The sequence below is a fragment of the Zootoca vivipara genome, chromosome 7, assembly GCF_965207765.1.
Source record: "Zootoca vivipara chromosome 7, rZooViv2.hap1.1, whole genome shotgun sequence".
Lineage (NCBI taxonomy): Eukaryota > Metazoa > Chordata > Lepidosauria > Squamata > Lacertidae > Zootoca > Zootoca vivipara.
The window spans coordinates 94,969,280-95,025,260 of NC_142590.1; the positions used below are offsets into that span (position 1 = coordinate 94,969,280).

The 55,981-nt window shown below is 55.7% G+C and overlaps 3 protein-coding genes and 1 long non-coding RNA gene across 6 annotated transcripts; 2 read left to right on the forward strand and 2 right to left on the reverse strand.

Moving 5' to 3' along the window:
- Positions 1 to 21,203: 21,203 nt before the first annotated feature.
- Positions 21,204 to 27,804, reverse strand: SLC35H1 (solute carrier family 35 member H1). The gene is made up of 9 exons (XM_035121991.3): positions 27,636 to 27,804; positions 27,403 to 27,544; positions 26,264 to 26,327; positions 26,103 to 26,175; positions 25,833 to 26,001; positions 25,642 to 25,725; positions 24,119 to 24,294; positions 23,750 to 23,879; positions 21,204 to 23,619 (listed from the first exon to the last, which is right to left on the reverse strand). The coding sequence occupies exons 1-9, from the start codon at positions 27,753 to 27,755 to the stop codon at positions 23,510 to 23,512; spliced, it is 1,068 nt and encodes a 355-aa protein (XP_034977882.2). The 5' UTR covers positions 27,756 to 27,804; the 3' UTR covers positions 21,204 to 23,509.
- A 1,246-nt stretch (positions 27,805 to 29,050) lies between these two features.
- Positions 29,051 to 42,478, reverse strand: ELMO2 (engulfment and cell motility 2). 2 transcript variants are annotated; one of them, XM_035122563.3, is made up of 22 exons: positions 42,308 to 42,478; positions 40,276 to 40,407; positions 39,870 to 39,910; positions 39,648 to 39,720; positions 39,411 to 39,461; positions 39,047 to 39,228; positions 38,267 to 38,366; positions 37,753 to 37,904; positions 37,580 to 37,658; positions 37,282 to 37,317; positions 36,505 to 36,555; positions 36,101 to 36,223; positions 35,882 to 36,016; positions 35,097 to 35,201; positions 34,900 to 35,008; positions 34,180 to 34,316; positions 32,902 to 33,065; positions 32,697 to 32,809; positions 32,265 to 32,372; positions 31,927 to 32,009; positions 31,746 to 31,823; positions 29,051 to 30,017 (listed from the first exon to the last, which is right to left on the reverse strand). In XM_035122563.3, exons 2-22 carry the CDS (start codon positions 40,351 to 40,353, stop codon positions 29,817 to 29,819), a joined length of 2,199 nt encoding a protein of 732 aa, XP_034978454.1. In that variant the 5' UTR covers positions 40,354 to 40,407; positions 42,308 to 42,478; the 3' UTR covers positions 29,051 to 29,816. The 2 variants fall into 2 exon arrangements, with proteins under 2 accessions (XP_034978454.1, XP_034978455.1); XM_035122564.3 differs by lacking the exon at positions 37,282 to 37,317 and having other exon boundaries at positions 42,308 to 42,437.
- On the forward strand, positions 32,624 to 33,901 carry LOC148685211 (uncharacterized). 2 transcript variants are annotated; one of them, XR_015951218.1, is made up of 2 exons: positions 32,624 to 32,834; positions 33,310 to 33,901. It is a non-coding gene; the product is annotated as an uncharacterized LOC148685211 (long non-coding RNA). The 2 variants fall into 2 exon arrangements; XR_015951217.1 differs by having other exon boundaries at positions 32,707 to 32,834; positions 33,307 to 33,901.
- A 181-nt stretch (positions 42,479 to 42,659) lies between the features above and the next one.
- SNRPB (small nuclear ribonucleoprotein polypeptides B and B1) lies at positions 42,660 to 46,062 on the forward strand. Its single transcript, XM_035124154.3, has 7 exons — positions 42,660 to 42,778; positions 42,884 to 43,035; positions 43,778 to 43,889; positions 44,864 to 45,016; positions 45,182 to 45,320; positions 45,507 to 45,632; positions 45,877 to 46,062. Exons 1-7 carry the CDS (start codon positions 42,776 to 42,778, stop codon positions 45,912 to 45,914), a joined length of 723 nt encoding a protein of 240 aa, XP_034980045.1. The 5' UTR covers positions 42,660 to 42,775; the 3' UTR covers positions 45,915 to 46,062.
- The last annotated feature ends 9,919 nt before the right edge of the window (positions 46,063 to 55,981 follow it).

The window sequence follows — 55,981 nt, forward strand, 5'->3', positions numbered from 1 at the left end:
TGTAAGGTCAAAGGCATTGAAAGGCCCTCTTCTCTCTCCCCAGACTGTCCTTCTCCCTCCTTCCTCGCTTTGTCACTTCCTGGAAAAGGCCCTGAAACCCTCCTGCCTCTGCGTCTTCTGCCTCTCTGGCACCTGCCCTCTTCCTTCTGCAGCCAGCGCAGAACAGCCAGTCCAGGGTCCCACTCCACCCCTGGTGGCCTAGGTTTCAGGTAGAGGTGCTCTGGGCCAGGGGCGTACCCAGGATCAAAACTAGGAGGGGGCAAGCCATGGTCGTTCAGGGGCGGGTCCAAGGCACGGGAGGGGAGGGACCACAAAGTGGGAATGTGGGCAGGGCTACAGGGCCAGCGGGCCCGACGACTCTGCGGCGGCTGCAACTACTAAATGAACCCCCTAAACTCTCTCACACGAGGCGGCGAGGAAGGGTCACTGCCGCTGGGCTACTCCTGCCGCCGGCAATCCGGCGCAAACGCCCCCATGCAGCTTCCTTGCAGCAGCCACGACCACCGCCTTTGGGCGCCGCCCCCCACTCCTCCTTTGCGGGCTTCTGCCCGCCGAGGCTGAACTGGCTCCTGTCGGTGCACTTCCTCTCCCGGCCCAGGAGGAGTCTCAGTAGCAACTCCTAACTCAGGGGGGGGTAGGGGGTGCGGAGGGGGGAAGGGGGATTCCCAGCCCCCGGCGCCGACGATCGCAGTATAGCCTACCGGGAGGCAGAGTGCAGCAGCGGCTGCAACCAATGCAGGGAGCTGCGTCTCCTTCGCTTGCCAGCCCAGCGGAACACCTAGGCAGGAGAGGTTGCCGCCCGGCAGGGCTTTCTGTTGGGAGGCGCGAAGGCCTTAGTGGGCGGGAATTGGTGCAAATGTAGGCAGGGCGGGCTGAGAGGAGGAGCCGCCGCCGAGGAGCCACGGCACCAGCAGTGTTTCCTCCCCCCCTCCCCTCCCCTCCCGTGTCAACAAGCGGGGCGCCTGCGCAGGGTATTTGCTTCCCTAGTTGGGCCCGTGGTTTGGTCTTCTGAGGGGGCAGCTGCACCCCCCTGCCCCATGCTGGGTACACCCATGCTCTGGGCTGTATCCAACTACATTTGGCTCAGAGGAGACCTATTGAAATTAATCATACAATCGTGGAATTGTAGAGTTGGAAGGGACTGTCTGGAAGGTGGCAGACTCTCCTTCCTTGGAGGTCATTAAGCAGCGGTCGGGGGGGGCATCTGTCAGGTATTCATTAGCGGTGATTCCTGCATAGGAGGGGGCTGGACTAGATGGCCCTCGGGGGTCCCTTCCCACTCTACAATTTTATGACCCTAACTAGGCCAGTGCTTGCCCTGGATGGATCTCTTCACCTCTGTATCCTGGCTGCCCCAGGGTCTGACTCTGCAAGCACCGGGCAGTAAGGGGCCTCCGGGTCCCTCCCTCCTCCACCTGGCCGCCTGACTGACTGACCAGTGCCCCAGGGCAGGGACATGGGCTGCAGGTGGGAATGTTGTGCCAATCCAAAGTAGGAAAAGGAGGCCACGCCCTGAATGGCACGCCTTGCCAGCTGCCCCTGTGGGGCTGTGGAGCCCATAGGCAGGGAATGGTGTGGCCCGGGGGTCTGAAGCAGGCAAGTCCAGGAGGCACAGAGGCCCCTCATGTGGCTGTGCCAGGGGGCATCCTGCGGCCGCTGGAGCATGAGCTTGGCTCCCCAGGGCCTGCCAGGCAGGTGTGTGAGGCATCCGGCGCGGCAAAGAGGCTCTGACAGGAACGGGCACCAAAGTGTAATGTTGATTACGTTGGAAGCAAAATAAACACGAGGCCTATTTATGTATCTATAGAGAATTAATTGGGGAGCTCCAGAACGCGGCAGATTATAAATGAGAATCATTTTCAGCAACTCCAGCTCATTCATCTTGTTTCAAAAAGGGACTGTCAGCACAGAAGCTTCTGGCTCCGCATCGCCCCCTCCCTCCCTTGCCCCCCCCCCAGCGCCCAGGGGGGAGGGGGCAGCTCAGGGATGGAGGACCCGCCTTGCATGCAGAACATCTCTCATTCGGTCCCCCCCCCCACCTATACATACATACATACACACACACACACTCCAGCTCAGAGGATTTCCAGGAGCAGAAATACGAGAAGGGGCTTTTTCTGGCTGCAGGACCCTGGAGAGACACTGCCAGCCCAAGTGGGCACAATGCACGAGGTGGACCAGTAGTCCGGCTTGGCCAACCATGTTTACAAAGAGCACACACACACACACACACCCTTCCTGCTCCCAGGCCAGACTCAAGGCCCACCTGATCCCACGTCCCCGGTTCCTACAGAGCTTCCTTTGGGAACTCACAAGCAGGACCTGAGGCAACAGCAGATCTCCCTTGCAGGTCATTCCCAGCGACTGGCATTCAGAGGATTGGGGTATCCATGGGGCTAGGGCTGGGGGGCACTTGCTGGGTCCCAAATGTACTTATTTTTTAATGTACACAGACACGCGTATCCAGCTGACCAGCAAGATGTTTAACCAGCAAGCAGCTCTTTGTTACTGGCCACATTGCCCAAGACCTCAAAGCTCCGGCTTTTGCTTGAAGAGGGATCCCCTTTGTGTTCTATTTTCCTTTATCTTATGGATGCACAAGCATTAGCTTAAAAAAGGGCCTGGCTACTTTCAGACCTTGCATCCAGCACTCACCACAGCCAAGGCAAGCTTTTCATCCAGCTGAGAGTCGTACAATATCACCGTCCTGAAGGCAAATTACAGCTCTCTGCCTTTCCATTAATGTTAAATGGACAAACAGAAGTTAGCTCCAAAATGTATCATCCCGTGCAATGCAGCAAATTGCCATGGCTTCTCTCCCTTCTCTTCAGCACACTGCCTGGTGCTTCGGGTTCAAGAACATAAGAGCATAAGAAGAATTCTGCTGCAAGAGACCAGTGGCCCACCCAGTCCAGCCTCATCCTGTTCTCACAGTGGCCGAACAGCTGCCCATTATGGGGAACCAGCAAGCAGGATCCAAGCCCAAGAGCCACACTCTGGTCTTCAGAGGCATTGCTGCCTCCAACTTCACAGCCAGAGCACCTTCTTCTTCCGGGGAGGTTTTTAAGCAGAGCTTGGATGGCCTCCTGTCAGGCATTCTTTGGCTGTGATTCCTGCCTTGCAGAACCCTCAGGGTCCCTTCCAGCTCTACCATTGTGGTCCATCATTGTCGGCGCTTTCCCCCTCTACTTCTGCTGTGCAGCTGAGGGTTTGTTTCCAGCTGCCCCGTGGGTCTTGGGGGCCCAAGGGGGCCCCCCTTGCAACCTGGACACGGAGCTGCAGCAGAGCGGACTTGGGGGTTCCTCCTCATGCCCCCCAGTCTGCACGAGGGGAGACGTCAGAACAGGCAGGAGGAGACTCCTGCCAATCCTTTGCCAGCTGTGACGGGTGCAAGCGGTGCTTTGCAGAGCGTGCGTGCGTGCGCTCCCTCCAGGGATCCTGATTCTGCCCCCTTTGATTGCACAGAAGTGGCAGACGAGTCAAAGCAGCTAAGCCGAGCGAAGCACATCTGTGTGGAATTCCCGGTGGGATGAGCAGCGGATTCGGCAGAGGGAGTGGGCCTGGCGCACATGAATAGTCACTTCAGCTTAGCAAACGCCCTGCAAATCCATAATGTTCCTTAGCTCCAGCCCATGCGCACAGCAGCCTGCTAAAAAGGAGGGCTCATTGTGGGCTTGGGGGCTTGGAAGCCACTCACTGCAAAGTTGGTGCTGTGGACTGGAGGGGGACGGGTCACCAGTGGCTCAGGTGGGCAGGCAAGGTACACAAATGGCACCACCTGGGGGGGGGAGTGAGCATCACCTGCACGCAGCCTGGAACTCTTCCATTTTCAGGAAAGGAGGGGTATAAAGGTAGCACATTAAGAAATAACATCTTTCCGCATTTCATGAGTGTTCCAGCTGTCAGGCCTGAGAGTGAAGCGGGAGGTGAGAAAGGGCCTTGAAACCTCTTTTAAAAACTTGCTCTCTGGACTGAATTCTTCTTCTACATGACTTGGGTGGTGGCTTTGGGCTACCTAGCGCAGGGGTTCCCAACAAAATTTTCTCGAGGACCCCTCATCGAGCCGCTATTGTGACAAGGACCCCCATTAATTCCTAATCCTAAAATTAAAAAGTGAGAGCCAAATTAAGAGTCTTTTTATATTTTATATTTATACGTTTTTTACAGTTCTTCCTCTTCATCTGTAGGCCTTTGTCGTTTTAACGAACCACTTTTTAACCAACGGTCCATTTTTAACTACGCGAACTGTAGCTTCCGCGAAAAACAACGCTTTGTTTACAAACACTACTGTTTTGCAAAGAGGCAGCGCGCGCCAGGGAGGAGGGAGGGGAATGGAGAAGACAGGGTACCTGCGCAGTAGCGCACAAATGAAGCCGGCGCGCGCAAAGCATCTTGGGGAGGTGAGCGTTAGTAGAATGTGCGCGCTGCCTCTTTGCAAAACAGTAGTGTTTGTAAAGCGCCACCTAACGGCATACAGCAGAACTACTGCCTCTATCTAATTCTAGTTTTGCGCTAGACTCTGCTCATGCAGGAAGCGGCCAAAACAAAAAATCTGTTATCATACGAAATATATTTAATATTTTTTTTATTCTAATAGCATCTTGCGGACCCCTCTGGCATAGCTCGCGGACCCCTGGGGGTCCCCGGACCACCTGTTGGGAACCACTGACCTAGCGCGTTTGTAAAATACATTATGCATTTGTAAAATTGGCACCATTGATCTCGGAACCAAGAGTCACAGAATTGCGGAGTTTGAAGGGATCCCAAGGGTCATTTAGTCCAACCCCTGCAATCTCACAGCTGAACCTCTTGAGAACAGAGGCCACAGGGCTATGCAATCCAAGGTGCATACAAGGGGACAGCAGCTTCGGGGGGGGGGGGGCAGAGCAGCAATAGCACACACACACACACACACACACACACACACACACGGACAGGAATGGAGGGGAAAGAGTCTTGGTGGTCTCAAGTTGTTGTGGAATAAGAGGAGAGGGTGCTCCGAGGGGTCAGAAACTGGTTAAAGAACAGCCCTCTTTTTGTGGGGTGGGATCTCTCAGACCCATCTTCTATCTGTAGAGATGTTTATAGGTTTGCATTTCTCGTAATCGGTTTTAACAAGATAGAAGTTGATAGTATCAAGTTTGCACGGCATGGAGAGAGTGGATGGGGGAAAGTGTTCTTCCTTCTCTCATGACACCAGGAAAACCCACGGGCATGAAGATGAATGCTGGAAGATTCAGGACAAATGAATGCATCACAGTTAAACTATGGAACTCCCTCCTGCAGGAAGCAGGGATGTCTGCCAACTTGGATGGTTTTAAAAGACTATCAGACAAATTCATGGAAGAGGAGAGTGCCATCGATGGCTCCTAGCCAGGATGGCTCTGTTCTGCCTTCACAGTTTCAGGCAGCGATGCTTCTGAATCCCAGTGGCTGGAGAGTTGCTCTTGGGCTTGAATTCTCCTTGCTTGTTTCCCACAGGCAACGGACTGGCCTGATCCAGGAGACTCTTCTCGCAGGAGGAGCAGGACTCCCATTCCCACTTCCTTCTGGGTTGAAATCATCTTTAGATCTTCAGGTTATTGCCCTGAGTTTCCCCAGGAAGGCAACCCCTACGCCTCCTTTCTTTGAGTTGGTCCCAGCGGCAGAGCTTCACGTTCTGCCACCGGGGGCGGAGAGCAGGCACGCTGCCCCCAGTGGCGTGGCACACATTCTGGGGGCGTGGCGCACTGTGTGCAGTGACGTGGCACACGTTTTGGGGGCAGGGCACGCCGTGCGCAGTGGCGGGGTGCGCGTTTGGGGGGCGGGGGGGCAGCGGTGATAGCGCCCCTGGGATCGTGTCACTCGGGGCGCACCGCCCCCACCGCCCCATCTTCCTACGCCCCTGGTTGGTCCCACATACAATTCACCAAGTTGTATCATTCAGGAGGGGGTAGTTGTGCTCCACATACTTCTATGACGTGTGAGCTTTGGGGGTGGGACAGAGAGCAGACCCCCCACACCCCCTCCCCCGATGTGCTGGTTCCATGGGAAGGCAGGAAAGGAGAAGGAACCCCCCCCCCTCCCCAGCACACACACATGGTAATTGCTGCTCCCTCCGCCTGGCTCTTAGCTTCAACCTCTCACTCTGCCTGGCTGGTAATTTATATCATTAAAAGAGGAGTTCGTTCGAACAGCGTTACTAATTAGTATGGAAATACTATTAGCATTGTTAACACATTCAAAGCATTTGTATTAATGCTCGTTGGCATTGTGCAAGAGCCAGCCTTGTGGAGGGAGGCCGGGGGGGGGGGGAGAAAGTGAGCAGCAGCTCAAGCACAGCCTAAAGCAGCCCCAGGAGCCCCGGGGCAGGTGAGAATGGGGGGGGGAGGTGGGGCAAATGATCATTCCCCCAACCACCCCCACTGCTGTGCAGAGACCCAAAGTCTCCTCCCTGCGTTCCTCTCCCCTGTCAGTTCCCCCAGGGCTGGGAGTTCAGAGAGAGACGGGGTCACTGAGCTGAGAGTGGGGAGGGACCCCGAGGGGCAAGAGACTCCGGGCGCCTGCACTTCCCCAGAGTTGGGTCTCCTTTCAGTGCAGGCCAGCGGAGAGAGTGGTGTCTTTTGGATACAGTGGTCCCTCGGTTTACATACTTAATCCATTCCTGAAGTCCGTTCTTAAACCGAAACTGTTCTTAAACCAAGGCACGCTTTCCCTAATGAGGCCTTCCGCCGTTCGGCTTCCGTTCTTAGACCGAGGTAAAGTTCTCAAACCGGGACACCACTTCCGGTTTTGCGGAGTTCATAAACCAAATAGTTCGTAAACAGAGCTGTTCTTAAACCGAGGTACCACTGCATATGCTTTTATTTACACATATATACAACCAGACACCTTCTGGCAACTCCTGCATCCCAGCTGGTGCCAAACATCTTGCTCTGCTTTCCACATCAGCGAGGCCGGGGGGCGCGTGTTTTGTTGTCTGGGCAGCCCAAGATCTCCAGACACACTGGCCAGGCTTGCACTCCAGGGGGGGGGGTTCGACTTCAGTTCTGCCAGCGCAGTGGTTTGGCTTCCCTCCTGGAGGCGCCCTCTGTTGCCTCTTGAGGTGGCTGGATGCCAAGGATACAACCTGAGCAGAGGATGGAGGGACTCACAGAACTAACAGCCCAACAGGTGCTGCCTCCCCATCCGTCCCAGCTTTGGGGTCACGCACAGAGCAAGACCAGCCTCTGTCTGTCCAGCTCCCAGCAGTATCCCAAACTCATGCCTACAGACACAGCTCCCCCTCCAGGCCTGTTGCTCCCCTGCTTGGAACACCTGGCATCCAGCCAGGTGAGGTGGATGAGAAATGCCCTCCTTCTCCCCAGAGAGCACCATCACTTAGCTGTTGCTTTGGCAATGTGGCCCCCTCTTTTAGTCATGCAATATGCAGTGCTTAGCTGAGCGGCTAAGGCCATTAGCCTAACAAAGAAATGGGTTGGACTGGCTCTGCAGCTCCTTCTCCTATAGTCTAAATCCCGGATGCCAAATCACAGGCCTGGAAGGGACCCCAGGATATCATCCCCATGGAGCCCTCCCCTCCCCCCACCCCCTATTCTGTAGCAACATTTTTGTTAGAAGACCAGCACTTCCATATTGGAGTTCTTTAAGAGTTGTTGGGTCAATGCCATCTGGACTCTGCTTGTGTTTTTATTTAGTGACGAAGGGTTAGAACTTCATTTCTTTTCACCACTGAATTAGCTCCAGTCCTTCGGAGGCCTTTCCCAAGCAAGTTAGTTCATGCTCGGGGATCTGCCCTCCATCCTTTGCAGTGAAGAGAGACACAAAGAATTCATTCAGTTGCTCTGCGATCTCATTTTTCTCCTTTGTCTGCTTGCTCTTCTTCTTTTGCCAACATTTGCCTTTCCTTTGTGTTCTTCTCATTTGTACAAGACTTTCATTTTTGACAGAAACCTTTTTGTCTTCTTGGGTTTCCTTGACTCTGCTCATTAACCACGCTGGCATCCTCTTGCACTTGGCAGTGGCTCCTTTCCTGATCTGCAGAAAACAGCCTAGATGAGCCTCTACTGCTGTCGTTTTCAATGACCCCGGAGCACTCTGGAGATATCTGATCCTTTCAACTTCCTTTATACAAATCCTCTCCTTTTCTAGAAGTTTCCTCTTTTGAGGTCCACTTTGACTGTTTTGGACTTGCTCAGCAACTGTGTCCACTTCCATGTATGTTGAACTCAATAGCACATGTTCTTTCTTCCCAGCTGGATTTAATGGCACTTAATGCCTCACTCCATATCCTAAGTGCCATTTAAGATAAAGCCCCAAACTGCCCCCTTCTCCTTGGTTCCCTGACAGGTAAACACATGCATGGAGAAAGCAAATTTTCTAGATCCATTCAAGGCCTGATTTAAGCACCTAAATAACCTTGATTTCCCTGACTGATGACTTATATCAGGAGAGAGGCAGGGGGAATCATAGAACTGCAGAGTTGGAAGGGACCCCGAGGGATCCAGGACAAGTGGGTGCAGCCTTTTAGTTCTCCTTGCAGCTTTCAACTTCATTGGCTATGGCATCCTTCTGGAAGGACTCCGAGGGATGGGAGCTGGAGGCTGGGCTACAAAGGTTCCACTCCTTCCTCAAAGGTCATCACCAGAAGTCAGTATTGGGCAACTACTGCTTGGCCCCATGTCTATAGGAGCCAACTCTTAGGGGCCGAGGGAGCTGCGGCCCTCCAATACGATATTAGAGGGGGCTGGGGGGCCCCAAAGTTGATGGGTATTGCCATTCAAATGGTGTGCATGCACTGCGTCATGTAATTGATTGCGTGGGGTGGGGCTTACCTCCCCCCCCCCAATATTTTATTCAAGTTGGCACCCCTGCCTGTGGCTGTTTAGTTGCCGGGTCCCACAGGGGGCCACCTTTTCTCCTGTGCTCTTCAAGGTACAACTTGCCCCAACGTGAATTCTTTGGGAACTGTCACCTGGGGATAGAGAGCGCAGCTCCATCAATGTGCAGTATGAATCAGGAGAGGCCATGAAGGTGTCAGATCAGGGTCTGGGTGGGGCTGAATCCTGGTAAGGTGGGGGCGCAGGAGTTGGCAGCTCCCAAGTCTGGGAGTTAGCTGTACAGCCTGTTCGCTGAGAGCCTGCACTCCCTACTAAGGAGCAGGCTTGGGGACCCATCCCGGATTCCAACTTGCCTCTGGAGTCCAAGTGGCTTCTGTGTCTGTTCCCAGGCTGATTCACCAGCTACAGCTTCTCCTGAGTTGCCTATGCTCTAGTGACCTCCTGCCTAGACTACTGTAATGCACTCTACATGGGGCTGCCCTAGAGGACTGTCTAGAAGCTGCTCTTATACCAGGTATTTGTCCATCTAGCCCAGGATTGTGAAGGCTTTCCAGGGCGGTGTCAGGCAGAGAAGAGCCTTCAGTATTGTCTTCCTCCTTATCCTTTTTAATTGGAGACACTGAAGCCTGAACCTGGGGCCTCCTGTCTCCAAGGCAGGTGCTCTAAATCCAGGCTCTGGAAGTACCCCACCACTAGTTACTTCTGTGCTAGACTACTGCCATGGGCTCTCTGTGGGTCTGCTTCTGAAGATGGCAAGAGTCACAGAATGTGGTCACCCAGGAGCTCTCTGGGGTTGGATGGCCAGGATATGTGAATCTGATACGGAGCCAGTCCCTTGAGCTGCCTGCTGTGCCATTTAAGACCCAGCTTCTAGTGCCGCTATTTGACCTCTGACACTGCCAGCGATTCCCGGGGGCCAGGCTGAGTCAAGGACCTGACTGCCTCCCTGTGAAGCTGCCCGAACCTCAAGAGCAGCGCCTGAGGCCCCTCTTGCTGGATCCACCTAGAGACGGGGCCTTCTCCGTGCTGGGTCCCTGTTGGTGGAACTTCCTCCCATGTCTGGTTTCCCACACCAGTTCCAGCTTTTAAACCAAAGCTGAAGCCTCATTCGTTTCCCATTGCTTTTAGCTGAGATGAGCTTTTTCCCATTAAGAACTTGGGCGGTTATGGATGATATTAATGGATATTTTACTGCTGGTTTAAACTGTGTTTTAATTGGTTTAATTAATTCTGTAGATTGCTTGGCTGGACTTTGACATCTTCCTCACTACAAGTTTTAAACTGCCGGTTTTTTGTTGAAATTTCTCTTTTGAGTTAGTGAGGCTTTTCATTTTAAGAAATGTCTTTTTCCAACCAAACAGCTTGCTTTCTGCTTCTCCAGAGGGCAGGATCTGAATGAATGGACTCAGGTGGCGAGACATTAGGAAGAACTTTCTGAGAGTAAGAGGCGTCTGGCAGTAGAAGGGTCTCCCTCAAGAGGTGGCAGACTCTTTCATCAGAGGTGGGCGCCTGACAGGGGTTATTCAGCCATGATTCCTGAGTACAGGGGGTGGGATGGATGACCCTCAGGGGTCCCTTCCCACTCTAAAGTTCTATGCTTCTATGACCCTTTATCTGACTTGGTACAGGGCATCTTCCTGTGTCCATGTACGTTCTTATGAAATGCATCCAGAAACGGGGAGGGGGCTCCGGGGGGCCTCTGCAGACGAACCTTCCCCAATAGCAGAAGGACGAATGGGGCTAATATTCTCCTCCAGCTTCCTGAGCTGGCACCCACTGAGCTGCTATAATTAATTAATTTATTATTATTATTATTATTATTATTATTATTATTATTATTATTATTATTATCTACCCCTCCCATCTGGCTGGGTTTCCCCAGCCACTCTGGGCAGCTTTCAACAGAACGTTAAAAACAGAATAGAACTTCAAACATTAAAAACCTTTAAAAACATTTAACCTTTAGATGCTGGCTGAAAACTTCCATGCAGGAAAATAATGCAGACAATAATGAAATATCTTCTTGTAATAGGTGATTCATTTGAGTCTTTACGTGGTCTTTATTGTATACCTCTGTGTTGCTAACTGTGTCATTGTTGTTTTACCAACGGCAGCATGTTGTTGTTGTTTGTTGTTTAGTCGTTTAGTCGTGTCCGACTCTTCGTGACCCCATGGACCAGAGCACGCCAGGCACTCCTGTCTTCCACTGCCTCCCGCAGTTTGGTCAAACTCATGTTCGTAGCTTCGAGAACACTGTCCAACCATCTCGTCCTCTGTCGTCCCGAGAGGACGACAGAGGACGAGATGGCAGCATACAGATACAATTTTTACAGATAAATATGTTGGGGTGGGGGCACTGGTGGTGCTCTAGGGCAGGGGTTCCCAACAAAATTTTCTCGAGGACCCCTCATCGAGCCGCTATTGTGACAAGGACCCCCATTAATTCCTAATCCTAAAATTAAAAAGTGAGAGCCAAATTAAGAGTCTTTTTATATTTTATATTTATACGTTTTTTACAGTTCTTCCTCTTCATCTGTAGGCCTTTGTCGTTTTAACGAACCACTTTTTAACCAACGGTCCATTTTTAACTACGCGAACTGTAGCTTCCACGAAAAACAACGCTTTGTTTACAAACACTACTGTTTTGCAAAGAGGCAGCGCGCGCCAAGGAGGAGGGAGGGGAATGGAGAAGACAGGGTACCTGCACAGTAGCGCACAAATGAAGCCGACGCGCACAAAGCATCTTGGGGAGGTGAGCGTTAGTAGAATGCGCGCGCTGCCTCTTTGCAAAACAGTAGTGTTTGTAAAGCGCCACCTAACGGCATACAGCAGAACTACTGCCTCTATCTAATTCTAGTTTTGCACTAGACTCTGCTCATGGAGGAAGCGGCCAAAACAAAAAATCTGTTATCATACGAAATATATTTAATATATTTTTTATTCTAATAGCATCTTGCGGACCCCTCTGGCATAGCTCGCGGACCCCTGGGGGTCCCCGGACCACCTGTTGGGAACCACTGCTCTAGGGGTCCCTGACTCCAAGGTGTGTGCATTTGCAGTGGACGATCGGCTCTCAAAAGCTGTCCCCAGTGATCCCAGCCAGGCCAGGACCCTCCGGAACAACCTCCCAGCCAAGACTCGGGCTGCTCCCCACCTGCCACAGAGGAGACGAGGGTTCAGTCCGCAGCCCCCCTCCTTGCACTCCCATCCCCCCACCCCCATGCTGGGGAAAGATGAATTTCTGGCCACAAGGGGTTAATGCCAGGAGCAGAGCAGAGTAATTGGGAGTTAATATGGTCCTGTGTTTTTTATTACGCTCAGTGCATTAAATTGATAGCCTGTTACCAAAGGCCACGAGTGTCACCTCTCAACAAGATGAAATCTATGTAGCCCATGGACAGCAGAAACAGCAAGATTTATAAAGGTCTCCATAAAATTAACATTTGGAAGGGAAGGGGGGCAGGGCAGCTGTCTCTGGAGATGGGAGACATCCCCCCCAACCTCCCTCCCTCCCAGCAGATGGAACTGCAAAAATGGGGAAGGGGGAGCAGCCTGGTGCAACAGATCCAGTACCCAAACTGGGCATGGGGGGGGGGCAAGGCTGGCCCGATCTCCTTTTCTGACCCCACACCCCTTATCTCCTGCTTTTAGGGAGACAAAAGGAGGCTGTGACTTGGCCAGGCCTGGAAAGAGGTGCAGGGGCTTGCAAATGGCATTAAGGCCCAAAGGACTCCCTTCCTTTTCTTCCAGGATCTGAGGACCAGCTGAGGTGGGGGGGCAGGAAGGTGTCTAACAGGGTGGGGCAGCCTCAGGCCTTCCCCCCACAGCCTAGCCCTGTGGCGGATGCAGGAGGGCCAGGCTTGTGGGGGAGGGCTTTTGCCAAGCTCTGGGTGAAAAGTTCCCCCTGCCCCAGCTGCCCACTTGGGGCGGGCATGGGCATGCATGGCCCTCTCTGCACTTCTTGATTGGCGCCCCCACCCCACCCCACCCCTGGCTACCCTAGGCACCCCCAGCCTGACTGCAGCAACACACACCCACACCCCAGCCTGGAACTGCGACTGCTCCTGCTTGCTGGATTGTCACAATTAAGACAATGAAATATTTAGACAGGAATAAATAACGAGGCAAAGGCTGGTAATGAGGGGAGGCCGCCCAGGCCTGACAAGGTGTAAATCAGGACTCCCTCCCTCCCTCCCTCCTGCTGCTGCACTTAGCTATTTCTGCACCCAGGAAAGACTTCCAGGTCTGCCTCTGCCCCCTCCCTTGCAACCGGCACCAGGAGCAGGTTCAGTGGGGGGGGGGAGGCAGGGGGCCTCTGACACTAACTGCCCTGCTGTGGCCATGTCCCCATAAGCGTCTCCTGCCCTGCGTGTCTGGGGAAGGGCTCAGTGGCCCTGGCATGGGGTTCCCTAAAAGCGCCCTGGCTAATTCCATTCTGGAAAGAAAACCTTGCATGGAATCGTAGAATCACAGAGCTGGCCGGGACCCCCAAGGGTCATCCGGTCCAACCCCCTGTAATGCAGGAACCACAACTCAAAAATCCCTGAAAGGGAGCCATCCAAACTCTGTTTGAAAAACTTCCCTATTTTCACTGTCTCTTAACTATCGCAGGCACTTGCTGCTCCCTTTCCTTTGCACCCATCCAGGTCAGGCTCCAGAGAGCTGCCCTCTCAGCTTGCCCACCTCCCCACCTGGCACTCTTGCTCACCCCCAGCTCTGGTGGTGATGGTGGTGGTGGAGGCCCCCTCCGTCCTGGGGGAGCCAAGGGAGGGGTTGCCCCTGGTCCCAACGGCCTCCTGGCATCTGAAGGCTGGAGGGCTGCATAGAACCCAACGGTGAAAATGTCCTGGAAGGCCTGTAAATGCCGCTTTGGTCATCGCGATAACTCCAGGACTAAGTGTTAGTTGCTGCAAAAATAAATTCACACAGGTTTGGATCCCATGATGTTTTGGTTCAGTTCATTGGGAGAGGAGAGGCTTTGACGCTGGCTGCCTGTCAGCTCTTCCCTTGACCTGAGAGATGGAGGAGAGCTGGGAAGGGGCCTCCAAGTCAGAGGAGAACCCATTGGGCTCCTAGCTTGCTGGGTGTAGAAGTAGCGCTTCACATATTAGCACCTCACAGACAAGTCATGACACCTGCCTGCTGCTTTGGCATCTGCCAGGAGTCTGTAAAGGCAGCAGGGCTCTGCAGGGAACGTTGAAAGCTCTCGCCTTTCTTTCATGAAGCAACAAAAGCGGTCCTTCCCTTCTGGCGTTCCTGACATCCCTCTGGTCTCCCTGCAGCCAGCCAGCCACTCGCTCAGAGCCTCCTTTGGGCCTGCGGATCAGGACATATAATCCAGATTTCATGAATGCCTGGCAGCTTTAGCCAAAGTCAGGAGGAAAAGACTGTGTTGCGCCCTCCCCTGTCGGAGCCAGAGGCCTCTGGGTGCCACTTGCTGGGTCAACCGAGCTGAGAAGAGGAGCCTCGACTAGATGGGCCTCCCTTGGCCTCATCCTGCTGCTGCTGCTGCTGCTGCTGCTGCAGGGCTTCTCTGGTCTTTTTTTGTCCCTCCTGATTTTATAAATACAGTGTCTATAAATAGAAAAATATTTATGTTACACATTTCTAGCTTATTTAATATGACTTGATAAAGTGCTTCATTGGTTAAATATGAGCATAAAAGTTTCTACAATTTCTATATACTGTACAGGGAACAGAGATTTCCTTGTTCTTGCCCCTCCTTGGTCCAGTGAACCAGCTTCATTTTCAATGCAGCTCTCCTGCCTTGCCTTGCCTTCTCTCCCTCTTGTCAGATTTGTAAGTTGTCATAAAGGCCTTGGGCAAACACAAGAGGGCCACGAAGTCGTTCCTGGGGGAAGAAGGTGCTCCCAAATTTTCATGTTAATAAAAAGGTTACCATTCCTTGGAATGATGCTTTTGAGATATGCAGAGAGTGTAACCGTGGGATCTATGAGCTGGAGGGGGGGACCGACGTCCAGGCGCCGTAGAAAGCGGCTTCCCAGCGACGCCAGGCGGGTGGGGGGCTGAGTGCCCGGAGGGGAAGGGGCCTCCAGGAGGTCTTTGGGGACTCCCGGGGCGGGTCTCAGGACTCGGCGCCTGGCTCCGCTGCCCTTGCCTTTGGGGGGCGATGGCTGGGGGGGGGGGCACTGGGGGGGGGGGTCTCCCGGCATAGGCAGCCCGCTGTGCCGCAGCCTCGACGCGGCTCCGCACCGCCGCCGTAAATCACTCTTTGCCTTTCGCAGCAACAACTTAACGGGATTAATTTATTGCGCCCTGTCTTTAACAAACATCATTATCATATCGCCATGCAGGATTATGCAAATCCGGGGGGCGGCAACGAGCGGAGCCTCTCGCCAACGGCACCTTCGCTTCGCTCCTCGACGGGGCGGGAGGGAGATCTCCCCCCCCCCAAAAAAAGTATCCTGCGCACTCGCTCGGCAGAGGAAAGGCGCCCCCACGACGAGCCCGGCTTCCACCAGCAGGCGCGGACTGGACCTGCAGAGACCCCCGGGCTCCGGATGCTGGCACCGGGAAGAGGGCGTCGGGGGGCTCGTGGGCGCAACTGCGTTGCGACGGCCTCGCCAGAACGGCCTTCGAAACACTCGAGGAGCCAAGCGGACGCCGCCGCGGGCTGCCCCGTCCCTCCCCTCCCTCGCCACGCGGCGGCCAGGACATCCCCGCCCCGTCCAAGCAGCGGCGCCGAGCAGTCAGGCCGCCTCCCTCTTAGGCACGTGGTCGCCCAGCTCGCGGGCCGGCGGGGGCTTGCTTGCAGAACCGCTCCCACGGGGCTGCCAGGTTCATGGGAACCGGACAGAGCCTCGCTCGCTCCTCCTGCCCTCCAGGTCTCGATGCGCCCCGGGCCCCGGGAAAGGCGGCGTGGAAGCACGGCGGCCACTGTGCGCTGTTGGGGAGGGGCACCAGCGCCATGCAAGCCCCCCCCCTCCCTAAATCTGGCACGGACCCCCGTTAGAAGCCGCGCCTGGAAGCGCTCAGAGGCCTGGGGAAGAAGACCCCCGAGGGTCGTGCCCAGCCAGCATCTGCAGGGCAGGCAAGACCCGATTCCCCAGCTCAGCTTCCAGCTACCGTACACTCTTCCGGCTGCGCTCCTCCCTGGACTGGATAGTCTGGACTCTGTCAACTGCGCTCTAGTAACCTCCCGGTTAGATTCCTGCAACGCATTATGCATGGGGCTGCCTCTGAAGACAGTTCTTGGAAACTTCAGCTGCTGCAGAATTTGGCAACCAGGTTGTTCATTGGGGCAAGACGGTGGGAGAATTTTACACCCATCCTGGTCCAACTGCATAGGCTGCCTATTAGTTTCTGGGCCCAAGGAGGGAGAACTTCACAGAGCCAGAGTAATCTCTCCCATTTTCTCATGCCACTGCAACAGGGGGCTGCTGTTCCCCCACAAGGGGTCCCTCCGGAGCCCCAGAGCAAAGAGCACTTGCATCCTGCCATGGATCCAGCCCAGAGTGGGGGGGGGAGGCCTGTCCCTGGACGGGAGCCAGACCCCTCTCCTCTGCGCCCTTGTGCCCAGGCACCTGGTGCCGCCGTTTGTCATTCCCTAAATGCCAGCGCTGTAGGCAAGGCTGATGAAGGAGCCACCGGAATGAAGTCTCCTTGCTGCTTTTTATTGCAGGATCACCGCTTGGATTTATGAGGCCTGAGTGAGTCTCATTTCTCTGGCAAGGCAGAGGGAGTAATTAACTATTAATAAAAGTATTACCAAGCTCCCCACAGGGGCTGCTTAATTCATGGGGCAGGAAAGGGCAGCGTAAGGCGGCTGCCTCTGCAGCGGCCGCCTGCCTTAGCACCAGCCTTGCTGGCTGCCAGAGAAGAGGACCAGGACCCGGACCAGGCAGCATCTCTTGCTCGGAAACTGGCAGGTAAGGGCACTGTAGCTGTGGCCCTCAGCAGCTGGGAGGGGCAAAGCCTTTTCTCTGCCACTTGAAGGAGATGCCAGGGAGGGAGACGTCTGCCTTGAGCCCATGGAGGGCCCAGGGCCAAGTGCCAGGCTGACCCCAGGTCCCAGAGCCTCCATCTGCCTCACAGCCCTCAACCCCCCCCCCCAGTGGAGGCAGGAAGCCTGGTCTACCTTTACAGCAGAGCTGGAAGGGTTGCTGAAATGATGGCATGGAACATACCTGGAATACCTAAGAGGAAATGCTCTGTAAAGACTTAAGTCTTATCGCTGGGGAAATGATGGAGTTCCTCCGACAGTGACTGTAGCTCACAACTTGTGCTCCCAAGTATATTAATAGCAACTGTCAGCTGAGGCACAATTGGTTGTGTCAACTGGCCGTGGGAGAAGCACAGGGAGCCCCAGAATTAAACACCAGCCTCCTCCTAGGCCTGGGTCACTAGAGGCCGAATTCTTCAAGGCCTGCCCCCTTCCTTCCATGACCCCACACATCACAACCTGCTCTGACTCCTGGTCCTGACTTAGCCCCTGAAGGAAGCCCACCTTGTGCTTTCTGCGGTTTTAGAAGAACAAAATCTTTGTTTTCACATCTCTGGCCGAATGCCTTTGTTCACTTTTAAGACCGTGATGTGGGCACCAGTCACAAAACGGCAACCATGTGAGCATGGCATAACACAAAGTTAGAGCAGTCACTGTGGCTTCTTCCTCAGCCTCAGGTTCCCATGAGAAGTCAGCTGTGTCCTGCTGCTTGTTAAGTTCTGTGCTCCCCCCACTAGGGAGCATTTCTCAGCACCAGCAAAAATGTACCAGGTGCCTATGAAAACTCTCTCATGCACATGGACACCCGACACACACATGCATTGCTCACCTCTCACCACAAATGCACCTCCCCTCTCTCTGCCCAAATGCATCTCTCCCAGACCAGACCACAGTCTCTCCTCTCCTTACAAAGCCCACCTCCCTCTCTCTCATATATGGGCATCCATTTTTCTGGGGGGAGGGGGAGGAAACCCTGAAAGGCAGAAGGATAATTTCTCTCTCTCACGCACGAAAAGATTGCTGTCCATATCTGTTGCCTCATATCTTTCGAAAGATGCTTCAACCTTACATTAAAAAAAAAAAAAGGAAAGCTGTGAATCTAGGAATTCAAGTTCATCCTAGGGGCACCGGAGGAGCAGCAGCACTGTATGTGAAGGACATGTAATAATAATAATAATAATTAATACCAGGGGTCCCCAGACTTACCAGGCTTCGGGCCGGTGCCCGCCGCGCCAACCGTGCAGCGGGCCGGAGGGCAGGGGAGTGCGCGCGCAGCGGGCCAGAGGGCGGGGGAGTGCGCGCCCGTGCGCATGCGCACACGCACACGGTCGGAAAAAAATCGCCGAAAATCACTTGTGCGCATGCGTATGGGCCTCCCCCAACCCGGAAGTGCATCGGAAATGACCTCTTCTGGGTCGGGAGAGGCCCATACGCATGCGCACAAAGGATTTTTGGCGATTTTTTGCCGATTTTTAAGATCGCCGCCGCGCCGTAAGAGTGGGTGGCGGCAGCGGGCCGGATTGGGAGGCCAATTGGGCCGCATCCAGCCTGGGGGCCGTAGTTTGGGGACCCCTGATTTATACCCTACCCATCTGACTGGGTTTCCCCAGCCACTCTGGGAGGCTCCCAATCGAATATTAAAAACACAATAAAGTGGTTACAGACGCTTTGGGTTACAAACTCTGCTAACCAGGAAGTAGTTGCTCCAGGTTAAGTTCTTTACCCCAGGATAAGAATGGAAATCGCGCACCAGCGGCAGCAAGAGGCCCCATTAGCGAAAGCACGCCTCAGCTTAAGAACCATTTCAGGTGAAGAACGGACCTCTGGAACGAATTAAGTTCTTAACCAGAGGTACAGCATTAAACATTTAAAAACTTCCCTAAACAGGGCTGCCTTCCAGTGTCTTTTAAAAGTAGGATATTTGCCGAGCATCTGAGCAGCAGGGACCAGGGAATGCGAGGGTTGCTGCCGAGGGGCTCCTGCCTTGCTGCCTGTGGACCTTCCTGTTGCAGCACCTGGCTGGCCACAGTGGGAGAACAGGACAGGTGAGGTGCCCTCCACCTTTGGCCTGATCCAGCAGGAGGAGCTTAGCTTTTACAGCTTGAGTGGCAGCTGCTTGCTCACCCATCTCCAGCAGCCCTCAGCTGGATCAGGGGGCAAATGCCATGGGGCCATCGAAGTGTTCCTTCCCAGCGCCCCCTGGAAACGGCTCCACAGCTTGGAGCCCAGGAGGAACCTGCAAAGCACGGCAGGACCCACTGCCTGGGAAGGAGAGGGCTCAGAGTCCCTACTGCCAATCTGGTCCCAACCAGCCTCAAACGAGGTGACGGGCACAGCCTCCTCAGCCCCAAAGCCCGGGAGGGGAGAATCTGTGGGGGGGCCCTCCAGAGGTTGGACTCCAGCCCCCCTTCCGCTCTTGCCAGCAGGCCCAACAGCCAGGGATGCGGAGAGCTGGAAGTCCCACAAGTCCCCAGACCCCCCCCCCCAACCTGGGCCCTCCAAGCTGCTGAGGCTGTCACTTGGCAGCTGCAGGCCAAACACATGCAGGAGGAAGCAGCAGCCCAACAGACTGGCGCCTGGCACAGCAGCGCCACCTGCTGCCCGCTTCCTGAGTGTGGCCAAAGCCACTGGGGCAGCAGGAGAGAACACACCTGTCTCTTCCTGCCGACTCCCCAAGATTAGTGTGCTTGGCCGTCCAGGTTTCCGTCACAGGAGATGCTTCCATCCCACCATGAATCACGGTTTTTTAAATTCTTCAAAGGCTGCTGTGGCTAAGGCTAAGCCAGGCTCGCCTGAAGGCGTCCTTCTTCCTCTGGGCCCCTTCAGACTGGCAACTCCGCCTTGCTTCAGTTCTCAGGCTTTGAGGAAGGGCAAAGGGCAAAGGGCAAGAGGCCCCCTCCCCCTCCCCCTCCCCTGATGCCCAAGGGCAGCTGCCTCCTCCCTCCTCCCCTTCCATCTTTCCAGGGAAGAGGCCCCAAGGCCGTTCCTCATGCTGCTCTCTGCAGCGGCTTCTCTGCTGCTGCTGCACGGTCCGTTTTTGAGGTGGGTTAGATGATTTCATGGCTGATTTCCACTCTTGCTTGCTTTTGGCAACTCCCTCTCCCCCCCCCCCCCGGCCATTTCCAGTTTTCTATTCCCACTGTCACTTCCAGCTTATGCAAAGGATCCTTCCCATGTTGAGATACCCTGCACAGAGACGGGGCCTTCTTCAGCATGGCTCCCCCAGAACCAACGCAAGCACACAGCAACACCCCTGGCCTCCCACAGCTCATGCCACGGAAGAGTGGCTGACCCCTGGTCACTCCAGTCGTGCCCAGCATCGAGGAGGAAAGGGCTGACAGGCAGAACTCTGGGGCACCTCCCAACTCCTTCCTGTTTGTGGAGCCTGGTTGGGGCAGAGCGCCTGGGGGCCAAGAAGCCCCCCTCCTCAGCAGGGGGGCAGGGGCAGAGCTCAGCACCGCAAAGGCAGGTCCCAGAGGTTCTTGGGACTGAGAGGTGGGGCTGGACGTGGGTGCAGGGACACGGCTCCTTGGCAGGTCTGGATCTGTGGCCTGACACTGCAGAACACCTTCCCCTCCAGGCGAGGGAGAAGATGGGTGTCTTTCTTCACAATCGCCCCTTTTCCAAAAGATTGCAGAGTCAACAATTGACACTAAAAACATTTAAGACAGACAGACAATTACACTTCCTTTGTTAAGAAGTTTATAGGGTGCCTTTGGATGCTTGAAAGCAGCTGTGCGTTTTGTGGGGAATGTACATTTCAGCCCCACCCCCACCCCCGGCATATCCTGCTCTTGAGAGTCTCCCTGGCAGCTTTGTGGATTCTCTGCATCTCTGCTCTTCAACTAAACACAATTGCCCAGGTGCCTCGGAAGGACCATTGTAGTTGCATCTTGAAATAAGAGCACCGACCGCAAATTAGGAAAAGGGCAGGCATGAAGCCAGTTCACGGGGGCCTTAGAGAAGGCGAGGAGCAAATTGTCCCTGCAAATCAAAGGTCAGGCAGACAATGGGACCAGGAGGACAAAGCCTTTTGCTCAGGGCATCAGGGAGACAAGGGACAGCCCATGAGGCAGCCAGGCCTGACCCTAACCCTCCTCAGCCGTGGAATGAAGGTCACTAACTTAACTCCAATGGCTCTAGTTACAGGTAGGTAGCCGTGTTGGTCTGAGTCGAAACAAAATAAAAAAATTCCTTCAGTAGCACCTTAAAGACCAACTAAGTTTTTATTTTGGTATGAGCTTTCGTGTGCATGCACACTTCGTCAGATACACTGAAACAGAATCCACCAGAATACATAAGGGTCTGGTGGATTCTGTTTCAGTGTATCTGACAAAGTGTGCATGCACACGAAAGCTCATACCAAAATAAAAACTTAGTTGGTCTTTAAGGTGCTACTGAAGGAATTTTTTAATTTTAACTCCAATGGGGAATTCAAGAATCTTAACAAGCTCAGCAAAGAGGCAACTCTCCTCTCTTGCAGAAACTCCACTTCCCACCAAATGTTCCCAGAATATGAGGCACATTTAGCAGCCGTGGAAGGAAAGGACAGGTCCTCTCCTGGAAGGGCAACTGCTGGAACAGGAAGCAGTGAGGAGGAATGAACATCCTTTCATTCATGCAAAGAAGGAAATAAATAAATAAGAAAGGCTCCATGTAGGGAACCATGATTTTTAACTTGATCATAAAGGATCAGCAGAGAGCTGGTCAAGTTTATGGACATCATCACATTATTCAGAGTGGTGAGGGGGAAATGGACAGCCAAGGGCTCCCCAGGGTTCCCCTCCTGCCACCAAGCAAGTCAGGTGACAAAATGGCAAATGTGGTTCAATGTGATTGTTGGGTGAGGAAAGGGATCTTGAGGGTGCAGTCGCAGTGGGGAACTGCGCCATGGAAATGTCAAGTGAATGTGTCAAATCCCACGTTAGGGATCCAAAGCAAAGCTGCCTACAGGATTCCAAGTGTGACCCTGTGAGAGATTTCCATAAGGTGTCATCTAATTTTCCTTATGGAAATTTATGGTGGCTAAATATGGGGTACAGTCTGGTTCTGCTCAGTTCATCTCCAGAAGGAAGCACAGCAGAGCTGGAAAAAGCTCTAGAAAAAGGCAGGCAAAATGTTCAAGGGTGAAAAAGCAACCAACCAACAGCCCCTCCCCCCTCCCCCAAAGATTAAAGGGCTGGAGCAGCTGCCCTTTGAGGAAAGGTTGCAACAGGCTGAGGTTAGAAAATGGAGACATGATGGGTGAAATTGTGGGCCAAATGAGCAGAGCAAAGTTTCCCTCCCTCTCTCCTGCTACTAGAACCCAAGGAGGGTCAGGTCACCAAAGAAGAGGGAGATTTGGGGTGAGTGGAAGGAGGCCCTTCTTCACACAGTGAAGAGTTAAACTCTGGGATTTGCTCCCAGGAGAGGCAGTGGTGGCCACCAGCTCAGCTGGCTTGAGCCGGGGACAGTCCCAGAGGAAGAGGGACTGCAAGGGACAACTGGACAGAGAGCGCCTCCATGCCGCTTCCAGAAAATCAGGGTGGGAAGAGCCCTCCTGGGGGGGGGGGCCTTCCTTGGGGGCATCTGACTGGCGACTCTGGGAGGCCGGAAGCTGGGCTGCATGGACCCACTTTGGTCCAACTAAACCACAAGCACCACCATGACATATGAATGGATGGCACAGCTGCATTTCAGAATACCACGCACACCTGAATGGTGGCAGCGGCTGCCAGCGCCACCCCGTGTCTTTCTTGCCAGCTGCCCAGGGCCATTCTAAGCAGCCACAGCTGGAGATGAGGGGAACTGGCAAGGCTGCGATCCAAGACTTGCTCACTTGCAAATCTGGATGACTTCCATGGGACTGACTTCCAAGCAAGGGTGAAGAGGGTGCAGGACCCTGAAATGCCACTCTCCAGAGCCCAGAGATGGGCAGTGGAAACTCCCAAACTGGCCTCCAATGTCCTCATGATGACAGCAGTAAGGCAGCCTCACGCCACGCCCAGAGGGGAGCAGCGAGGGCTCCTCTTCACCCAGGCAGGCTCGAGTGGTCCAGGGCATTCTGCGTTCAGGGCTCCAGCTCCCAGCCTGCTTTCCCTAGGACTACCTTCCGGTCCTATGCCCATCTCTCTCTTTGCCCACACCCTGTCCCAAGTTTGTGGCAGGTTTCTACTGCTTACTCCAGTAGCTGGAGCTCTGAGTACCATCTCAGAAGCGCCTAGTTCTGAGACCACCCTGATGCCCCCCCCTCCAAACTCCAGGGACCCAGAAGCAGAAAGCAAGAGGCTCTCGGCTGCTGCTCTGGCCTCAGCCCACTTTGGTCCCAACACACCTCCCAAAGCACCAGCTGCTCCTCCCCTCCCAACAGCCTTTCCGCTTCTCAACACATTCACATGGCACAGCCTCCGGCCCTGAGGGGCACGCAGACCAGAGGGCACAAAGAAGGGCGCAGAAAGGTGGCGCCCAGTGTCGCCATGCGCAAGGGCTCACAGGATGGCATGATCAGCCTCACTTTAAAGCCTCCCCCAAGCTCCCTCTCTGAGCCACTGAGACCCAACACAGCGCCTGCACCCACCCAGCTTCCTGGGGCTCCCCCACCCCCAAGATCTTTCCCATAGCACCAGGGCCCAAGTGCTTCAGCCTCTTCCCGTCTGAGGGGCACAAGACCACCCACCCCATTTGAAGCCCTCCGGGGTGGCCAGCTCCCCCTGCCTTGGGGCTCTCTTGGCTGAACTGCTGGCATGTTTCAGCGCTGGGGGAATCCCGCAGGGTCCTCTTCCTCCTGGTGATGGAGCAGCAGCAACTCCAAGTCCGGGCTGGAGCAAGACTCCTTGGGCCGCCTGGCGCCCTTTTGCCCTGCGCAGGGAAGGAGGCACTGGTCAGCCGGCCCCCAACACGCAGCAGGGCTTCTGCGGCCCCCACCCCAAACCTTGGCTATGCAGGAAGCCCAAGTCCCAAGACACCCCGTCCGCGTCCCTGACATTACCTGTGGCATTGAGAGCCTTCAGCGCAACATGGAGGGAGAGCCCCAGGAGGCAGACGACGAAGCCCAGCCAGTTCAAGAGGCTCAAGTGGTCTCCCATGAGGTGCGTGGCCAGCAGAAGAGTGCAAACCTCCTGAGGACAAGAGCAGGGGCGAGTCACAGCCACCAGGACTGGCGGCCCCAGGAGCCAATCGAAAGACTCATATTGGGAAGGGGGTGGGCTGAGTGCTTCTCACAGGGGCCCAGAAGCGCCCCAGGCCTCCATGGAACAAAGGAAAGACCCCACCCCAAAGACTCCTGTGGTCCCACTTGAGGCCAAGCAAGAGGCGACTGGGGCAAGGAAGGGCCAGAGGAGGAAAGGCCACCCAATACCTTGAAAATCCCAGAGACGGACAAGGCGAGGCTGGAGGTTTTTGACACCAGGAGGAACTCCGAGAAGCCCAGCCCAAAGGCCAGCAGCCCTCCCAGGGCCAGCTTGCCCAAGAGGCCCAGCAGAAGGTCCACCTCGTGGAAACGGAAGAGCTTCTCTGACGCAGACAAGGGCAGGCCTGGGAGGAGAGAGAGAGAAAGGGCTCAGGAACCTCCAGGGCCCTTGACCTGGAAGCAAGTGCCGGGGGCTGGATTTCCAAGGGAGGGTGCTCAGCCCTAGGGGCCCTCAGGGCTCCTCCTGCCAAGCCAGGGGCCCAGGGAAGCTCAGCCCTATTCTGGGGAGGCCGACCCACCTTTGAGCAGGCAGAAACTCAGCAACAGATTGACAAACACTCCAAGGGTTTCTCTCCCCCTGCAACCAAGGAAAATATTCCTTGCAAATGACCAGGAAAGCTGAGGGGGCCACGGATGAGCTTTTTCTACAGGAAGAGGAGCTGCTCTGGTGGCTGCAAGACTGCACTGAGGCAAACAAATGATTCCCAAGTCCAAATACAGAATTTATTTGGGTTTCCACAGTGGTGACAGTTTAGATTTTAAATGTTGCCGGTTTTTAAAATTTCCTATCAACTGAATGCTTTTGGGTGCTGCCCTGTCTTGCAGCTCCAGCTCTAAATTTGTAACTTCTGTTTGCCAAGAACTAAAGAGCCAGCCCAAAACAGCCTGACGGACGTGGCTTTCCCCCTGCTCATTGTTCCCTTCCACTTATGCCTAATGCTCCATGCCTGGCATCACAGGGCACTTGTCAAGCCACATCCATTCGCTTCCCTGGGTCTACTCTGAGCATGGATACAACCCAGCACATTCTGTCTAAGCCTGAAAAAGGCTATTACACATTTTCCCATTTCTCCCCAGAATCTCCCCCCCCCCCGACTGGAGCGCTGAACGCACCAGCCAGCAGCTTTGGAAAAGGAACCCAAACCCTGCTTGGACCCCAGTGAATGTCCTAGACTGAGCCATGGTTCCCAATGTGAGGCACACACCCCACAGGGGGGCAATTTGATTTTAAGGGGGGGGGCAACTCGAGAATGAGTTATTAACAGTTAATGGCCTTTTAGGCTTCCTCTGCGTGAATAGTTCACTTTTTGAATACAGTGGTACCTCCGGTTGCGAACAGGATCCGTTCTGGAGGTCCGGCTGGATCCCGAGGTTTTCACAACTCGAGAAGAAGCAGTAGACCGCTTTCGTAACCTGAAGTTTACATTACCTGAGGCTAACATAACCCAAGGCGCTACTGTAATAAGAATGATATGTTCCATTGTGGGCGGATGAGGATTTTAGAGATGCTTAGCTGCGGCATGGCCAAAGGAAGGTTGGGAACCACTGCCCTAGAGTAAGAAACCCCCAGACAAGCACTCTTTTGGGGAACAGCTCCCCTGGGAGATTTGCCCCTGGATCCCCTGCTCTGCTGTTCCCTCAGCTTCCCGCTCAGGTGCCATTTCTGCCCCCGCCTCACCCAGACAACTTACCCTCAAAGGCAGCGAAGAGGGGGAAGAGGCCCAGGAACATGGCTGGCTGCAGGTGGAACATGGTGTCTATGGGGTTCTGGAGTCCTGCCAGGAGGGTGAGAAGGGGGAGCCCATCAAGGAGCAGGAAACGGAGCAGGAAACGGAGCAGGATGTCGCCTGCCCCCCAACACCCGCCCAAGAGGGGCACATACCCAGCTCGTCCTTCTGCAGAAGTATCTGTGTCAGCGTCCAGCGGATTCCGCCCAGGAAGGAGGCGCCCAGCACCATGGCAAAGCCCTCCATGTCAAACTGCGTCGCCTTGTAGGTGAAGAGGAAGAGCCCCCCCGCAATCAGCAGCACAACCAGCACCAGCGCCGCCCTCTGGTGGGAAGAAGAACAGCGCAGGTTGGCTGGTGCCCAACCCCCCAATAACCCCCTCCCGCTCAGCCTTGGGGGGGGGGTCGGGGGCTGGGTGCTCTCACCGGCTCCTCCAGCTTGAAGACCAGAGAGAAGAACAAGATGAAGAGGACGGCCGAGGACTTGGTCATGGTGTAGCTGCAAGGCCAGGGAGGAAGGAGGCCGTCAGGCAGGCAGGCAGGCAAGAGACGGGCAGCGTCTCCACAGCACCCCACCCCATACTCACAGCGAGACGGTGATGTACAGGAAGCTCCAGTTGCTGAGACCCACATCCAGGGCCGTGGACAGAGCTGAGAAGCAAAGAGAGAGAGGACTGAAGGAGAGGTCAGTTTTGCTTTCCCACCCACAGCTAGTCAGCCAAGACATGTCCAGGAAGCCCTCAAGAGGAGGATGACCGCAGCCCTTCTCCTTTGCCCCCAAGCGACTAGCAATCGGGGTTAGACTCCTTCTGCACATGGAGGCTCCTCAGTCAGGCATCTCGACTAGTTGCCACCTTCCTCCCCTGTGACTGAGCTACCGGCCCAATCACCACCTCTTCTGGCAGTAAAATATGGAAGCACAAATTGTACATTCTGCATTTTTCTTCTCTCTTTCCTGGGTCCCTTTCCCTGTGGACTTGCAGGTGTGAGAATCAGGAGAGGAGAAGAACCAACTGCTGCCGCCACAGAAGCAGCCGTCTTTTCACAAACCGAGAAAGACTGCGTGGAGAGGTGTGTCCTGCCCCTTCGCCTTGATCAGGCACCCCCAAACTGTGGCCCTCCAGATGTTTTGGCCTACAACTCCCATGATCCCTAGCTAAGAGGACCAGTAGTCAGGGATGATGGGAATTGTAATCCAAAACATCTGGAGGGCCAAAGTTTGGGGGTGCCTGGCCTTGATGCTTTTGGTCCTGCCGGCCAGCCGAAATTCAAGGCTAATGGTCCACCCCAGGGCCGGATTTAGGTTTGATGAGGCCCTAAGCTCCTGAAGGTAATGGGGCCCTTTCTATGTCCAGCTGTCCTTTGTCAACAACAAATTGCCACTGTTTTTTGTGTTGAGTATATGCTAGATGGTAATTAACGGACCTAATAGTTATGTAAAGCCATTTACACATAACAAATAGGAGCCTTCACAACACAAAACGCTGTTGCTGTATATCAGTTTTATTTTATTTGTTTTTTATCTTGTATTTTGGAAATGTACACCCAGTGGGTTTTTTCTTTTAATTGGGGGGTGGGACAAGAGAGTGGGGCCCTAAGCTGGAGCTTGTCTTATATGTAAATCCGGCCCTGGGTCCCCCACCCCTGACTTCCCAGGAGCAGAGGAAGAGGGAGGCACCGGCCGCCTTGGTCCTTCCTGGTCCCGCTCCCCCCTCCGGCGCCTCACCTGCGGGGCCCACCTGGCGCAGGTAGGCGGCCCAGGGCAGCAGCGGCCGGGCGGGTCTCCGGGCGCAACGGCGCGTCAGGCCCGAGAGCGTGAAGATGACCAGCAGGTGCAGCAGCGTCATGAAGAGCGGGAAGCCGAAGCTCTGCGGGGAGGAGGGGGGAGAGTGAGCCCGGGAGGCGGAGGGCGGGTGGGGGAGGGGCGACTCTCCCTCCCTCCCTCTTCCCCCCGCCCACCTTCATGATCCACTTGTTGTAGAAGGTGATGCCGATGGAGAAGGCGTAGTAAAGCAGCACCAGCGCCACCACCAGCGCCGCGGACCCCGCGCCGCCCCCCGAGCCCCCCGGGAGCCGCATCCCGCCGCGCCACGCGCCGCCTCGCCCTCCCGACTGCCGCTTCCGGCGACAGGCCCCGCCCTTTCCCGTCGGGCCGCCATAGACTCCCAGGCCAGAGCGGCCCCTTCCTCCTCCGGCGGCGAAGACGAGCTCCTCCTGGCGGCGCCTGCCCGTCACTGCACCCTGGGGAGCCCCGGGGAGGAGCCCCCGCCCCGAGAGTGGCCCGGAGGCGAAGCGCCCCTCGGGTTCCTTCATTGACGGCGTTGCATTTCTCTCCCCCCCCCGTCTTGTCCAACGAGCTCAAGGGCCGGGTCTCTGGTTCTCCCCTTGCTCATTTGACCCCCCTCCCCATCCCTGCGAGGTAGGCGAGGCTGAGAGGCGCCGAGGCAGTCACAAGGTGGGCTTTATGGGCCGGGGGTGAATTCGAACCCAGGTCCTGGCCCAACACCCTGATCGCTGCCCCCCCCCATGCAGGAAGGGCCCGCCGGGGGCCGAGTGGGGTTGCTGCCCCTGAGTCCTACCTGGGGCTTCCAGGAGGGGCACCTGGCTGGCGGGGAGGCGATGCAGCAATACGCGCCGCATTTCCCGGAGGGACCCAGCGGGCAGATAGAGCTGCCTTGAGTCTGGCAGGGCTTCCTCTTGGGAAACCTCTGCAGCATCCTTGCCCCAGCAGCTCTTCCAGGATCTCCCCAAACATCCAAGGACAGGCCCCTGGTCCAAGTGTCTCCCAGAATCCTCACAAATTAGGGGCGGAAGGCTGGGAGCCGAGGCCGTGCAAGACCCGCCCGCCCCCTCCATGCATGAAGTGGCCCAAATTTGGCTGGAATTCAACCACCAGCCACTCCCGAAAAGGGAGCAGGGGGACGGCAGGGATTATTGTGCCCACAGGGTTTAAGTTGAAACCTTCAATGTGGGTGCTGTGCAGAGGGGAGGCAAGACACACCCCAGGCGGAGAAGGGTTGGGCTGCTCTTGCAACCAGGGGTCCCTGTCCCCAGTCTTCAAAAATCGCAGGAAGCCTCACAAGCACCCATATTCTGGTCAAAATAAGACCTGCATGAGCAGAACCTCCGGTGTTTACTGCCAGTTTTCAGAAGGGAAATGGGACAGGTTGCTGCCCACTCACTTCTCCTCTGAAATCCACGATTTTCTACAGGCAGCTCTCACTTCTGCCTGGGGTGGGGGGAGGCACTGGCACCCACAAGAAGCAGGAAGCCCTCCTTGCTCCCTCCCAGGGAACAGTTCGCTTCTGCTTCCGCCTGGCCTAACTCTTCTCCTCCCACAGCCTGGTCTCAAGAAGGAAACAGGAGCCGGCAAAAAGGAGGAAAACAGCCTTTAATGCGAAGATTGGGGTGGGGGTGGGGAATGAGGGGCATGCCAGGTCCAGCCTGTGCACTGTGCCCCACTGCCAGGTGAAAGCAGCTAGACTGGCAGCCTTTCTTGGGTCGGGGGGGGGGTCTCAGTGCTCTTCCACCCAGGGGAGCCTAGATGGGGGAGCAGAAGCTGTACCATGGGCTGCATTTGCCACTGCTGGGCTCACCGGGCGGCAGCAGACCCACAGGATGGAGCCCCTGCCTGCCTGGAAAGTAAGAGAATCATGGAACGGTAGAGTTGGAAAGGGTCCCCAAGGGTCATCTTGCCCAGCCCCCTACAAGGCAGGCCCCAGAGACCGGTCAGGGATGAGGCTCTGCTGCCGACCCCCATCTGTCATGCCCCCTTGCCTCAGGCCAAGCACATCAGGCAAAGGCACACCAAGGACGGCTCTGCCACAAATCTGCAGAAATGCCATTGGGGGGGGGGGAATTCAGCGCACGCTCAGCCCTCCAGCACAGCTGGCTCTGGCTGCCCCCTGCTGCCCACCCTAAGGAAGGGGGCAGGGCGGAGAACAGCTGCCATAGAGGGGAGAGTCTTGTAGCATTCAAAAAAAAAAAAAAACCAAACGCTACTGCCCAGCAGGATCCCTCCTTCTGCAGTCAGAGAGGAGCCCCCCCTCCCTCCCCCCCGCAAGAAGAAGAGGTCCTGGGCATGCGCTGGAGGGGGCCGGAGGCTGCCCCCCCCCGCCCTGCCTCTGCTGCCCAGGGGCATCATCCGTAGTGGTAGACGAAGTCGTAGCTGCTGGGCTCCTTGGGGACGGGTGGGGGCACCTCGGGGATGGGGATGTTCTCCAGGTCCAGCAGCCGCAGCTTCATCTCCATGCTGAGCAGCGTGTCCAGGTCGCTCTTGGTCAGGTCGCTGCCCATCTCCTTCCCCAGGAGGGCGTTGAGGCCATCGATCCAGATGCAGTACTGCGGGGGAGGGGAGGGACCTGAGACCGGGGTGGGGGTGGGGTGGCCTGGCCGCCCCTCATGACCCCTGACATGTTGCTGGGGGGGGGGGAACCTGCTCCCGCTTCCTTCATCATAGAATTGTGGGGTTGGGAGGGACCCCGAGGGTCAGGCAGGAATCGCAGCAGGAGGAGAATCCCTGGCAGGCAGGCAGGCAGACAAGCTCTGCTCACCAACCTCCCAGGAAAGGCTTCCCAGGGAATCCTCTCCCCTGTGAGAACAGGATGCTGTGCTCATGGGCCTCATCCCAAAAGATCTTCCCAGGTTCATATGGCATTTAAGAACCTTCCTCCCTTTCCCATGTCTTGTCCCCTCAACTTGTCCAATATCTCTGCCATTATGCCACCTTCCATGCACCCACGGACCTGCCGTTTAAATTCCTTGGGTTTTATTTCATGCCTTAGAATCATAGAATCGTAGAGTTGGAAGAGACCACAAGGGCCATCCAGTCCAACCCCCTGCCAAGCAGGAAACACCATCAAAGCATTCTTGACATATGCCTGTCAAGCCTCTGCTTAAAGACCTCCAAAGAAGGAGACTCCACCACACTCCTTGGCAGCAAATTCCACTGCCGAACAAATTCCACTGCCTTGTTTTTACCTGACCGTGATCTATAACTGTACATGGACTGTATATTGCCATGAGCCTGCCGAATAAAAAAATCTGCAATTTGCAGATTTTTGCAGAACCTTTCATTCAATATACAGTACATTATTTCAAAACAAAACCAAACAAAAAATCAGGCTCCCCCCCCACATCCCTCTCTCCTCAGCCACTGAGATTCCTTCCATTTTCCTTGGTGGGGTTCATGTCTCCCCCCCCCCCGAGATTGAGCAGCTTTGCAGAGGCAGAGAGAGAGAGGGAGGCAGGAAGGAAGTTGGTGGGCAGCTACATGGTCAGCCCTGCAAGGTTTGAGAAAAGGAGCTGAGGTTGACAGAGAGGAAAGAGAAAGGGGGGGGGGCTGAAGAAAGCAGAGATGCAGCAAAGCAGCAGGTTGGAAATGGGGGTGGGGGGAAATGGAGAAAGAGCAGCCCAGATGGGGCAGCCAGGTGCAGATTGCTCAAAATATCTCCACATGGAGACCAGGGATGGCTTCCTTAGCTGGGGGGCAGGGGCACAAGAAAGCCTCCTGGGTAAAATGCAGGACCCCCACCCCCTTTCAGTCCTCCTCTCGACTTTCTGGGCCCAAGAGGAAGGAGATGGTCCCTGCTTCACCCACAAATGCTCTGGGCCTCCAGCCTCTCCCCTGCCTTTGTGAAAGCCCCAAAGCCCCCAGTGGCCTCAGCTTCCTTTAGACAGAACAGCCCTTTCCCTAGAGGAAGTGACAGGAGATATGAGAGCCGTTGTCAAATCTCTCAAGGGCTGCCCCATGGCAGAGGGAACAAGCATGTTTTCTCCTGCTGTGGAGGGCAGGATTCGAACCCATGACAGTAAGAGCTGTTAGACTGTGGAAGGGCCTCCCTTTGGGAGGTTGTGGACTCTCCTTCCTGGGAGGTTTCTGAGCAGAGGTTGGATGGCCATCTGTCAGGGATGCTCGAGGTGAGATTCCTGCATAGCAGGGGGCCAGACTAGGTGGCCCTTGGGGTGCCTTCCAGCTCTACAATTCTATGACTCTAGGAGGAGGAAGCGCATTGCAGGAGCAGGGCCATCCGTTGGGAGGAAGGCAGCTTCCCCTCGCTCCTGACTCACCTCATATTTGTTGGGGGCTATGAAGTTCAGGGTCTCATCCGGATCGTACAGGATGGAAAAGGCCAACTCCAGAGCCTCCTGCGGATGGGAAGAGGGAGAGAAGGGGCTGGTGAGCCAAGGAGGCCAGTCCCCACCCCCTACCAACACCACCTCCCAGGGGTTTTCCTCCCCAGCCAGCTACCTTGTTCTGCTTCAGAGCCCCCTTCTCCTTCATGTGTGGACAGTCCTTCCCAGTGACGACGGCCTTGATGTCTGCAACGGGTACTGGGCGAGAAGGAGGGGGTTCTGGTCAGGCTGGGCAAGAACAGCGGGAGAAGCCCCTTCCCTCTTCCACAGAATCAGAGATTTGGGAGGTACCCCTGTGGGTCCCGCAATGCAGGAATCGCAGCGAAAGCCCCCCGGGGGCTGCTGGCTGCCCTTGCCCAGAGGGCTGGTCCCTGAGCCCCTGCCGAGTTCCTCGTCTGAACCCCCTGCCCCCATCCCTCGAGGAGCGCCTCCCCTGCCTGGCACGGCACTCACTCTTCTCCTGCAGAGCCTCAAATGTGACCTCCCCCTGGGTGTTGTCCTCCAGGTCCCCGTAGTGAAGCACTTTGTGGTTCAGAGCCAGGCGGCAGAACCAGAACCGCTCTGCAGGGCGACAACAACAGCACATGGCCCATAAGAAGGCAGGGAGGCTGCTGCTCTGAAATCACTGAGAAATGGACTTCCTGTTTTGCAGCGAACCTGGCAAGTTGCCCTCTCGGGTGCTCTGGTGCCCAGGAGGGGTCCCACACGGAGATTAATGGGGGGTAAGGGCATGTAGTCCCATACCTTTTGAGGAGATCTAAAGGGCACGACCCACAGTCATTCACGATTGCCTTTTTTGTTTTTGTTTCCAGCAACTGGGGCTCGTAAGCAGAGCCAGCCGTGGCCAGGAGCCCTCCCCAGCCCTTTCTCCCCTGCTGCCCTCACCTTGCCTCCGCCGGTTCCCAATCTTGCGGAAGCTGCTCCCCTCGCAGAGGCGGTTCAGGCGCTGCTGCTTGATGAGCTCCAGGATCTCCGGCTGGATCTTCTCCCGCAGCTCCCTGGGGGGCGGCCACATGGCAGCTGGTGAGCACCCCACACTGTCCCTGCAAGGCGCCACCCCCACCCCCGACCCCCCAAAGCAGCCGCTCACATGATGGGCGGGGAGTGGAAGTCGTCCTGGCTCATGCGCTCCGACTGGCGCAGGCGCAGGATTTCCGAGTAGCTGAGGCTGCGCAGTTTGCTCTTGAACTGGTCCAGGGAGTTGGGCTTGGAGGGCAGCGCCCGCATGATCTGCTCCCGCACCACCTGCATCACCTGGGAGAGGGGGGCAAAGTTACGCCTGGCAGGGAGGATGTGGCTGGAGGGAAGCTCCTCTCCCTCCCTCGCAACACCAGGTGTGTCGGAAGAGTCAGGCCTGAGGGAGGGAAAGGCTTCTTCACGCAGAGCATCAATAACCTGTGGAACTCCCTCCTGCAGGAGGCAGGGATGGCCTGGGTGGCTCTGAAAGGGCTATTGAGACCAGACCACAGCTTTGCTTTGCCTCCCTGGTCCGTAGCAGGAATGCTTCTCGATGGTCGTCGCTGGAAACCCGAGGTGGGAAAAGGTTCTCTCGCACTCAGATCCTGCTCATGGGTATCCCATCACCTGCAATGTGGCTGGCCACTGTGAGAACAGGATGCTGAGCTAGATGGATGACCTCTGGCCTGATCCAGGGACCTCCTCTTATTGATACAGAAATTTTGTTATTAGATTCTCGGTGCAAATTTGGCTTGTTTCACACCTTTATAGGATGATGTGTCAATGTATCCACGAGTGGTTGGATTCTTGTGTTCCTGCCTGTTGCAAATCTCACAGGCCTCCCTCCTGCACGGCATTTCCATGCTTCTCTGACCCTGGAGGGTGGGAGGTTTCTTGGTATTACTAGAAGGGCACCAAAAGCCGGCCAAGGAGGTCTATTTCGAGTTGGGAGAGCAAAGCAAGCATTCCAGGGACATGGAAGGAAGATAAGGGAATGTCAACAAGCCAGAAGCCAAGTGCCAAAGCTGAAAACAGACTGAGCCGGACTTTTGACACTCCTTGACCTGTAACCTCTTTTGATACATGCCATGATGTTTTGTGATGCATACCAATAAAAGCTTTGTTCAAATGTCCTTTGCTCGCTGGCAAGGCTGCCCTATTGTGCAATAGTTTTAATCAACCAGGCCCCTACAAGGCACTTTGGCTTGCTATTCTCTTGGTTCCCTCACCTGGGACAGAGAGGAGAATTCTTCCCACATTCTGTTCTTATAGAGGAGAGGGATAAGGGAGATGGCTCAGCTAGGCCGGAAGGCAAGAGTAGGTACCAGGGGCAGAGGGAAGGAGACCCGTGCCCACTGGAGAGCAGCTGCCCCCTCCCGCCACCCCCTGCCTCTGCCCCACGTCGCCCCACCTTGTTGAAGTCCTCCGCCGTGGCCCGCATCTCCTTCCAGGTCTTGTTGAGCAGCTGGATGCAGATGGCAAAGAGCTCCTCGAAGGCGCGGTCGTGGGTGAAAAACATGGGGTGGTAGTCATTGCGGCCTTCATTGGCTGGGCAGGGAGAGGGAGGAGGTCAGAGCAGCCAGGATGGCACCTCAGGGGGAGCGCCAGGGAGCAAGAGGAAGCCAAACACGTGGGAGGAACATTGTGGCCACAATCAAGCAATGTAAATTCCCTTAGTTGGAGGGGGGCCCTTTCAGTCCAGGGGCCACTTTTCTGCACAGGCAGCTTCAGGGGGCCAACAATCGGGTGCAGCCAGAGAGGCGAATTTTCCATTTGTACAGCAGAGCCCACAATCCAGCCATGGAATAACAGAAGGGACCCCGAGGGTCAACGAGTCCAGTCCCCTTGGCCAAATAGCCCCCAGCAGAAGGTGCCCCCCACCTCTGCTTGGAAACCTCCAGAGAAGGAGCATCCGCCATCTTCCCAGGGAGGCCGTTCTGCTGCCAAGCCGTCCTATGGAACAGGCAGACCCTCTTCCTCGGACTGGCTCAGCCTGCCCAGGGGCTTTTTGGGGTGGAGGAGAGAGAGGGTCCCCTCTGGCACAAGGGCTCAAGAGAGAAGACCCTATGGGTGCTCCCCCCTCCACCCCCCAGCACTGCTCTCCCCTCCCTCCTCGTCTGACTTCACTTACGCAGCTCCCCGACCTGCAGGATCTCGCACAGCATCTTGGTGAGCTCAATGGCGCTGCGCCCAAAGGGACACTCGTGCTTATCCTCCCGGCTGCTGTTCTCCAGGACAATCTGTGGGGCAGGAAGGAAGCAGAGTGAGGGGGGTGTGGCTGGTCCAGGAGCCTCGGCCTTCCCAGTGGGTGGCACCCTCCCCGCTTACCCGGATGTAGGTGTCCTGGTGGCACTTGGCCAGGTAGAGCATGTTGTCCAAGGCCAGCATCCCCGGCGGGGTCTGGGTGAAGTCCAGGGCAGGGTTGATGTGGTTCTACACAGGAGAAAAAACAACGCCTACCATCAGCAACAGAAGGAAGGGCCTGCCGCCAAGGGGTTCCCACTGCTGAGGGCACCGGCCTGGATGGCTTCAAGAGAGGGCTAGCAAACTTGGGGGCAGGACCAGTGGCCAGCGATGATGGGAACTGTAGCCCAAAACCAGTTTGGGAAGCCCTACTCCATCCATTGGAATTCTGAATCGTATTAATAGTTTTGATGAAAGATTTCTGATATTTTCTGGCATTTTGACATACTATAAATTTACTTACAGTAATTGAATCATGGAATCATAGAATCGTAGAGTTGGAAGAGACCACAAGGGCCATCCAGTCCAACCCCCTCAATTGTATTAATCATTTTGATGAATTTGTTGTTGTTTGCTTTACTTACATGTTATTGTGTTTGACAGAATAGCAATTGCAATGTCTTCTGTTTCCTAATGTTATTGTGATGATTGTGAGCTGCTTTGAGCTCCACATTTGTGGCTGGAAAAGTGGACCATAAATATTAAACCGAATCAAATGTCTGTTGCTGGAACCGCAGGAGGGGAAAGCGCTGCTCTGGTCTGGCCTGCTAGTTCCCTCTGGGGCACCTGCTTGGCCATGGGGAGAACAGGCTGCTGAATGAATGAGATGCCCCCCCCCCTGGGCTGAGAGTCTTTGGGGGGCTGCCTACCATGAAGCCCAGCATCTTGTAGTCCTTGGTGTACATGGCTCTCCTCTTCTCTGTCCCGCCCCCAGGGAGGCTGTTGCTCTCCGACTCGGCGTCAAAGGCGATCCTGCGCAGCTCAAAGATGATGTCCCTCTGTGCCTGGCAAGCGAGGAGAGAGGCAGAGCGTGAGCCCAGCGCAGAGGCTGCCGCTCACGCAGAGGGGGCCACAGTCCTGCCAGTCACCTGGTCACTGGGGTCCATTTTGGTCATCATTCTCTCCTCCAGGAGGTTGAAGGTCAGGACCTGCAGCACGTACAACTGATGGGCCATCTCCGTCTTGATGGGGCGGTTGCCCCGAATGACGTGCTGCAGGAGGAGAGGGAGGAGGTGGAAGAGGCTCACCTGCGTGAGCAGGGCCAGGTCCCCCTTCTGGCCCCTGACCAGTGCGGGACACGCCTGGCTGGGGAGGAACAGGAGCCCCCACCCTCTGCACCCAGAAACACCCACAGCCTGCAGCAACGCCGGGTGCCTGGTCAGGCCAGAGACTGTGCAATGGGGGGACCAACAAGACCGGGCACCCTGAGACGGGGTTGAGATGGATGCCATGAGACAAGGCTATGTCAAGGCCAAAGCCTGGTCCTACTCACTGCCAAGATGATGGAGCGCAGGTGCTTCTGAGCAAAGGCGTTGGCCATTTCCTGTTGGGGGTTTACAGAAGAGAGAGAGAGAGAGAGAGAGGAAACTCCAACCGTGCCCCACCTCCTGGGGGGCAAAGGGTGCTGAGCAGCCAAGCACAGGCAATGCAGCCATTCAGCAAAGGGGCTGCTCCCGCCCTCTGGGAGTCCTCTGGCTGTCCATCACCCAGAGCAGCTGCAGCAGCTGGAGGAAAGCTGCACCCCCAAAGCCCCCACCTCAGCAGCCCCGCCAAGGAGCCCCCACCCCACTGCCCCACCCCAGGATGCAACAACAACAGACCCAAGCGGCGGCAGGGGTGGGGGTGAGGGGGGAGAAAAAGAATCACCCTGGTTTTGCCCTCTCCAGACTAACCAGGAGCTGCAGCCCAGCTTGTCCTCTGGCTTACAGCTCACGGCTCGTCCAGGAGGGCAAAAACGCTACCATGAGTTCAGAAGATGCACTAAGCCTGAGCAGCCAAAGAACCAGGGAGGACAAAGTGGCCACAATCTCCTCTCCCTGTGAACACATGCAAGGTGTGCAAGCAAGATATATAGATATGAGAGAGAGAGAGCACAGAACTGCCTCTGAGGCTGAGGCAGAGGAAGGGCATGGGGGGCCTGTCTCTATTTATTTGCAAGACATTTCTATCCCCCTTTCTGGCTCTGAAGAGAGAAAACATCAGTGCTCTTAGAGAGGAGCTTCCCAGGACAGAATCCCTCCACTTTCGCCAGCTGGGGGGATTTACTTACAGTGCAAGGCAGGTCTAGCGGGTTAAGGAGCTTCTCCTGCGGACAACAGGAAGCAGAAAGACAAAAGAGAAGCCGGCAGAAGAGTCAGCACAGAGACCCTCGCAGGGAGGTCAGGCGGGCAGGGGGAGACGGGCATACACAGAGACGCAGTGCCACACAGCACATCCACAGACCGGCCAGTCACGTCACCACCTGGGGAGGCAGACCTCCCTCCCCCCCTGCCCCCCATCAGCAAAGGGGTGCAACAGCTGGTGCCCTCCACTCCCTCCCCATGGCACCCCCTTGCCCAGCCACCCACCTGCCTCTTGTCCTCCGGGGCCTTCAGAAAGAGGGCGTTGATCAAGGCGATGGCATACGTCTGGATCTCCTGGTTTGAGCTGCAGGGGCAGAAGCGGGGGGGGGTGAGCGGCAGGCGGCTCCCCACCTTCTCCCACCCTGACAGGATGCCCGGCGCTCGGAGGCACCACTCACACTTGCAGGTGGGCAATGAGCTGCCCCACAGTGATCTCCTCGGCAATCTTCTGGTAGAGGCTCTGGCTGTTGAGCACCATGCTCTCCAGGATGGCCAAGGAGCGCTGCAGGATGGAGACATCCACCGTTGGCCGGCTCACGTAGCCCGCGATCTGGAGGGGGGGGGGAGGCAGAGGGCACTGAGCACCAGAGCCATGCATGCCCACTGCCCCTCCCAAGGAGCCCCCCTTCTCCTGTGCTGCCTGCTAGGACCGGGCGATGTATCAATGTCGACCAAACCGGTTTGAAGTCCATATCATAATATCGGTTTCGTAATTTCTGACTTGGTAATATATCACGAATCATGGTGTTTGTGTGTGTGCTATGCAAAACCACCAAGCCAGCCGATGCCTCTGCATAGCTCCATCCTTCTTTCAGACGGGGCAATATACTGGCACATCGTGATGTTTAGCGGGTGAGATGTTGAAAAGCAGCGATGGCCCAGCCCTGCCGCCTGCTCTCACGGAGGCTGTACCTGCTTGACGAAACTGATGGACACCATGTCCCAGGAGATGATGCCGTGGTCCATGAGCTCCAGGAAGGCTGTCAGGGTGAATGCCAGCATCTCACTGTAGCTGCAGGGGGCATAGGGGAAGGCGGGTCAGTGGGGGGGGGAGGCACCTCCAGGGCTCCCTCTCTGCCCACTCCTGGCTGGGCAAGGCAGAGTCACTCTGCTGGACGACGCAGAGCTGCAACTGGGCACCATCTTGGCACATAGTGGGCAATGGGAAAGGGAGCCGCCTGCTTCTGGGACCTCCACCTAGCCTCCTCAGCAGCTGCAACTCAAAGAGGACAGAGGCAGGAATTTGTGCTCCTCCCTGCTCTGCGGCTCCACCACCTGCCTGTGGGATGTGCTGCAGTCTGGAGAACCAGAGCAGAAAAGGGAAGGGCAAACCAGGCAGGCCCCTCAGAGCAACCAGCCAGCCAGAGGAGGATTTGCTCAGGCCAACAACAGGCTCAAGGCCTCCCTGCGCTTGCCCACTAAAAGCCAACGCGGAGATTGAATTAACTATTCAGCAGTTTAAAAAAAATCTCTGGCCAAGTCTCTGCTGCCTCCCCTGCCCTCTGGGCAGCCCTGGGGCAGCTGCTTCCCCCCCCCCAAGAGCGCCCTGCTCCAGAAGAGGCCAGGGGGGCTGCAAATGGCTGCAATGATGGCAGAAAGAGAAGGCCAGAACTGTCAACATTAAAGGAGAGACCCAAGGAAGTGAGCGCTGCTGGTGCTGGATGCCCGCCTGGATGCCCGCCGGGCACTTACTGGGAGAGGAGCTTGGTGCCGCTCTCCACGAGGCGGGTGAGCACCGAGATGCCATCCATGTTGATGAACTCCGTGGCAAAGGTCACATCTGCAGAGAGCTTAGCCAGCTCCTTCATGGCCTCCAGCCGAGCCTCCATGCTGTGCGATTGCGTCCGGTCCATCAGCTGGCGGGCAGCCCTGGACTGGGGTGGTAGGGCGACAGGTAGCCCCTTGCAAACCCCAGACCCCTCCAGGGGGCTCCTCTCAGCCGGGCAGGAGAGAGCAGGTGGCCTTGTGGCATGAGCCCAAAGCCCACTAGCGGGCTCCAAATCCCCAAAGGGGGAGAAAGAAAACCCCACCCCTCCAAGAGGCAGCCCAGACCTACTGGAGAAACAGCCAGCTGCAGGATGGTCCCGTTCTTGATGTCACAGCGGGTCTGCAAGGCAAGAAGGGGGGGGGCTGCTTAGCACAACTGGGGAAGGAGCGGAGGCCCACCAGCGCAGCTCCTGGTCTGCTTCTGTGGGTTTCCTCCATCCTGATCAGAGTTGCAAGGAGCTGCATGGCACCCTATAGCCCTCTCCCTGCTTTTTTAGGTGGGGGGTTAGGGACAGCCCCCACGCACCTGCTCCGTGATGTACAGCTGGGCCCCATCTGCGTAGCGCAGCGTGTAGTACTCTGCGTTGGGCAGCGACCACCTAAAGGGGGGGGGGAAGGACCATGTGAGCCTCCTCCCTCAGGAAGCAAGCTAGCGGGGGGGGGCAGTGAGCCGCACCCAAGAAGGTGGCTGGAGCGGGGGGCGGAGGCTAGTGTGGCCCCCATGAAGCCAGCCATGGCTCCCACTCACCCGTCACAGACCTCCTTGATGATGGACGCCAGAGGCCGCTTCTAAGAGAGGCAGAGGGAAGAAAGAGAAGCCTGAACTGGAACTCTCCCCTGGACAGCAGGTGATCCGCAGCCCCCCCTTTGCCCTCGCCCCCCCACCATTCAGCATTAGAAGGCCTGGACACCCCAGGGCTCAGCTCTGCCCCCCCACCCCCAGCTGAAGGCAGCCAGGCTTCTGAACCTCAGGTGCTGGGAACCGCAGGAGGGGAGGCAGCTCAGAAGCTTGAATGCTGCTTGTGGGTTTCCCACAATGAGCACCTGGTTGGCCACTGTGAGAACAGGATGCTGGGTGTGGTCCTTCCCCCCACCCCCCCGGGCCTGATCCAGCAGCTCTTCTGATGCTCTTAAAGTTGGGCTGTGCCTGTCACCTGGTCAATCTCCAGCAGCTGAGCGTTAGCCCCCGGCCACTCCACAGCCACCTTGACAATGTCCGACGGGGGTGGCATCCCTCCAGGCTGGCAGCCACCTGACAGGTGGGGTGAGCAATGGGCCTCCCAAACCTAGCCAAAGGCGAAAGGCAAGTCAGCTCCAGTGCAGAGGAGATTCTGCCTCCAAGGACCCAGCAGCACCGGCCTCTGCCCAGGCCCAAAGACAAAAGGCCAAAGCCCTGGAAAGCAGAGCCAGCCCCCGGGCTAGGCAAGCTCTTTGCCCCCCACCCCGGCTCCCAGCAGTGAGCTGGCAAGGAGGAGGGAGCACTGCTCTCAGAGGCACCCAGCACCACCTCCTGCTGTCCTGGCCAGCTCCAATTCTGGGCTGCCCCCAAAGACTGCCAAGCCCCACCTTCCTTGAACTGGGAAGCCGCTGGGAGGGCAGACTGGCAAGGAAGCAGGGGGGGGGGCTACCAGGATGCCCCAGCTCTGCTCTTTTGCCAAGGAGTTGCCACAGGCGATTGAGGGGCCCCTCTCCTCGCCCCAGCAGCCAGCCAGACCCCCTCCCAAGGGATGCCAGGGAGGACATGGGCTCAGCAGCTCTTCATCTCAGCTGGTGCCTCTGCCTGCCTCCCCTTCACCACCAGCCTCCTATTCAAGGCCAGGCGCCCTTAACCCTTTCCTGGCTGCGGCGGTTGCTGCTGCTGCTCTGGAAGGGCAAAGTGACGTGCCATCTCCTTCCCTCTCTGCTCAGGAGGGCAGCAGCAGCAGCAGGAGGAGGAGGGGGAACCTGCTGGAGATCCAGTTGAGTAGCTTTATTTGACCGACTCTTAGTTTTGCAAGGAAATGTGGGTCATTCTGTGCTGTGCAGTACATCCAACCCAACCTGTTTTTCCTAGAAAAGTTGAATATATTTTAAGGGCATCACAGTTGAACGTTACGATGTGCCAATTAGGTTTTAAGAGAGGTGGAGATGAAGGCGCTAAACTATTTCATGTTAGCATGCCCAGGGAGCTGGGTCTCCAGGGATGGTCCTCTGAAATAAAGGGCACTGCAGATCAAACCCGAGATTTAGCTGGGGCTGCATCTCTTCCAGATGCCCACATGCATGCATTCTGCTGGCTCTTTTTAAAAGAAGGGTGTGTTTCTCCAACGTCCCGCCCTGAGGATCTGGGCAGAGACATAGGCACGGAAAATCCCATACGCTGCCAAGCCCACCAGGCAGCTGCCACACACCAAGTCCCTTCCCTTGCCTCTCCCCCAACTGCCCCTCCCCACCTGTCAATTGCCTCCTGCCCCCCCCCGGCACTGGGGGGGGGCTCAGGGTGCTGCCCACCCCAGGCAAGTCCGGGGTGGGGGTGGGGCTACCCATCCAGCTTCTGGTAGAGCAAAAGCAGCAACAGCCCATGAGGAAGCCGGGAAGGGACTTGCTGGGAAGGGAAGAGGAAGCAGCCCCCTTCTGCAGAAGAGACAGGCGACAGGAAGCCAAGGGGCATTTCGGGGGGGGTGTAGCCCATGGGGCTGCCCCCTCCTCTCCCGCAGGAACTGGGTGTCAGGCCAGCGCAGAACCAGGCGCTCTCGCCCCCCAGGCCCTCCCACCCACAGACCCTGCCTGCTTGGGAGGGGGGAGCAGAGATGGGGCACCCAGACGGGCCAGGGAGGCGCAGCTGGGGGCAAAAACAGGAGCCCCCCCAAAAGCTGCGGCTTATGGGGAGGTCCCAGCGGGTAGGGGGGGCGCTGCCCCCCGCGGGCCTCTCCAGAGCAGCAGAAGGGGGTTGGGGGAGGAAGCGGCCCGCGAGGGCCTCTGTCCGGAGATGGGGGCCGGAGGGGGCTGGCCGGTCTCCCGCAGGCCCAGCAGGGGGCGCCCGTGTCCCCCCCCCACAGAGTAGCCGAGCCCCTCCTCCCTCCCTGCGTGACCAACAGACAGAGGGGTCGGGGGGAGTGAGGGGGAGACGGAGCCCCGAGAGTCGGCCGCTCCGCCTCTCCGCCCCCTTGGCCGAGGCCTGCCGCCCTCCCCGCCCCCCGCGCTCACCCGGCTGCCCGGGACCCTCCGCTCCGCCGACGCCGCCGACGCAGCTCTCCGGCCGCGGATCCCGCTGCGTCCCGCCCCTCACGCCCGGGCGCGCAGCCCCATTGGCGAGCGGCGGCCGCCACTCAAGAGCGCGCCCCGTCCCCCATTGGCGCCCGCTCCGCTCCGTCTCTCTTCAGCCTGGGAGGCGGGGCGTCGTCGCCCGGCGCCGGCTGCCATGGAAACCGCGCAGCTCCGCCCTCCTCCGGAGCCGCCGCCGGGTCGTGCTGGGCAGTCGCCCGGGCAACGAGCCCCGCCTCCGAGGGTAGGGGCCGGGCGCCGGAAGTGTTGGCGGGGGAGCGTCCGGTCGGCGGGCGCTTCCGGTTCCGCTCAGGCAGCGCGAGGCGCGTCTTTGGTTCGTGCGGCGGCGGCGGGAAGGAAGGAAGGCAGAAGGGAAGCCGCGGGAGAGGGAGGACCGACGCCACCGCCACCATGGTGAGAGGGGTGCGGTAGGGTGGGGTGGAGGGGGGGGCTGGGATTGAGGGGGGACCCCTCCCCCTCCCTATTTCGCCCCCTGACTCTCCCCTCCCCCCCCCGCAGACGGTGGGCAAGAGCAGCAAGATGCTCCAGCACATCGACTACCGCATGCGCTGCATCCTGCAGGACGGCCGCGTCTTCATCGGCACCTTCAAGGCCTTCGACAAGCACATGAACCTCATCCTCTGCGACTGCGACGAGTTCAGGAAGATCAAGTGAGGTCTAGGGGGCAGGACCCGGGGAGGGGGCCAGGGGGGGCCCCTTAGCAACACGCCCCCCAAGCAGAGGCCGGCCCAGGAGAGGCCTCACTGGGCTGCACCCCAGACAGGGCCTCCCCCCCCCGACCCAGCCCCTCATGACACCTCTCAGGCACAAGCCAACTAGGGCTATAGCTTGGGGGTGGTGAGGTGGGCCCCCACCAGGGGCTCAGGCTAGCGGGGGCGCTGCTAAATTGGCCAAAAACATGTCCATAAATATGTATATAAATAAAAAATGTTGGTTATTGCCTTTTAGTAAATGTTTTAAATAGAGGGTGAATTGAATGGGGGGGGTGGAGGAGAGGCAGAAAGAAGAGCTCATTTGTCATAGGTTAGGGGGCACAATCTGGACAGTTCTGCCAGGGGCACAAGTTCACCCCACCAAAGCAGCCCTGAAGGCAGCCGGGGTCTCCCCCGCCTGATCCTCCTTGGGGAAGGGAAGGCCATTGGAAGGCTCTCCAAAGGCAGCAAGGGCAGGCCATTATTTCTGCCTGTAGGACCCCAGGGACGGTGGTGCTTCTGCCATAGCCCTGGGCCCCCGTTCGGTCTCTTCCCCACCCCTTTGACACCCCCCCTCCAATGTGGCATAAGGCACCCACCTCTCTGAGGGGCCAACAGGTCACCCTCTGAAAACGTAGTTGTAAGGGGCAGAGATGCTTGTGACACAGCTTTGAGTTGCTTCTTCTTTCCTTCCTTCTAGGCCCAAGAACTCCAAGCAACCCGAGCGGGAAGAGAAGCGAGTGCTGGGCCTGGTTTTGCTGCGAGGAGAGAATCTGGTTTCCATGACAGTCGAGGGGCCACCCCCAAAAGATGTAAGCGGAGCCAGATTGTTGTTGTTGTTTAGTCGTTTAGTCGTGTCCGACTCTTCGTGACCCCATGGACCATAGCACGCCAGGCACTCCTGTCTTGCACTGCCTCCCGCAGTTTGGTCAGACTCATGTTCGTAGCTTCGAGAACACTGTCCAACCATCTCGTCCTCTGTTGTCCCCTTCTCCTAGTGCCCTCCATCTTTCCCAACATCAGGGTCTTTTCCAGGGAGTCTTCTCTTCTCATGAGGTGGCCAAAGTCTTGGAGCCTCAGCTTCACTATCTGTCCTTCCAGTGAGCACTCAGGGCTGATTTCCTTAAGAATGGAGAGGTTTGATCTTCTTGCAGTCCATGGGACTCTCAACAGTCTCCTCCAGCACCATGCTGGAGCTCAGCGTGTTGCTAAGGAGCCAGATTAGGGGAGATGTTTGCTTGTGCTCTTGTCCCTTCCCAAAATAGCTTAGCAGAGGGGTCTTAAAAGCATCCCTTTAAAATTCCAAGGCGTCGACTAAGCCTGGCTTTTTGCTCTAAAATATTTACGGTCTGCTTCTGGAACTAAAGGACCTGCAAGTATATATTTATTATAAAATATTTTGAAATGTCTGCTTCTTCTACATATCAGGAATAACACAGAGTCAAAAATCAACCTGTAGAATACCAGGGAGGGGTAAGAAATTAATCAGAGAGGATGGGGGTTAATGGCGGCAGAGAGAAGGGCAGCCAAATACTCTTTGGTGTGGTACTTGGAAGAAAGAAACTAGAGCTTCAGGGGAGTGCAGGGAGAAAAGTCAGATTTTGGGGTTGGGAAGAGAAAGGTGAAGCAGGTAAAAGTGTGTGTGTGTCTTTCCCCAATTTTTTTAAAAAATATTATGCAAGCGGTGGCCAGACTCATTGCTGAGCATGGCAGGGTTTTTTAATAACAGCCCCCCCCCGCCCCCCCGGAAAACTATCCTGCTGCAGTTTCTGTTTGGCTCTTTCAGACTGGCATTGCTCGCGTGCCCCTGGCTGGAGCTGCTGGAGGACCTGGTGTTGGCAGAGCTGCTGGAAGGGGCGTCCCCGCAGGAGCTCCCATGCCCCAGGCACCCGCAGGCTTGGCTGGTCCCGTGCGTGGTGTTGGTGGCCCATCCCAGCAGGTAAGCAGGAGGCACATCCTGCCAATAAATGCCTTGGGGGGAGGGCTCTGGGGCAGCTCAAGGACATTGGCATTGGATGTTTGCAGGGGAGGGAGCAGCAGTGGATCCCTCCAACCTGGGATCTCCCTTGCAGGAGATCTCTAAAAGCCTCTTTTCCCCTCCCAGGTGATGACTCCTCAGAGCCGAGGGACAGTTGCTGCTGCAGCGGCTGCCGCAACGGCCAGTATTGCAGGAGCCCCCACTCAGTATGCGCCAGGCCGCGGAGGCCCCCCTCCACCTATGGGCAGAGGGACCCCACCTCCAGGTAAGCAGCAACCCAGTTGCCTCCCCCATCCAGACTGGCAGAACCTGGGATGAAATGACAGTAACTGAGCACCGTGAAGAGTTGGTGTCAAAGCAGGATTACTCTGAGGTTCCCTTTGGGACTCATGGGAGGGGAGGGGTGGTCTGCAGAGTCAAGGGAACTGAAGTGGCTTCCTTTTCACTGCAGGCATGATGGGGCCTCCCCCTGGCATGAGGCCCCCCATGGGCCCCCCGATGGGCATGCCACCTGGCCGAGGCTCCCCGATGGGCATGCCACCTCCTGGAATGAGGCCTCCTCCCCCTGGCATGAGAGGTGAGTTGGCTTGGAGCCTGAATCAAGGGCCGGCTGTGTGGGTGAAGCCAAAGGCAGATCCTATTCTGCTGCCTGTCGGCCTCCTGTGAATGGAAATCTCATTGGAGGAAGATAGAAGCCCTTGATAAGCTTGGGACTAAGGAGAAGGGAAGGGCAAGGTTGTCCTTGGGGCGCAAGAGCACTGCTGCCCCCCCCCCCCGGGCAGCACCTGCAAAGCTGATCGCCTCTGCTCTGTCCTTTCTAGGTCCCCCTCCTCCTGGCATGCGCCCACCCAGGCCCTGAGAGGTGACGCTGTGAAGGGAGCAGAACTTGGGCCTTTGGACTTGTGTCTTGTTCACCTTGAGGGAATGGTGGGGTGGGGGGATTGTGTGTGTGTTTTGTATTTGGGGGATTGTCATGTTGCCCTTTCTAATAAACACTGGGAAGTTTCCTGCTGTGGTGGTACAAATTCATTCTGAGGTTGAGCAAAGCAAACGAGTCGAGGCTTCCTGGAGGGCTCTTCACCTGGGCTCAGGAACTTAACAGCCAGCTGGATGAAGCCAATGGCTCATTGGTCCGGCGTCCTCTTCTCACAATGGCTGACCAGATGCCCCAGTGGGAAACCCACAAGCAGGACCTGAGCACAAGAGCAGCCTTCTCCCCTCCTGTGGCTTCCAGCAAGTGCTCTTCAGATGCTATTCACCAGCTTCTTGCACCTCATCTTAGGTTCAGGGCAGGGAGGGGGGCATTGCAGCCATGTCCCTGTGGTGCTGCCAAGGCATCAAACTGCTCAAGCATTCCTGAAGAGGAGGAGGTTGAGCTTTTGCTAATCAACTGCTGGGAGGCAGGCAGGCAGAAGCTCCAGTTGAGAACTTGCTTGGTTTGGATAGAAAAATCCCCAAATGACATGGGTTATGGGCAGTGTTACAATCGTCAAGATGGAATGTCTAGTTGCCATTTTGGGACAAGACTAAAGTCTTTATTTTTCCATTGATGGGCTCCTCAGTGTCTCCAAAAAAATTTATACATCACTTGGGAAGACAGGCGAACTAATATCAGTGTACTGGAAGAAGCAAAGATCACCAGTGTTGAAGCAATGATTCTTCAACATCAACTTCGTTGGATTGGTCATGTTGTGCGGATGCCTGATGATCGTCTTCCAAAGCAACTACTGTATATTCCTGCATATAAGACTACTTTTTAACCCAGGAAAATCTTCTCAAAAGTCGGGGTTCGTCTTATACGCCAGGTCGTATTTCTTATACGGCGAGTATATCCCAAACTCTATGCAGTATTTTAACTGGAAAAGTTGGGGGTTGTCTTATATGCCCAGTCTTATATGCCGGAATATACGGTACTCTATTCCGAACTTAAAAATGCAAAGCGTAATGCTGGTGGTCAACAAAAGAGGTTTAAAGTGTCTCAAGGTAAAAATAAAATAAAATAAACACTGACAACTGGGAAACACTGGCCTGCGAGTACTCCAGTTGGAGAACAGCCTTTACCAAAGGTGTTGTTGGCTTTTAATATACTCGAACTCAGGACGCAAGGGAGAAACGTGCTAAGAGGAAGGCACGCTTGGCAAATCCACACTGTGATCAACTCCTACCCGGAAACCAATGTCCCCACTGTGGAAGGACGTGTGGATCCAGAATTGGCCTCCACAGTCACTTACGGGCTCACTGTTAAAACCATGTTTATGGAAGACAATCTTACTCTGCTACGAGTGATCGCCAAAGAAGAAGAAGATCAATGACTGGCTAGGATGATAACCTGAAGCTAGGTTAAGAGCTTTTAAGAACTTAAAAGTCACTTGATCTAAGGACAATCCAGTTTTCTTGATGGTGACACGGACCATTCATAACATAATATCCTTCACAATTGTGAGCAGAGCAGTGGGGTGTGGTAAGCGAAGGCAAGCTACAACAATTTAACTATAACATTGTTCACGGTTCCTGACCAGGCTGCACAGAAAAAAGATCAAATAATTTCTCCCTCTACATTTTTGTTGTTTTGTCCCATTTTGGGCAATTCTTTTGAGACCAGTTATAAATGCAAATAATTGAGCAGTAAATAAATCATGATTTGTAGCAAGATTTCTGCCATCTTATTCCCCTGTTCTGTCCTGACACTGGGAATTTTTGATTTCATATTTCACCGCACACTTGAGTGGTACATTTTCCCAATTCCACACAGGAGGTTCTCTACCATCCATCACCCACACCTTTTTTTTAGAAAGTCACATGAGACCTGTAGTCAATCGAAAAAGTCCTTTTTAATGATAAACGTGTAGAATAATCTACAGTTTTTCAGAACATGAACAGTTTCCTCCTTGGTGAGAAAGGTTAGAAAGCAAATGGAGCTACAATACGCAGGCAAGCAAGACACTGGCTGGTGAATTCCTCTTTACAGGAAAGGCTGCAACAGCGGGAAGCAGTCTGGCTTGTCCTTCCCAGGCCGAAGCTGCCTCCAGCCGCCTGGATGTGGCTGGTGCTGCTGCCTCCAGGAAGGCTCACTTGGATCCCAAGCCTCAAAAAGGGCTCCACCACCCAGAAACTTCTTCCTCACTTCTTCCTCTTGTACCTGCACAAGGACAGGAAGCAGAAAGCAGCGCGTCAGTCCTCTGGTGGGGGAGGCAGAAGAGAGCAGGAGGGAGACACATGGGTAGAAAAGGCAGGGAGCACAGAGCCTCACCTGGAACTAGCTGCTCTGAAATTCCCTCCTTTCCTCCTTGAGGCAAGACCCAGGCGCTTGCGGTCTTCGAACGAGGGCCTGCAGGAAAGAGACGTCAAGATCGTGGCCAGGCAGGGCCTCTGCTGATGGGGGGGGGGCAGGGGGGAGGCTGGCTGGCACAAGCCTCTCCTAAGAGGCGGGTGTGGTTGGACTAGGTGATTCTAGCTGGGGAACTTCTGGCCCATTTTAGCAGCTGGTTTAGATGCCAACTGCTTGGTACTTTTGGGGTAGCAGGAGCCCCTTGCACTGTGGCTCCCAACAAACTTTCTCGCTTGGGGTTCTCTGCACAACAGAGATAGTCTGTGATTCCTCACCTGTGGACTGGAGAGGTCACTCCCACCCCTGGCAAGAGGATCACCAGGACCATGAAGGAAAGGGGTGATGGCCGGGGGGGGGGGGCATGCACAATACTCACCCCGCCCGATACTGCTTCAGGGCTCTACGGCTGGTGTTGGTGAGCTCCTCATCAAACACGGACGTCTTCTTCTTGGGCTGCTGCCTGGGCCCTTGAGGAATGTGGCAGAGAGGGAGACCCTAGGTTGAAGCCAAGGCAAGCTGCAGCCTGGCAGCCCCCCACCCACTGCTAGCCCCTCCCCTGCCCTCCCCTGCAGAGAAGGGGAGCTGCTTCTTACCTCCTTTGGCAGTTGCGGGCGGAGCCTCCTCGGGGATGGCCCTGGCACGCTTGGGGCGGCGATTCCTCTTGGCCAGACGCTCGGCATACATCTGGGACTTCAGGATCTCGAACTGGGACCGCTCCTCTGGCTGCAGCAACAGCACAAAGGAGGCTAGCAGTGCTTCCTCCCCCAACTCACCAGCCCCCCAAAATGGCCGTCTCCCCCACACACACACACACACTCAGCCACTGCTCACCGTCAGCTGGGTCGCCTTCTTCTGAGACTCCTTCATGAACTTCTTCCGCTTCCTGGTGCCTCGCAGCGCCAAGTCAAACTCCTGCAGGGCCTTGGCAACTGGGGGCAAGGAGAGAGCCCAGAAGCAGAAGGTGAGAAGCCAGGCAAGGCCAATGTCAGAGAGAGAGAGACACCCCCTTTCTCAGCCAAGGTCACCCCCGTCCCACTCTCCCAGCCAGGCCCTTACGCTTCTCCTTCTTCCTCTCCTCCCGGCTCTGGAACCAGCTGCGGGCAGCGCCCTCTGTCCCTTCCTGAGCACTTGTCTCCAGTTTCCGCTTGGCAGTGTTGATCTAGGAGGAGAGCAAAGCCTTTGGGCACAGCCTCAATGCCCAGGAACCTCGGTAGTGAGCCAAACAAGGGCTGCCCCATGTTCCCTCATCAAGCTGGGAGGGCTGTGTCCCATGGGGGAAGTTACCACAAAAGGAGCCAACTAAAGGGGAATCCCAGAGGGGCAAAGCAGGGAGGCACTCAAACCAAATTGCTCTGCAAGAACTTGCTTGCTCCCTTTTGCAAAGATAAACCCTTCTAGGGGAGAAAGGGGCCCAATAATCCAGGCACCCCAACGCCTCCTCCCTCTTCCCCCACATTGCTGCCTCTGCCCCCTGCTCCTCCTCACCTGGGCCTCTGAGTGCTGCAGCTCCCTCTCCTCGCGCTCCAGGCGCAGCACAGCATAGACGTCCGACTCCAGCTTCTCAATCTTCTCCCGGAAGCGCAGAATCACATCTGGGGGCAAAGGGCAGCCGCTCAGCCTCCCCCAGTGCCACCTGTGGCCTAAGGGTGCCCGTCCCCATGCCCTGCTTCCCAGCCCCTCCCTCCGGCCACCATGCTTACCCTGGGGAAGGACTCTGGCCTTGACGGGCGCCTTGGCGGCCTTCACAATCTCCTTCAGCATCTTGCGCTCCTCTTCGCCCACCAGGGAGACGGAGCGGCCAGCCCGCCCTGCGCGCGCTGTGCGTCCCACGCGGTGCACATAATGCTTGGTGGTGTTGGGCATCGTGAAGTTGATCACCTGTGGCAAGACAGGGGAGTCTCAGAGGAGCACCTGTGGGACTGGGGCAAGGGCCCACCTGGTCCAGCATCCCGCTCTCCCAGTAAGAAGCTGAGCAGGACTCAAGCTGGCTGAGCAAGGGTTGGCAACGGAGAGGGGAGAGCCACTGACCGTTTTGACACCTTCAATGTCCAGTCCTCGTGCCGCAACATCTGTGGCCACCAGCACATCAATCTGCTCGTCCTTGAAGCGCCTGCAGACAATGGCAGCACCCGCAGGGAGGGAGCGTCAAGGGCAGCCAGGAGCCTCTCTTGCGCCTCCCTCCCCCTCCCTGCTCCCCACCCTGCCTACCGGAGCCCTTCCAGGCGCTGTGTCTGTGAGAGGTCACCATGCAGCTCCCCGACACGGAGGCCCATCAGGCCCAGCAGGATGTGCAGCCGGTGCGCTTGCTTCTTGGTCTGTGTGAAGAGCATCACATGGTCCAGGAATGTCCGAGTCAGGAGGGCTGGAGGAGAGAGGGGTGGGAGGACACAAAACTCACATAGCCTGTGGAACTCACTCCCACAGGAGGCAGTGACAACCACCAACCTAGGATGGTTTAAAAGAGAATTGGACATACTCATGGGGGAGGAGAGGGCTTTCGGTGGTTCTTAGCCAGGATGGCCATGCTCTGCCTCCAGTCGTATCAGCAATGCTTCTGAATTCCAGCTGCACAGGAGGGGAGAGGGCTTTTGTGCTCAAATCAGGCTTATGGGGGGGGGCTTCCTCACTGGGGCATTTGGTTGGGTGCTGGGCTAGATGGGCCTTTGGCCTGATCCTGCAAGCTCTTCTGATGTTCTTAAAAGTCCAGCTCCTCTTCTCATAGCGGCCAAAAAGAGGCCCCTATTGGGTACAGGCAAACAGGATCTGAGCACAAGAGCGACTCTCCCAGCAACTCATACCCAGAAGCACTGTTGCCTCCACGGCCTCTGGACCCCCACTCCAGGCTCCCACCTGCCACAATCGCCTCCCGGTCTCCCTCACGGCTGGGCCGGATGCGGACAAACTCCTGGCGCAGAAACGGGGCCACATCCGTATTGCTGTTCACAAAGACCCGGACAGGGTTCTTCAAGGAAACGGAGGCCAAGTCTTTCACCTGCCAGAGAGGGGGAAGCTTCATCAGCCCTGCCATGAAGGTCCCGCTAACACTCCACTCCTCCAAAGAGAAGCAGGACATCCCAGTCCAAGGGAGATCACAGGGAGGTCACTGTTCTGTAGCAGAGCACCAAGATTCAAATACAGGTGAAACTCGGGAAATTAGAATATTGTCAAAAAGTGCATTTATTTCAGTAACACAACTTAAAAGGTGAAAGCAATGTTTTTTTAATCATTTTTATTAAATTTTCCATTTTAACAATCCAATCCAATCATATAAAATATTCCATATTTTACAGATACATATCAAATCGTCCAAATATTCTGCCAAATTATAATTTTGGGGGGACTCCCCATGCTTTGGAAGTTCGGAGGGCTCTAATCAACATCATAATCCTACTGCATTTCAAATCTTCTGATAATTCTTATTTCTCTTCTGTTGTCGTCCTTCCTTCATTCACAGTCTCTGAGTTATTTCCACAAGCGAATTAGAACAGACAATAATATATTACTGTGTGGATTTTAGAATCAGAATCATAGAGTTGGAAGAGACCACAAGGGCCATCCTGTCCAACCCCCTGCCAAGCAGGAAACACCATCAAAGCATTCCTGTCAAGCCTCTGCTTAAAGACCTCCAAAGGAGGAGACTCCACCACACTCCTTGGTAGCAAATTCCACTGCCGAACAGCTCTTACTGTCAGGAAGTTCTTCCTAATGTTTAGGTGGAATCTTCTTTCTTGTAGTTTGAATCCATTGCTCCGTGTCCGCTTCTCTGGAGCAGCAGAAAACAACCTTTCTCCCTCCTCTATATGACATCCTTTGATATATTTGAACATGGCTATCATATCACCCCTTAACCTTCTCTTCTCCAGGCTAAACATACCCCGCTCCCTAAGCCGTTCCTCATAAGGCATTGTTTCCAGGCCTTTGAACATTTTTTGGTTGCCCTCTTCTGGACACGTTCCAGCTTGTCAGTATCCTTCTTGAACTGTGGTGCCCAGAACTGGACACAGTACTCCAGGTGAGGTCTGACCAGAGCGGAATACAGTGGTACTATTACTTCCCTTGATCTAGATGCTATACTCCTATTGATGCAGCCCAGAATTGCATTGGCTTTTTTAGCTGCTGCATCACACTGCTGACTCATGTCAAGTCTGTGGTCTACCAAGACTCCTAGATCCTTTTCACATGTACTGCTCTCAAGCCAGGTGTCTCCCATCCTGTATTTGTGCCTTTCATTTTTTTGCCCAAGTGTAGTACTTTACATTTCTCCTTGTTAAAATTCATCTTGTTTGCTTTGGCCCAGTTGTCTAATCTGTTAAGGTCATTTTGCAGTGTGATCCTGTCCTCTGGGGTATTAGCCACCCCTCCCAATTTGGTGTCGTCTGCAAACTTGCTCAGGATGCCCTCAAGCCCATCATCCAAGTCATTGATAAAGATGTTGAACAAGACTGGGCCCAAGACAGAACCCTGTGGCACCCCACTAGTCACTACTCTCCAGGATGAGGAGGAGCCATTGATGAGCACCCTTTGGCTTCGGTCAGTCAGCCAGTTACAAATCCACTGAATGGTAGCATTGTCTAGCCTGCATTTTACCAGCTTCTTTACTAGAATATCATGGGGCACCTTGTCAAAGGGTCAATTATAAATGGAATGATATCGGGTTCTTATCTCATTATACATGATAAGCGATCTTCAGCCATCTCAACCCTTGCTTTTTCATGCAAAACCATTTGCAGTCGTTTGCGGTCATCAACAGCTATCAGTCAGTCAATCACCCATTTCCACCACCCTTCTGAGTGATCCCCCCTCCCCATCCCCACCCCTCCCCACCCCTTCTCTACATAAGTGCCTGGAAACTTCCATTTCACTGTATCTGAAGAAGTGTGCATGCACACGAAAGCTCATACCAAAATAAAAACTTAGTTGGTCTTTAAGGTGCTACTGAAGGAATTTTTTTATAAATGGAATGTAATTAATGAAATGAAATGGAATGTAATTAATGAAATGTAATAGCAATGTTTATTTTTGTATTATTGTAACTATTTGTATTATTGTATTATTGTAACTATTTGTTTTATTACTGTGGAATTTCCAAAAGAAAGCATTTGTAAAAATTAAAAGGAAAAGGAAAAATAATAAGTTGCAGTAATGATATAAATGCACTATTCGACGATATTCTAATTTTCCGAGTTTCACCTGTACATTACAAGATTCCCGTGGCCACTTCCTATCCACCCAGTGCATCGTCACAACTGCACCCTCCCCAGTCTCCTCCCTGGGTCTCCCTCGGTACCTCGTCTGTCATGGTGGCAGAAAAGAGCATGGTCTGGCGATGTCGGGAACACAGCCGGATGATCTCCTTCATCTGCTCTTCAAAGTACTCGTCCAGCATCCTGGGGGGAGCGGGAGAGGCAGGTCAGGTGAGCAAGTAGGGTAGGGTGAGGGGAGGGGTGAGGGCTCCTGCTACAGGCACAAAAACTGACAACCCAGCCTGTGCCAAAAGGCAGGTCTGGGCTAGGACTGAGATCCCAGGGGATGGGGCAGCACCCTGCAAAGAATGGCTACAAGGGAAAAAGGAGCAGAAAACAAGAGGTGTGCAAAGTAACACACTGGGTGAAGAAAGAAGAGAGGGAGATGTTTTTTCTTTCCCTTCCTCATAGTACTGAAAGGTGACATGACTGCCATCTTCAAGTATCTTAAGGGCTGTCACATGGCAGAGGGAACAAGACTTGAACCCATGGCTTCAAGTGACAAGAAAGGAGATTCTGGCTATAGACATATGGAAAAACTCTCTGGCCGTAAGAGCTGTTCGACAGTGGAGCGGTCTCCCTTGGGAGGTGGTGGACTCTCCTTCCTTGGAGGTTTTTAAGCTGAGGTTGGGTGGCCATCTGCCATGGATGCTTTAGCTGAGATTCCTGCATTGCAGGAGGTGGGACTAGATGACCCTTGGGGTCCCTTCCAACTCTACTGTTCTATGAATCTATGGTACTAGAACCCCAAGGAGCCGTCAATTAAAGCTGAATGTTGGAAGGCTCAAGGCAGATAAAGGGAGGACTTCACACAGTGCATAAACCAGGCGTGCTGATGGCCACAAACTTGAAGGGCTTCAAAAGAGGACAGAGGAGAAGGTGGCTGCCCATGGCCAGGGCAGCCTACCTCTGAATACGGGGTTTTGGGGTTCACAGCCTGGAGAGAGCTTTGCTCTCATGCTCAGGTCCTGCTTCTGGGGTTCCCTAAGCAGGCCTCTGATGGACCTCTGCTGCGAGAGCAGGATGCTCGCCTGGGTGGGCTTCCTTTGGCCTGATCCTGCAGCCAGGCCTCTTGGTGTTCTGAGGACCTCTCCCCCCCCCACCTGCCTGCGCCCAGAGATTCCCCTCACCGGTCAGCCTCGTCCAGGATGAGGACCTCAATGCTGCCCAGGTGGAAGGAGGGGCAGTTGTGCAGGTGGTCAATGAGGCGTCCGGGGGTCGCGATGAGGATGTCGGGGCCCGAGCGCAGCGCCGCCTCCTGGGTCTTCAGGTCCAGGCCCCCTGCAAGGACACAAACCGGGTGGGGGCATCAGCTCCCCGAATGCACTGCAGCCACCTTGCTAGGCAGGATGGGTGCAAACGAAGTCACACACCCACACACACACCCCGGAGGCTGAACAGCAGCCTTCTCCATCTTCCAGGTCCTGCTCACTCACCCACGGCCAGACAGGCGGTGACGCTGGTGAACTGCGCCAGCTGCTTCGTGACGGAGTGCACCTGAATGCCCAGCTCCCGAGTGGGCACCAGAACCAGCACCCGCGTCACTGGGGCTTGGCGGGGCTTGTAGATCAGGCGCTCCAGCACAGGCAGAATGAAGGCCGCTGTCTTCCCTGAAGACAAAGACAGAGATCAGCCTCCTGCCCCACCCCAAGCCATTGCCCCCACCCCACCCCCTTGAACCCGGGGCTTACCTGTCCCTGTAGCCGCACATGCGCAGATGTCCTTCCCCAGGAGCCCCACAGGGATGCAGGCCTTCTGGATGGGGGTCGGCTGCTTGAAGCCCAGGGCGGTTATTGCCTGCCAATCACAGCCGTTGGGAAGAAGCCAGTGTGAGCAGGTCTCTGCCCTACAACTATGCAAATCATAACTTGGAACGCCCCTCAACATGCTGCTCTCTGGCTTCTCAGAGAGACTGGGTCTCCAAACTGGCATGGGCAGCAATCCCAGCATATGATCATTTCAGGGTAGATAAATGGGAAAGTGGCCATTTCTAGCTCAGCCTGGTTGGCTACTGCCCATACACAGCTGAGGGGCGTCTTCAGTGCAGGAAGGCTAACAACGTCACCCAAGGCATTTGGCATGCTTGTTGGCCTAGCAGAATCCAAGAGATCTAGTTACAGGTAGGTAGCCGTGTTGGTCTGACATAGTCAAAACAAAATAAAAAAATTCCTTCCAGCAGCACCTTAAAGACCAACAAAGTTTTTATTTTGGTATGAGCTTTTGTGTGCACAGAATCCAAGAGAGAGAGACTGATCTACGCTCAGACTACAACACAAGGGTAACATTTTATCATCTCGAGGCAATACTTCAGGTAATTTTGCTGATAGCCTACAAAGGCAGTAAATCTAGTCTTTC

Bases quoted from the DNA above. Each gene is read 5' to 3' on its own strand.
- SLC35H1 (XM_035121991.3), bottom strand. From the start codon at position 27,755: ATGCGGCTCCCGGGGGGCTCGGGGGGCGGCGCGGGGTCCGCGGCGCTG. The intron at 26,176-26,263 runs GTGAGTATGGGG...CTGGCCTTGCAG, and splicing joins CTGTACATCACCGTCTCGCT to CTACACCATGACCAAGTCCT. The intron at 26,002-26,102 runs GTGAGAGCACCC...TCTTCCCACCAG, and splicing joins TCTTCAAGCTGGAGGAGCCG to AGGGCGGCGCTGGTGCTGGT.
- ELMO2 (XM_035122563.3), bottom strand. From the start codon at position 40,353: ATGCCACCCCCGTCGGACATTGTCAAGGTGGCTGTGGAGTGGCCGGGG. The intron at 39,911-40,275 runs GTGACAGGCACA...TGCCTCTCTTAG, and splicing joins AGCTGCTGGAGATTGACCAG to AAGCGGCCTCTGGCGTCCAT. The intron at 37,659-37,752 runs GTGAGTGGTGCC...CTGCCCCTGCAG, and splicing joins CTCATTGCCCACCTGCAAGT to CTCAAACCAGGAGATCCAGA.
- SNRPB (XM_035124154.3), top strand. The intron at 43,890-44,863 runs GTAAGCGGAGCC...TGGCTCTTTCAG, and splicing joins AGGGGCCACCCCCAAAAGAT to ACTGGCATTGCTCGCGTGCC. The intron at 45,633-45,876 runs GTGAGTTGGCTT...TGTCCTTTCTAG, and splicing joins TCCTCCCCCTGGCATGAGAG to GTCCCCCTCCTCCTGGCATG.